This window comes from Oncorhynchus masou, chromosome 29 (assembly GCF_036934945.1).
Source record: "Oncorhynchus masou masou isolate Uvic2021 chromosome 29, UVic_Omas_1.1, whole genome shotgun sequence".
NCBI lineage: Eukaryota > Metazoa > Chordata > Actinopteri > Salmoniformes > Salmonidae > Oncorhynchus > Oncorhynchus masou.
Genome location: NC_088240.1, coordinates 29,943,805 through 30,004,822, shown reverse-complemented (window position 1 = coordinate 30,004,822; position 61,018 = coordinate 29,943,805). Strand labels below are relative to the sequence as shown.

The window sequence follows — 61,018 nt, the reverse complement described above, 5'->3', positions numbered from 1 at the left end:
GTAATAGGCTGTAAATACCAAGCATCATCACAGAGTAATTACTAGAGCAACCTGCAGGCTAAATACCCTCAGTGAGCTGACACTGACCCCTGGGAATGCAATGCATCAGAATGCATTTTGATCTTGATTTTGTATATTTTCATCTGAAAATAGAGGTGAATTTATCCCTTCTGGACATATGAGATGAATTCTAGTACATATCATTGGTCATCTGTGGCTCAGTGGGTAGAGCCATGGCATTTGCAATGGCAGGATTGTAGGTTCCATTCCTGGCAGCACTCATATGTCAAATTAGGAGAAAAACCCCTGCTGGAGGGCATGTATTTGATCAGTTCTAACTTCACCAATGTCATACTTGTTTTATTAAGATAATAATTTATTTCAGAACAAATGTCCATGTAATATATATAATAAATGCTATTTATTACATTCATTTGTTTAGATTAATTTAATTCCATTTTGGTTAATGGGACAGATTAGTGCTATTCAGGACACATTGTGAATGAATGGGCAGCTTTTATTTAGCAACAGTCATCAAAATTGTTAAAATGTTTTCAAAACGATTCTAATAAATGCAACAGTTCGACAATGGATGAAGATACTCCAAACTTTTTGAATTTTGAAAATCAATCAGATCTTGACTGAATTATAGCACATTAATATTTTACTGGCTTTGACAAATAATTAATGGATTTCAGAGATTATGGTGGAAATTCATGTATTCAATTTATTGTAAAATATTACTTTCCTTGTCTTAGAATTCATTCATATATACATTTTGTGTTAAGATAAAGAAATTTACAGACCAGGGTCACATGCTGTGTCACAACCGGCCGTAACCGGGAGTCCCATAGGGTGGCGCACAATTGGCCCAGTGTCGTCCGGGTTAGGGGAGGGTTTGTGGTGGGCCATGTGCCTGCAGGCAGACTTTGGTCATCAGTTGAAGGGTGTCTCCTCACACATTGGTGCGGCTGGCTTCCGGCTTAAGCGGGCAGGTGTGAAGAAGCACGGTTTGGCGGGTCATGTTTTGGAAGACACATGACTCGACCTTCGCACTCCCGAACCCGTTGGGGAGTTGCAGTGATGAGACAAGATCATAATTGGATCATAATTGGATATCACGAAATTGGGTTGGAAAAGAGGGTAAAATCCCCCCCACACAATTTTTTTTAAACGTATTTTTGATGTGCCTAATTTTCTTAAACACACTGGGTGTACTTATGTATATGAATAAATGAATGCGTGCTGTGTCTTGGCTTACCTGCACTCACCTGCGCTGTCAATACTGTTGTTGTCACGTTCTGTTGCATAATTCAACAAGTGTGTCAATAGTAGGATACCCTCGGATTAAAAATGAACAAGCTTGGGTCTAGATTACACCCATCTATACATAGTTTACATTGTTTGACAGGTCAGTGTACTGTTTAAAGTGTTTGACAGGTCAGTGTACTGTTTAAAGTGTTTGACAGGTCAGTGTACTGTTTAAAGTGTTTGACAGGTCATTACAAATATTTCCGCAGTCGTAACATTAACAGGAAAAAAGGACAGGCACAAGCAAGAGCATGAAAGAGTCGCAGGAGTAAAATGAAAGCAATCAATCCAGCGAGATTTAAATGACAAGTGGATATTGCACCTCTCAAACACAGGAAATATATTGCTGAAAAATACACATCCTCAGACGGGTGGGGCATGTGTGATGCTACTTTATAAGTCAGGTCCTTGTTACATCACTGTCAGGCTGTGTGATTAATTAAGGAGAATGAATAACAGAATTAAAGGACCATGACACAGCGCCCCTGCCTTATTTTGTGTGGGCAGGCATGTGTGTTTGTGTGTGAGACAGACAGACAGACAGACAGACAGACAGACAGACAGGCAGGCAGGCAGGCAGGCAGGCAGACAGACAGACAGACAGACAGACAGGCAGGCAGGCAGGCAGGCAGGCAGACAGGCAGGCAGGCAGGCACAGGCAGGCAGGCAGACAGACAGACAGACAGACAGACAGACAGACAGACAGACAGACAGACAGACAGACAGACAGACAGACAGACAGACAGACAGAGAATGTGTGCACACAGGGGAATAGAGAAGAGGAAGTACCCTTTTAGCCCCCCAGTGAGTTGGACGTGTGTGTTTCGGAGAGAAACAGATAGAGAGAGAGGAGTAACAGAGAGGATAAAGAGGTTGAGTAGAAAGCACCTCGGCACTTGAACAGGGCTGCTGCCAGCCCCGCTTCCCGGTTCCCATGCCGACGGGGAGGGTTGTTCAGTTGGAGCATGCTCAGTAGGGCTCCCTTCCCTTGCCTGTGACAATAGCCAGGCAGAGAGAGGGCTGGAGTATTCACACACACATACACATACGCTGCTAGAGGAGAGAGCAGAGGAGAGGGTGTCTGCCTACCTGCTGTAATAAACTGAGCTCATAGGGACGGCTACACGCACTTACAACAAAGGTGGGTCGGCATAGCGTCATGTCTCTCATGTTTTATGCATGTTTACAATTTTGTTGTGTAGTATTTTTCTCTTTCATGGGAAAAGGACTGGAGAGAAAACTGATGACAGTTGTTGCTGATAAATGGGCATTTTGTGAAAGGGCATTTTGCTGAATACTCTGTCATGGTTAATGATTTGAGGAATGATTGTGTGTACTCATTATGTAGTAAAAAATATATATACTTTTTTGTGAGCAATCTGAATGTGAGACAGTCAGACTTCTGTATCAGTAGGCTGTTGATGGTCTGTAGGGGCTGTACGAATATGCAGCTATGTAGAATATCCAGAGTGTTATTGTTGGCGTGAAGTGCACATTTTGGTTTGATTCTGAATGGCTATAGTAAGCATAGCTTAGGGAAAGCATATCTTGCAAGGTGTTGTGTTTTTAAGGCTGTATGTATTTGAGAGATACTTTAAATCAATTATTCATCAAGTAACGTTGAATAGGAAACTCCTCGGATGACACATGGTGAATTGTCTGCTCTGCGTGAAACACAGTGCAACCTCTGTGTTCTGTACTGTACACACTTCTGACAGGACTGGAGACAAACACGATTTACATGTTTGCTTATTCCGAACAGACATCAGATGTCAGCCCTTAACCCTGTGTGTGTGTGTGTGTGTGTGTGTGTGTGTGTGTGTGTGTGTGTGTGTGTGTGTGTGTGTGTGTGTGTGTGTGTGTGTGTGTGTGTGTGTGTGTGTGTGTGTGTGTGTGTGTGTGTGTGTGTGTGCGTGTGTGCGTGTGGGCGTGCGAGTGCGTGTGTGTGGGTGTGTACATGCGTGCGCGTGTGTTTTCATGTCCTTCCACTCCGGTGAGCAAAAAAATGCTGAATATGAGGATCTTCACCCAACACCCCTGTCACATGACTGGTGAAGGGTTGGGCAATATTTGGGGAGATATCTTGCTACTCCAAATATCCTGATATTCGATATAATCGTTTTGCGCTGTTAATGACCAGATCATTCTAGACGGCTTATTTACGGTATTATAGTTGCATTCTTATTAAATAATCTTAGTATACTGAAAAACTAAGGCTTTGTTAATTATTTTTAAACATATTGATACAGCCTAGCAGATAAAACTGCACAGTTTTTAAAATTTTTGAAGTTCAAATAGAGTATAGTCCTGCACATCACGATATATCGTCAATGTCAAATATCACAATATTTTATTTAATCATATATCGGCCCAACCCTAGACTTGTATGTCATGAGAAGGACCTTTGCAGTCACTGACCCTCTCTGACCCTCTGATGCTTATGTTGTAGCGGAGCAAGGCAGAGGCAGGGCCCAGGGTCATAACCATAGACATAGCAATAGAATTACCAGTCGTTCAGTGTACCCAGGAGTCAAATTCCTGTGGTCTGAGGGGCATTTTCCATTCTAGTAATTCTATGTTTATGGTCATAACACTGGAGGGCTGGTCTGTTATTCCATTATACTGTATGTAATCTCTCATCTCGCTCCATTTCTGTCTGGCCCACATGGATTGGGATTAGTCACCCGGCCTCCCACCAGATGAATAGGGCAAGCTCGATGGGAGGATCGATGGTGTGTTCCTGTGCACTGGATCGTATCATGGTCTCATCTGGTCTGGAGCCTGCAGCAGAGACAATGCTGTGTCTATGGGCGCTGGTCAAAAGTAGTGCACTACATAGGGGAATAGGGTGCCATTTGGGATGCAGAAATTGACTGGCTCTGTCTTCTGACCTCAGTCGCACCAGGACGGCCAGAGAGTAGGGAGCAGGCAGAGGAGAGGAGAGGAGGGGAGAGGAGAGGAGAGGAGAGGAGAGGAGAGGAGAGGAGAGGAGAGGAGAGGAGAGGAGAGGAGAGGAGAGGAGAGGAGAGGAGGAGGTAGCAGAGCAGCAGCAGTCAGAAGCGTTAGGTGTCAGCTACCAGCCATGTGGGTGGAAACAGCACAGCATGCCGGCTCCCCTGAATATTTCATCTGCTGAAAGAGAGATAGAGAGCAGGAGAGAGACGGAGAGAGACTGGGAGCAAGAGAGAGAGAGAAAGAGAGGGGAGCGAGAGAGCAGTAGAGATAGAGAGAAAGTAGGAGAGAGGTAGAGATAGAGAGAAAGTAGGAGAGAGGTAGAGATAGAGAGAGAGAAAGAGAGGGGAGCGAGAGAGCGTTAAGAGATAGAGAGAAAGTAGGAGAGAGGTAGAGATAGAGCGAGAGAAAGAGAGGGGAGCGAGAGAGAGGTAGAGATAGAGAGAAAGAAAGAGAGGGGAGCGAGAGGGTGGTAGAGATAGAGAGAAAGTAGGAGAGAGGTAGAGATAGATGGAGAAGATGAGATGGGGAGTGGGGGTAAAAAATAGAGGGGAGAGTCACCTCCCAGGAAATTAGAAATATTTCCAGGTTTGTACAGTTTCCGTCAGAGCGAAGAAAATGTAGGTTGTGTAAAGGGTTCGGGACCAACCAGGTTCAGATGGGGGGTAATAATTTTGATTGCCACCAGTCAAGACTACTAACTAGAGGATATCCTAAGGTCATTCACAGAATATGGCTCCCCACTCACTACACTCACTGTAAAAGCAAAAATGGCACTCGTGCTACCTGCTAAAAAGGTTGATTTTTCAGTTGGCATATTATGTTTTTATTAAATTATAATGGAAAACCCCTCTGGTGTTAGCTACAATTGAAGAAATCAGACACACTAATGCTGAACATACTTCCAGGATGAGAAGTTGTCACAGCTCCCAGGTAAAAATACTGTACTGCTATTTTTGGCTCAGTTGAATTAAAATAGTAGTAGACAGTTCAGGCTGCCAAATTTAAATTCCTAAACAGTACAGCATGTTGCGTAGGACTTTATGTGGCTCTGAACTGGCACATAGTGTGACTGTCTGTCTCCCTGCAACCCAGATATGACAGCAGCTCCATATCCCTACTGTGCTCTCCTGTGCTGGGTCTGTCTGAATGATAGTGATTGTAGAGCTGTGAGGAGTGATAGACAGCTATGTGTTCATCACACCAGCATGAGTGAGAGAGAAAGAAAGGGACTGAAAGAGAGAGAGGAGAGAGAGAGAGTTATACCCTTTACAGACAGACTTTACAGTATGTTGCCTGTAAAAAAAAATAAAAAATAAAAATAATAAATTCTGCCAATGTTTTTTAGAGCCCAATTCATACAATCCAATTTACCACATTCTTGCTAGTCTTTTATATCTCCCGTGCACATGCTGGCACGTTTAGGATTGGGAGTAGATACATCCATTGAATAATCCATTGGGCTCCCAAGTGGCACTGCATCTCAGTGTAAGAGGCGTCACTACAGTCCCTTGTTTGAATCCAGGGTGTATCACATCCGGCCGTGATTGGGAGTCCCATAGGGCGGTTGGCAGCCGTCGTTGTAAATAAGAATTTGTTCTTAACTGACCTGCCTAGTTAAATAAAGGCTACATTTCCAAAAATCTAAATACACCATCACAAAGAAATCCATTATTCATTTATTTTAGGCAGGTCCTAAGAAACATTATAAGACAAATAAAATATATTTTCCAAAGAATAGAATTGCATATTTTGCATATTTGAATGTGATTATGTTACTGGTCTGTGCAGCCTATATGCTAAATGGCTGCGCCATGCACATGAAATCAATACTTACTTTGTTCATTAAACATACAAGACACATAAGATCACAGTCAACACACATACAGGCTATTTAATAGTAGGCTAAGAATATCATGAAATATACAGAATATAATACAAATAATATTTTTCTCACACAACTTGCGTCATGGCAACAGGTGGAACCACTGTCATATAAAAAAAGCCCATGCTTTTTTGAATCCACATTTCATATTTTTCCTACCTTCACTCCGCTTTGTTAGGGAGCTGGGGGAAGGTCTTGCATTACGAGCAGGCCTTTCTTCACCATGATAATGATAGAAAATAATAGCAATCCATTTTTTCAAAAGCATGTGAGTCTCGTGTTCATGTTTCACAACCTCCGCAGGCTTTTGCAGTTGCCTATATGCTCAATAATAATAGGCCTTCACTTGAGTTAGGCTACAGTATTGCATGCTAAATGTTTCTGATCATTGATAGATGAGCAAATTAATAGATGAGCTATACCACCCTTCCACTTATTTGCCCAGACAGAAACCCATTAACCAAATAGCCTATACAGACAGAGATTCAGTTAAACAAAATCACATTGATTGATTAAGTAAAGTCACAGGTTTTGGTTGGGAGGAGGCCTAGGATACTAAACGACTGAGTGAAGAGCAAAATAATCCACTTGTTAAGCTAAATAACATTCTGGCAAAATGCTAGCTCGGTTTCCATCCAATTGGCAACAGATTTTCATGTGACTATTCAAAAATCAGCATATTTCCCCACTCATGTGTTTCCTTCCATCAAATGGACTTGTTGCGGAGAAAGGGCTGTGCGTGATGACATAGTGCACATAAAAATAACTTTTGCGGTTGAATTCCCATGTACTGAATAACATTTTATGGGTTTCCATTGCATTTTTAACTCTACTGGTGGTTTTCTCACAACAAAATGGTGTCATGTAGTGAGTGTGCCTACCCTGCTATTGGAACCTAAATTACTTCATCTGTAATAAACTGATTTCTGGTCGTAGTGGGAGGACCACACAACATGTCATCACGTGACTCCAAGTTTACGTCGTAATGATGGTTATTATATAAATATTTGTGCATAAATGTACAGTGTTTTCAGAAAGTTTTCCGACCCTTTCTCTTTTTCCACATGTTGTTACATTACAGCCTTATTCTAAAATTGATCAAATATTTTTTTCCCCTAATCAATCTACACAGAATAACCTATAGTGACAAAGCGAAAACAGGTTTTACATTTTTTTTGCAAATTTATAAAACATAAAAAACTGAAATATCACATTTACAGAAGTATTCAGACCCTTTACTCAGTACTCTGTTGAAGCATCTTTGGCAGTGATTACAGCCTCGAGTCTTATTGGGTATGATGCTGGAAGCTTGGCACACCTGTATTTGGGGAGTTTCTCTCATTCTTCTCTGCAGATCCTCTCAAGCTCTGTCAGGTTGGATGGGCATTGTCGCTGCACATCTATTTTCAGGTCTCTCCAGAGATGTTCGATCGAGTTCTGGCTGGGCCAATCAAGGACATTCAGAAATTTGTCAAGAAGCCACTCCTGCGTTGTCTTGGCTGTGTGTTTAGGGTCATTGTCCTGTTGGAAGGTGAATCTTCACCCCAGCCTGAGGACCCTGGAGCATGTTTTCATCAAGGATCTCTCTGTACTTTGCTCAGTTCGTCTTTCCCTCAATCCTAACTAGTCTCCCAGTCCCTGCCACTGAAAAACATCCCCACAGCATGATGCTGCCGCCACCATGCTTCACCGTAGGGATGGTGCCAGGATTCCTCCAGACGTGACGCTTGGCATTCAATCTTGGTTTCATCAGACCAGAGAATCTGGTTTATCATGGTCTGAGAGTCTTTAAGTGCCTTTTGGCAAACCCCAAGAGGGCTGTCATGTGAGGAGTGGGTCAGTCTGGCCACTCTACCATAAAGGCCTGATTGGTGGAGTGCTGCAGAGATCGTTGTCCTTCTGGAAAATTCTACCATCTCCACAGAGGAATTCTGGAGCTCTGTCAGAGTGACCATCGGGTTCTTGGTCACCTCCCTGACCAAGGCCCTTATCCCCCTGATTGCTCAGTTTGGCCCGGACGGCCAGCTCCAGGAAGAGTCTTGGTGTTTCAAAATTTCTTCCATTTAAGAATGATGTAGGCCAGTGTGTTCTTGGGAACCTTCGATGCTGCAGAAATGTTTTAGTACCCTTCCCCAGATCTGTTCCTCAACACAATCCTGTCTCTACGGACAATTCCTTCCACCTCATGGCTTGGTTTTGCACTGTCAACTGTGGAACCAAAACCAAAACACTGTATATAGACAGTTGTGTGCCTTTCCCAATCATGGCCAATCAATTGATTTTACTACAGGTGGACTCCCATCAAGTTGTAGAAACATCTCAAAGATGATTAACGGAAACAGGATGCACCTGAGCTCAATTTCGAGTCTCAGAGCAAAGTGTCTGAATACTTATGTACATTTTTTATATTTGTAAAAATGTCTAAAAATCTCCTCGGCAAACAAATGACAGCTGATCAATGACTCTCCTCCCCTTTTATTCCAAATCACCTCCCCTGACCTCTCCTCATCCCCTCCTTCTCTCCCCTCCTCCCGCATGTAAGCCCATTACTAGCCTGGCCTTGGCTTAGGGAGGCTAGGAGACCCAGGGAGCCCACCACTCCCCCGCTTTGATCTCTCCTCTCCCCCTTTCCTCTCCTCTCTCTGTGTTGGTTGTCACAGTTAGCTGTGTGATCCCTGTTCTGACACCAGACCCCAGAGCAATGAATGAAGGGCTCTGGGGGAGCGATCCTCTTTAGGTGTATGCCAATACTTTGATCAGCTCCTCATGGGGAAAAGCTACTACCGACATGACATTCTCAGGCAGCAGGGTGAAAGGCCACATTGATCTGTTCTTTATAAAGACAAAACCACGAGAGCATGTGGTTGCCTGATTGAATGTTTTGAATGCATGTATTGGTTTGAAGTCTTATTTACTATGCATTTTTTTATTACGATGGGATGTATAATAATTTTCTATTGTAAAAAATTCTCATTATATTCTTTGGTGTTCCATCCCACTTTAACAGAATGATTTCTCTGAGAAGAGAGCCTTTGAAACAGGAGGTTTATTAAAAGCACACTAACATGGGTAGAATTTTATATTCATTATTTTTTCTTGTGTGAGTCAAGGACAGAGCAGTCAGATACAGGGTGGTGATGAGATGGAAGACATGACTGATATCAATCACTCTAGACAGGAGCTACTTTAGGTCCCCCTTCTCCCTCCTCTCCTTCTCCCTCACTGCCCCGATCTTTCTCCATCTTTCTCTCCTTTCTCCACCCTCTCTCTCCATTCCCCTGTCAGTGATATGAATGAGTCATTCTGCCATCTGTTCCTGAGTAAATTCTCCCTTATTACCCTCTCTTTGTTTATCGACAACACTCCTGGGATTAACTCTCTCATTCTCTCTCTTTATCTCTTGCTCCCTCATTCTCTCTCCTGTCTCTCTCAATCTCTCTCTCTCACACTCTTGCCGTGTCTCTCTGTCTTGCTCTCTCCATCTCACTCTCTGTTCACCTGTCTCTCTTTCTCGATCTCTCTCTGCCCTCTCTCTCTCCCTCTATCGCTCTCTCTTTTTCTCTCTTTCATGCTTCCTCTCCCATGCTACCTACCGTCTTTAGGTCATGCGCCATCATTATTTGTTAGTATCTCTCTCTCTACCTCTCTCGCTTTCCCTCTTATCTCATTTCCCATGTTGCTCTCCTGCTCGTCCTCCTCCTTTTCTGTTTCCTCAACACATATTCTTTCCCCAAAGCTTTTATGTTTCCCCCTTCCCCTCTGCCTCTCCACCTCTCTCTCTATCACTCTACCACAGCCTCTCTCTCCTACTCTCTCTCTCTCTCTCTCTCTCTCTCTCTCTCTCTCTCTCTCTCTCTCTCTCTCTCAGGAGATTTATCGTGTAGGAATGAGGTCACACTCATCTCACAGAGGTCCCTAGATTGTTTTTGTTATTGTTACCGTTGCCGCGGTGGTGGCGGTGTTGATGTCATTACCCCCTGCAGCAGTAACAACAACAAAAATAGGAAACACTGTAAAGGCGACAGCCAAGCTAGGAAGCCTCACTACTAGACTACACTGCCTGGGCTTACAGAGACCTCTACATGAACCCAAATACTGTACTCTACTGGATCAGATCAGGTTGTTTTGTTTCCATCAGCCTGGAAAACAACAATGTTTTGTTTCCATTGCATTGTACATTTCTATAAGGCATAAGGTGTATTTAAATGAGACAGCAAACATACATATTTGATTTCAAGTAGTTTATCAACAACAAGAAACATACAGATGTAGGATCGTATTTGATCACCCTGTTGCAGGAGAACTATCCTGCAATCTAGTGTATTTTAGGTTTAAAAAGGCCTCTGAAGTTTGTGATTTCCACTTTGAAATTTCAGACTTGATTTTCCCTTATGAATAATGTATCAACCCCTACAAAAATGTCCAACATTATAATTCACATAATAATTCACATTTCCTGTAGTTGCAGGATTATTTTCCTCCTGTGGCAAACTGGCTCAAATGAATTCCAAACACCGGTTCCTGTTGGGGGTACTCGAGGACTGGACTTGGGAGCCACTGTGTGTAGCCTACAATTAGATTTAAAGTAGTTGTAATCACACCTCTAAATTATGTATTTTTTACAGGGGTCTGCTGTCGGAACTCACATTGTTTTGTATCCATTGCATTAAACCTTTCTGTAGGGCTGATTATTTCAATGAGACAGGAAAGATATTTGATTTGAGGTAGTTATCAACAATCAGGTCCTGTGTTTATACAACGAGCCATTGAATTGAGAGAAACCTCTTGTGATACTCTTGTGTATAAACTAGGAATGAAATGCCTAATTGACAGAGCGCCACAAACACTGAGCTAGCATAGCTTGCTTCATTTAAAAAAAAATAGTGCAGCTCTTTGTCACAGAAATGCCAAAAGTGGGGACGGGAGCGCGACCACCATCTTTGCCTCCTGTTGTCCATGCAGCTGAACAGACCTGGGTCCAAAAAGTGAACACTATCCGAAATCGTTCAAATACTTTGAGCGATTGGTTTAGCCCATCTGGAATGCCTGACAGGCGAGGTTTATAATTTCGTGACATTTCTATTGTTTCCATTTTGCCAGGCAAGCACAATAAAACAAAGGTGAAGCTTTTGAAATGCTGTGAAATAGTATTTGAACCCAGGTGTGCAGTGGACAGAGCCCAGGGTTTCATATTATGTTCGAAGGAGAAGAAGAACAGCCTTCAGGGATGGAAGAGAGAGAGGACTGCTGTCTGCATGGACAACATTGATTCATAAGTCTAAAAGATCATTAGAATGCTGCCTCGTTTTCGAGTCCCGATGGGGAAACCAGCTCACTATCGGGTTATGTTACATGATATACTGTACAGCAGCCATGCTCCCTCCAGGCCTACTGTACTTTATTGATCAGATCAAATCATGCACTGCCACATGTGGATAGGAATTATTATATTACCAACAATACAGTAGCATCTTCATCTCACTAAGGGCTGTCTGCCTGCCTCTCTCCAGGCCTACTGTACTGTATTCATCAGCGTATGCACTGTCACATGTGGTTAGCAATTATTAGTCTACTGTACAGTAGAGTACCATGTCATTAAGGTCTGGACTGTTTGATTGCGTAAGAGGGGAGAGCAGTCTGCAAATGGAAAAAAGTAACTCTGGGAACTCACCAATGTAAAGCCCTTCAATTCACCATAAAAGCTAGGAACTCAGATTCCCTGTGTTCCCCCTATTTCCAACCCTGGGAGACTGCTTTATTTTGGGCTGTGTCCAAAGAAACTGGTGGTAGTGACAGATCCATGATGGATCTATAACCCTCCATGAGTCAATACCAGAGCCGGAATGGAGTGACAGATACCCACTCTTCTGATTGGCTCTATTACACTGGATATGTTCCAAATAGTGCACTATGTACATAATAGGGTGCCATTTGGGAAACAGACATTGGGTTTACATCATACCCTCACCTCTAGTGCATTTGTGATCATTGGGTGATTACTTTATTGGGTGATTACTTTATGTGGTGACTCTACAGAAGTACCACAAACATATATATATATATATATATATGTATATATTTTTTAAACTGTTAAGTCTCCAAACGTAGGATCTTTATTTACTATTTTCTAGTATTGAGATGCGTAGCCAGCAAGAGGGCTCCAACCCTCCAAGATCCCAAGCATTGACATCTAGTTGGCCAAAACATAGACATCTATAATGTGCTATACTGTACTGTACTGTACGGCGCTCTGTACTGTATACTACTGTACTCTACTATACTATACTGTACTCAAGTTTACTCTACTTGATGGCAATATCTATACTAAAACGAGGCATGCCCATCTACAGTCTATACTAAAACGAGTTATACCCATCTACAGTCTATACTAAAACGAGTTATACCCATCTACAGTCTATACTAAAACGAGTTATACCCATCTACAGTCTATACTAAAACGAGTCATACCCATCTACAGTCTATACTAAAACGAGTCATACCCATCTACAGTCTATACTAAAACGAGTTATACCCATCTACAGTCTATACTAAAACGAGTCATACCCATCTACAGTCTATACTAAAACGAGTCATACCCATCTACAGTCTATACTAAAACAGTCTATACTTATACCCATCTACAGTCTATACTAAAACGAGTCATACCCATCTACAGTCTATACTAAAATGAGTTATACCCATCTACAGTCTATACTAAAACGAGTTATACCCATCTACAGTCTATACTAAAACGAGTCATACCCATCTACAGTCTATACTAAAATGAGTTATACCCATCTACAGTCTATACTAAAACGAGTCATACCCATCTACAGTCTATACTAAAACGAGTTATACCCATCTACAGTCTATACTAAAACGAGTTATACCCATCTACAGTCTATACTAAAACGAGTCATACCCATCTACAGTCTATACTAAAACTAGTTATACCCATCTACAGTCTATACTAAAACGAGTTATACCCATCTACAGTCTATACTAAAACGAGTTATACCCATCTACAGTCTATACTAAAACTAGTTATACCCATCTACAGTTTATACTAAAACGAGTCATACCCATCTACAGTATATACTAAAACGAGTTATACCCATCTACAGTCTATACTAAAACGAGTTATACCCATCTACAGTCTATACTAAAACGAGTTATACCCATCTACAGTCTATACTAAAACTAGTTATACCCATCTACAGTCTATACTAAAACAAGTTATACCCATCTACAGTCTATACTAAAACGAGTCATACCCATCTACAGTCTATACTAAAATGAGTTATACCCATCTATAGTATATACTAAAACGAGTTATACCCATCTACAGTCTATACTAAAACGAGTTATACCCATCTACAGTCTATACTAAAACTAGTTATACCCATCTACAGTCTATACTAAAACGAGTTATACCCATCTACAGTCTATACTAAAACGAGTTATACCCATCTACAGTCTATACTAAAACGAGTTATACCCATCTACAGTCTATACTAAAACGAGTTATACCCATCTACAGTCTATACTAAAACGAGTTATACCCATCTACAGTCTATACTAAAACGAGTATATACTAAACAATTGTTGGAAAAATTACTTGTGTTGTGCACAAAGTAGATGTCCTAACCGACTTGCCAAAACTATAGTTTGTTAACAAGAAATGTGTGGAGTGGTTGAAAAACAAGTTTTAATGACTCCAACCTAAGTGTATGTAAACTTCCAACTTCAACTGTATGTCTACCCAGCATATGTTGGAAGACATGTGTACTGAAAGTTTTGGAGAAATAGGATACAAATTATAATTTTTTTCCCAGACCCCAATTTGCAACACTTCTGTAGAATGACCCATAGCAGCATATGGCTTCTGAACCTTCAATTAACCATAACGATGAACTATGTTGACATGGACAATATATTGATTCTGGTTGGTATTTACATTGTCCATCTGTCTCTTTGACTTTCACAGTGGCACTGCCGCCACCAGCACCCTATTGACAGGTACAGTATACTACTATTGCTAAACCAGCCAGGGGTAAATTGTACCAATGCAAAGCTATATCATCTGGTACCCTAAAGGCACGGACACACCGGTAGCGTTTGCTGGCCGAGAATAGTAAGCACCTCTGAACAGAGTGCCAAACGCAATTTGCAATCCAATTCTACATGTAGGAATTGCCGAAAACGTCCGTAGTCAGACACCTAACCCGGCGGGTGGCCCCTAAACACACCGCGCTGAAAGAACGGTGAACAAACAGCAGGTGAAAGGTGTGTGTGGTTCCTAACACTGTTACTGAGAAAGATGTGTCCATCAGTCGCTGAAGAACATACCAATACATTAGGCCTGCCATTTTCCACTCAATCAAATTGAAACATCCTATGTGCGTAACAACAAGCAAATATATGAAGAGGTCCACAGAACAAGCACATAGTTATTGCTCAAATAGTTTGGGACATATTTGACTTTGCTCATCATCCCTTCATTTAAACCATCATTCCAGCTTCTTATCTTTAGAGTGTTTTATGATAGCCTTCCCTGGACATGATTTGCATGGATTGGTTGGATGTGTTCCTTTGAACAGTCTCTCTCTCTCTATTGCAGACTCTATTCATTGTCTCTTTGAATAAATAGAGTGAAGCGAAGCTGCATTTGGCTCCTCTGTGCTCATGGAAAAAATCATACAAAAGAAGAAAGGTGGCCGTGTCTGTGCTATCTATGAGTGACCAAACGGCAGTTGCAGCCTATTCCCTACATAGTGCACTACTTTTGACCAGAGCCCTATGGGCCCTTGTCCAAAATAGTGTACTATATAAGAAAAAGGGTGCAATTTGGAAGGTAACCTACATATCACCTCATTCCCTGTCTGTATTATTCATAGAGCCAGTTAACAACTCAGACTGGTGAAATATTCAGTGGAAGGTAATGAATGACCTCCGCCCACTCACCGTCCAGGAACAGAACAGAGACATGCCCAGCCTTCACCTGAGCTGTAATCAGTGATGTGAAACATTCGGCACAATGCAGATAGAATTAAAGAATAGAGATGACATGTATTCTATCAATCATACAATCATGTCTGTTCTACACAATACAGTTGTATGTGATCGTTCTGTAACGTTACGTTCTCCCGAACAGGCCTGTGCACTACTAAACAGATAACCTTTTCACACTGACCCGTACAGTGCTGTTCTCGCTCAGATATTTTTCTTTCACATTGTCCTTTCCAGCATGGTTCAAGCAACTGGGCGTGGATTCGTAACCAGACAAGCACAGCACTTGACTTGGCTTGACTCAGCTTAACAGTTGTCTTAGCTCTCTCTTTATGTAGTGTTGCGTCCCTCTTGTTGTGATGTGTGTTTTGTCCTATATTTATATTGTATTTTATTTTTTTAATACCAGGCCCCCGTCCCCGCAGGAGGCCTTTTGGTAGGCTGTCATTGTAAATAAGAATTTGTTCTTAACTGACTTGCCTAGTTAAATAAAGGTTAAATAAACAAATAATGAGAAAAGGGTAACACAGTAGACTCTTAGAAGAAAAGGTGCTATCTAGAACCTAAAAGGGTTCTTGGATGTCCCCATAGGAGAATCCTTTGAAGAATCCTTTTTGGTTTCAGGTAAAACCCTTTTTGGTTCCATGTAGAACCCTTTCTACGGAGGGTTCTACATGGAACCTAAAAGGGTTCTACCTGGTACCAAAAAGGGTTCTACCTGGAACCAGAAAGGGTTCTCCTATGGGGACAGCCAAGAACCCTTTTGGAACCTTTTTTTCTAAGAACGTAGAGTGTTTTCTCTGTGTTCTGAGTCTAAACTACACCCCCTCTACACAGCCTCTCCTCCCCATGGCCTTGTAGTTCACACACATCCCAGGGACATGTTGCCTAATTAACTCCAGACTTCCACGTTAGACCTTTGATGTTGCCAGAACGCTACTATGCTAGTCGTCTATACCCTGGTGGTGCTCTGTGGAGAGACTCTGTAGAGAGTTGTAGTAGGAGTTGATGACTGCTGAGCCCGGGATGATTCTTATTAACCCACATTTCTCTGACTGATGAAAGGGGAGAGAGGTGGGGAAATGGAGGTTATGCCTTCCTTTTTGTCTCCTGGCATCTTGCTCTCGTTCAGGCTCTCTCTCTCTCTCGTCTGGTTGAGTATTCTGTCTCCTCCTACTTTAAAGAGTTCATCTGTCTGCACCTACAGTAAGGATGGCTTGTCAGGATCCACTCACCCCTTCCCACCACTTCTCTCTCTAACCTCTCCTCCCTCCCACTTTTCCCCTCCCTCCTCTCCTCTCCCCTCCACTCTCTCTCCTCTACCCTCCACTCTCTCTCCTCTCATTCCCTTGCCTTCTCTTGCCTTCCCTCCTCTCTCTCCCCATCCACCTCTTCTCCACCCCTCCTCTACTTTCACCTTCCCTCTCTCTGTCTACCCTTTCCTCCCCCTCTCCTCTGCTCTAGGGCTGACAGGAGACGGACAGGTACTCCACTTCATCAGGATCCCAGCATCTTATTACCCTGCCTGTACCTATATCAGACTTTTTATTCAGCCTCTCCTGTTTACATGTTAGTAATTTAGCAGACACTCTTATCCAAAGCTACATACAGTTAGCCATTATACTCAGTGTACTTAGTGTCTGTGAAGGTGTTGTGTCCTGTGTGCTCGTATTACAAACAGAGAGGCCAGACGAAGCAGCCATAAACCTGTGGAATTTCAGTCCTTTCCAAGGGCAATTAGTGTTATCTCATATATATAGACCTACATCAAGCTCACCATTTCATTGGTGTAAGTTCAGCTATGCGAGGCCATATAGCCAATAAACCACGGCCAAGGGCTGTTCATATACACGACCCAACGCGGAGTGCCTGGAAACAGCCCTTAGCCGTGGTATATCGGCCATATACCACAAAGCCCTGAGGTGCCTTATTGCTGTTATAAACTGGTTACCAATGTAATTAGAGTATCAAGGTAAGACCCAGATGCAGACCTTGTCGAAGTAACAATGTTTATTACAGCAACAGGGGCAAAGGTACAGGACCGCAGGCAGGGTCAGGTTAGGCAGAGGTCGGTAATCCAGAGGTGGGGCAAAGGTACAGGATGGCAGGCAGACTCAGGGGCAGGCAGAGTGGTCAGGCGGGTGGTCAGGACAGGCAAGGGTCAAAAACCAGGAGGACGAGAAAAGAGAGACTAGGGAAAGCAGGAGCTGAGACAAAAACGCTGGTTGGCTTGACAAACTGAACAACAGACAATCAGAGAATACAGGTATAAATACACAGGGGATAATGGGGAAGATGGGTGACACCTGGAGGGGGGTGGAGACAATCACAAAGACAGGTGAAACAGATCAGGGTGTGACATAGAGCAGTAACTATAAATGTTTTGTCGTACCCGTAATATACCACGGCTGTCAGCCAATCAGCATTCAGGGCTCAAACCACCCAGATTATAATGTGTTTAAACGATTAGATTCCATCAGTAACTATTAAGTGCATGTGTTTTTTTTTAGTGAAATTATCTGGAGATTGATTCCCTCGGTGAGACCAGTATTCCATTGAAGGGTCATGTGAATGAATGGGTTGTGTCACATAAGATATTGGCGATAAGCATCTCGAGTCGATCAATAAGCCCTTGGTATCCAAGGCTTCCAGCCTATCTGATTGCTACATGACCAGATCAGATGCAATCTCTGGGATTAATAGTCACCGCTGGATCCCAGCCCACAAGACAGACAGGTTGTAGAATCTAATGCCAACATGGCCACTCTGTTTTGCTCTCTAAACTAAGGCAGGTAGCCTAGCGGTTAACAGTGTTGTAACCAAAAGGTTGCTGGTTCGGATCCCAGCGATGACTAGGTGAAAAGTCTGTCAATGTGCCCTTGAGCAATGCACTTAACCCTAATTGCTCCTGTAATTTGCTCTGGATTAGAGTGTCTGCTAAAATGTAAATTCATGTGTTTTTAAGAAGAGTGGTATTCCACCCTGCTTTTGTAGTATTAGAGCCTTATTCAGGCAGTATGGAAATAGAGGCAGGAGACAGATCAGGAGGAAGCAGAACATGTGGAAGTAGGGATTGAACCCAGGACTATATCGAGCACCTAATAATGTGCTTACTGCCAGGAGTGTTCCCACTTGACCAGACATGCTCTCTAAATCAGAGCTTGTCTGACTGACTGCCAGTCTGCCACATGCCAGCAGATCAGTTCAGTCATCACAGGGAACCTGGTCTGAGTGAGTTAATTCCTAATGGAGCAAAGGGCCTCAACATTGCATCTCCAGTGATCCTTGTTCTGGCCTTTTTTAATCTTCAGTCCTGGCCTGGGTATATTACTAGCCTAATTTACTGAAGGACACTGCTGTTACTGATGCTCCAGTGACCTTGTAATGTTACTGCACCTGTATAATGGCAACTTCACCGTACATCTGTCTCGGCTTATTGTAAAGCACAACATGAAGAGACCCTATATGGTATAGCTGACACACCAGTGGATAGGCCTAGATCACGTGTCAAACTCGTTCCACGGAGGGCCAAGTGTCTGCGGATTTTCGCTTCACCCTTGTACTTAATTGATGAATTAAGGTCACTAATTAGTAAAGAACTCCCCTCACCTGCTTGTCTAGGTCTTAGGTGAAAGGAAAACCCAGAAACCCGCTGATACTCCCCTGGCCTAGATGATACCTGTATTTGTACTGTTATCCAATGCCCAATATATTGCATTCACTGACCGTAGGACAATCTGGATAAGAGGTTATGCTGAATTGACAAATGCATGTCTAAGCATGACTAACAGTTTAAACCTGTCTCATAGTCCAGCTACCTCTCTACCTTTTAACCATCCACATGGCCGTCCTACGTTCTAACTCTTGTCTTGACCATAACTTTGTTGTCAGAGGTCAATGTTATTATGGCAGCAGTGACACATGACACAGTCGTTGAGAATAGCATGGTGGTGGAAGAACCAAGACATTTTCCTGTGTGTGGATACGGTCTAGTGAATAGTCACTTTGTCTTAGTGCAGAGTGACTGAGGCTGAGCCTTCAAATCTCTAACTGGCCAGGTTCTGTCTGTGTTTTCAGGCTCAATGCCACCTAATGACACAGGCTGTTGTATACTGTACAGGGCTTGGCTTGCACACACACCACCACGGATCCCACCCAAGTTTGGTACTGAGAAGTCAGTGAAGGGAACACTGAACACATCACCACACTTCATATCAGTCCACACTTCACCAGTAGCACCATCTCATGGTGTCCCAGAGTGAGGGACGGCCATTCCCTGCTCTCCAGCTGGGTTTGCTGGTGCTCCCTGTCACTCACACAGTACTCACACAGTATGGAGGATTAGCCTAAAAACACCTGCTGAGCCATCATAGTGGTCCATGATGTTTAGACAGACAGACACTTACCACCCGCAGAGTATACACATGCACATGTGCGAGCACACAAACACACACACACACACACGCTAGTACAACAGCACATACAAAGACAGGCATCTTCCGACTCAGACACACACACACACACACACACACACACACACACACACACACACACACACACACACACACACACACACACACACACACACACACACACACACACACACACACACACACACACACACACACACAGAGAGAGAGCCAGTCCCTGGGCCTTTATTTCTGCCAAAGTGGTTTTCTCCTTCTTGGTTGTCCTCCAGGGCAGGGAGATGATTTGAGACAGACAGACCCAGCACACATCACCTAGATGAGCCAGTGTGTGTGGGTGTGTGTGTGTGTTGTGTGTGTGTGTTTGTGTGTGTGTGTGTTTCCTTTCTCCCTAGATAGGAACGGTTGGAGGAGGTGTCACAACTAACTGGCATGTTATTATCACATAATTATAGACCGTGTAAGAGTGGTCAGTGGTTAATGCTCAATGGCATACTGATACACACAGAAAAACACACAGACAAACACACAGAGAAACAGACACACACACACGAAAAGTAATTAATACACTATAGTCAACTCATTGGGGCACTTGTATCCACTGACAGTGATGTCCCACATGACATACTGGATAAAAATGACTCCGACACCTATCCAGAAGAAAAATAAACACACACCTATTTAGGCGAGGTGCTGGCTAGCGGAGTAGAAAACTTGAAAATAAAAGAGAGCCGCTCAGATGCAAAAATGTAATTACCAACGTTTCAACAGCCAAGCTGTCTTCATCAGGGTATATCACCTGACACCTGTCCAAACACACACAGCTGCAATGTGTGTCAGATCAGGATTTTGTGGTAAGCAGGAAGTGAAGTGAGCAGCACCACCGTGGTTTTAAATATAGATGAAAGAAGCTTATGGGCTGCAGCTCGTGTGTGTGTGTGTGTGTGTGTGTGTGTGTGTGTGTGTGTGTGTGTGTGTGTGTGTGTGTGTGTGTGTGTGTGTGTGTGTGTGTGTGTGTGTGTGTGTGTGTGTGCGTGCGCGCGCGTGCGCGCGCGTGTGTGTGTGCGTGCGTGTGTGTGTCAGCTCCTCTGATGCTGCTGCTGCTGCCTCACGTTCTACATTCTAGGCACTTGCCTTGTCAAACCTCAGGCTTTTGCGACTCCATTCCCCACCCTACCCGCTACCTACCAAGGGGGTTGTCACAAATGGAAACTGGCTGGCTTCTAAAAGAAGTAACGTGTGTCAGTGACTGGGCTGCTTTTAGGCATCAGAGGAGCTGACACTGTCTCTCCCAGGTAGCTATGATGACTGAGGATGCAGAGATGTGTGTGTCGAGGATGGGATAGGGTCCTTTGGAATGGAAGACATAGGAATATATTCTAGAGGCTGGAAGCAAGTTTAGAACTAGGTAAGAATGTGCTTCTGTGATATTTTCTGACTTCTATTTCTGTGGAAATAGTTGTGTGATCCTTTCAGTTCTTCAGAGTTGTCTGTAGTTTGACATGAGATGTGTAGTTTGGCAAGAGATGTGTAGTTTGACATGAGATGTGTGATTTCGACTGTCCTGGTTGGTCTTGTATTTGTGCAGTTTTGTCATGTTGGAAAATGTTGTGTAATGTTGTCATTCAGCTTTGAAGCCCAGTAGTTGAATTGCATGATACAGTGACGAGAGTTGGATGTGTGAACATCAGTGTGTGTGTTTTCCTGAACTAATAATCAAACTCTAATGATGTTACTCACTTACGGCTAATTCAGTTCTGTTCGGCTTTTTTTACACTATCAAATACATTTGGAAGTATCTCTCTCGCTCGATTTCTCTCTCTCTCTCTCCCCCACCCCATTGTGCTGGGAATTGCCAGGGACCTCACGGTATGATTTTATCATGATACTTAGGTGCCGATACAATGTTTATTGTGATTCTCACGATTCTATAAGTATTGCTGAAAACAAATTGGCTTCCTATTGAAAAGGAAGATGGAGAACAGGCTATGAAGGAAAAATACTGGAGTTTTGGTTCAGGTACAGCCAACGAACGCAAAAATAAGACTGCAATATTGTCAAAATTATACGATACGATATATAATCAAAAATAATATCCCAATATGTAGCTATACATTTTTTCCCCCATCACTACCTCATAGAAGACAGAAATACTAGTTTCAGCTGTTTCTGCTGGTTTGTTTATTTGACTCTATTGAATCCACTTATTGATGGAATTGTATCTCTCTCTTCTTGCTCCAGGCCAGGACTGTCTGGGTATCTGGATGCTGTAATCTCTAGACTAGACACACTGTTGTTCTTCACTGAAGACAGACTGTGAAGAAACCAAAGAGGCTGTGTGTTTGGGATGGAGCCAATGACCAGGAGGCTAAACTGAAGGAGAACAAGGCCACCGAGATTGGATTCAAATGGGGTAAGTTTAGACTGCTACTGGGCTTAACGGGTGGTGGTTACCGACATGATAGTTCACTGGAATATGATGCTTGAGGTTGTTGTGTAACCTCCTGAGAGCTAGACATACACACTGACTCATCTAGGTGATCACGCACACACACACACACACACACACTGCCTCATCTAGGTGATTCAACACACACACACACACTTCAACCAACACTGAAAGGAAGTCACCTTGCAGCAAAAACAAAACTTTCCCATATCATTTACGAACTAGCTCCTCTCTCTTATTAACTGTGGCCCTCTTCTCCTCACAGAGGATCAGTATGACTGATTTACTATGGGGTCAGAGGAGATGAAATACACCCTGGTTAGTGGCAGTGACAGTCGGAGCAGAGAGAGCAGGGAAAGTCGAGGCCCTAATAAAGCCTGCCTCACTGTGTGCCTTTAGATTTGCTGTAATTCAATCAGAAAGGGAGAGAAGCTTCAGAGACATTGGTTCTCACACACACGTACGCCACGCATGTACACACACACACACACACACATACACACACACACACACACACACACACACACACACACACACCTCTCACGCGCTTATCAGACACACGCTCTTAATGCAAATTAAGTCTGTATATTCACATCTGTATTTTTTTCTTAGAAAAGCGAGAGATACCCACATGCGAGAACACAACCCGGGGCAAAAAGGGCTTTCACAAGAATGATTGACAACCTCCAGCGCTGAAAGGATCCACTTGCCTGCGTACATTTAGATGCAGAGATAAATACCAGAGCCTTTGTCAAGGCACGCAGCTCATTCAATCCAGCCTAGCGGAGTTTTAAATTAAACCTGAATATCGTTATTTTACCTCCAGCATGTTAAGAATATTAATATACTTATTATCTACCATCAAACTAAGCTATAGTTTTTCTCTAGCACCATAGAGCCAGCTGGTAAGAGAGGAGGGGTGCATTGCTAAACAAACCTCATCTTATTGCATTCATCTATGCATCAGGGAGGGATGAGGGATGATGATTCTGCCTAACGCAGCCCTGTTTTATAACTAAGTGCTGTCTGTCTCTTGACCCTAATTCGTGCTGAAGATTACAGAGAGGTAGCTAGCTATATGTATGGCCCTGTCCTGGCCCCCAGCCATGCAATTTGTACTAATTACAGCGATAGAGAGAGGAGTTAGTCCACTACGCAGCACTATTGCTCTCTTTCATTCTTTCTCCTCTCTCTCTCTCTCTCTCTCTCTCTCTCTCTCTCTCTCTCTCGCTCTCTCTCTCTCCCTCTCTCTCTCTCTCTCTCTCTCTCTCTCTCTCTTCTCCTCCTAATCCACTGCTCCTCTCTGCAAAGTGGCAGTCTTTATTACTGTCTGTTCAGATTCATGTTTTATTTTCCTCCTCTCCTTATTCATCATGGCCCAAGCGGATAGAGAGAGGGGGAAATAAATCCCTTCTTTTATTCATTGCTGCGGAGCGATGCCATTTAAAAAAATGAATGTGATTGTTCAAGTTAAGGGAAGAAAGCACGCATCAGGGACAATGAACTTGTTTGGAGGAGGGGACAGTGGTTATCCACATGGCCAAAACCACAGTATCAACATCAGTGTTGTAGTACTCGAGTCCTGTCTCCAGACCACAGATTGAGTGTCTCTGTGTCAGATAACTTTTTTCGTTCTCGGACAATGAGGACTCATAATTTCTTCCCTAGAGCAGCTGAGATCAGCGGAGTGAAAAACTCATTATTATCAGCTCCCATTCAGTAAGAGCATACGAATTTCCTTGATTCACTGGTAGGGAAGAGTGGGGAAAATAGTTTGAAAGTTGAACGCTCACTATTAGTAAGGGGAGACTGGAGGAAGTTGCAACATATTTAGTATTGTTTTCTAGTATAGACCTGTTTGGGTTAGGGATCATTAGTAGAGTGGCTCTCTATTTCCCTCAGCATTCTGACTGTCTAAAGAATCCATATGTTGTTCTGAAATATCAATACAGAAATATTGGACATTTTGAACTTTAATTATGATGGCGATTTGACACAATTACAATCGTGGTCTTGAATTTGACTTTTACTGGTCTCGGTCTTGGTCTTGACTCAGTCTCACCCCTCTCCCGGTCTTGGTCTTGACTCAGTCTCACCCCCTCCCGGTCTTTGTCTTGACTCAGTCTCACCCCCTCCCGGTCTTGGTCTTGACTCAATCTCACCCCCCTCCCGGTCTTGGTCTTGACTCGGTCTCACCCCCTCCCGGTCTTGGTCTTGACTCGGTCTCACCCCCCTCCCGGTCTTAGTCTTGACTCGGTCTCACCCCCTCCCGGTCTTTGTCTTGACTCGGTCTCACCCCCCTCCCGGTCTTGGTCTTGACTCGGTCTCACCCCTTCCCGGTCTTGGTCTTGACTCGGTCTCACCCCTCCCGGTCTTGGTCTTGACTCGGTCTCACCCCCCTCCCGGTCTTGGTCTTGACTCGGTCTCACCCCCTCCCGGTCTTGGTCTTGACTCGTTCTCACCCCCCTCCCGGTCTTGGTCTTGACACGGTCTCACCCCCCTCCCGGTCTTGGTCTTGACTCAGTCTCACCCTCCCGGTCTTGGTCTTGACTCAGTCTCACCCCCTCCCGGTCTTGGTCTTGACTCAGTCTCATCCCCCTCCCGGTCTTGGTCTTGACTCGGTCTCACCCCCCTCCCGGTCTTGGTCTTGACTCGGTCTCACCCACTCCCGGTCTTGGTCTTGACTCGGACTCGATTTGCTCCGGTCTTGGTCTTGAATCGGTCTCCCTATAGGTGGTCTCGAACACAACACTGATCAACATTTCACAGAAGCTCATTTCACAGAAGCTCAAAATGTTTTGGAAAATAATTTTTATCTTATTCATAACATTTGCTGTATGTACAGTGTGGAATGTATTTGCTATTTCAAGGATTATCTCCACAATCCTCAGTGTCTGTCCTTCAAATGAAATTCCTAAAATGTGTTAGATCAGCTCATGTACAGATGCACTGTGGCAGTGTGTGTGCGTGCGTGCGTGTGTGTGTGTGTGTGCATGTGTGTGCATGCATGCGTATGTACAGTGCCTTGCGAAAGTATTTGGCCCCCTTGAACTTTGCGACCTTTTGCCACATTTCAGGCTTCAAACATGAAATATAAAACTGTATTTTTTTTTTAAGAATCAACAACAAGTGGGACACAATCATGAAGTGGAACGACATTTATTGGATATTTCAAACTTTTTTAACAAATCAAAAACTGAAAAATTGGGCGTGCAAAATTATTCAGCCCCTTTACTTTCAGTGCAGCAAACTCTCTCCAGAAGTTCAGTGAGGATCTCTGAATGATCCAATGTTGACCTAAATGACTAATGATGATAAATACAATCCACCTATGTGTAATCAAGTCTCCGTATAAATGCACCTGCACTGTGATAGTCTCAGAGGTCCGTTAAAAGCGCAGAGAGCATAATGAAGAACAAGGAACACACCAGGCAGGTCCGAGATACTGTTGCGAAGAAGTTTAAAGCCGGATTTGGATACAAAAAGTTTTCCCAAGCTTTAAACATCCCAAGGAGCACTGTGCAAGCGATAATATTGAAATGGAAGGAGTATCAGACCACTGCAAATCTACCAAGACCTGGCCGTCCCTCTAAACTTTCAGCTCATACAAGGAGAAGACTGATCAGAGATGCAGCCAAGAGGCCCATGATCACTCTGGATGAACTGCAGAGATCTACAGCTGAGGTGGGAGACTCTGTCCATAGGACAACAATCAGTCGTAAATTGCACAAATCTGGCCTTTATGGAAGAGTGGCAAGAAGAAAGCCATTTCTTAAAGATATCCATAAAAAGTGTCGTTTAAAGTTTGCCACAAGCCACCTGGGAGACACACCAAATATGTGGAAGAAGGTGCTCTGGTCAGATGAAACCAAAATTGAACTTTTTGGCAACAATGCAAAACGTTATGTTTGGCGTAAAAGCAACACAGCTCATCACCCTGACCACACCATCCCCACTGTCAAACATGGTGGTGGCAGCATCATGGTTTGGGCCTGCTTTTCTTCAGCAGGGACAGGGAAGATGGTTAAAATTGATGGGAAGATGGATGGAGCCAAATACAGGACCATTCTGGAAGAAAACCTGATGGAGTCTGCAAATGACCTGAGACTGGGACGGAGATTTGTCTTCCAACAAGACAATGATCCAAAACATAAAGCAAAATCTACAATGGAATGGTTAAAAAATAAACATGTCCAGGTGTTAGAATGGCCAAGTCAAAGTCCAGACCTGAATCCAATCGAGAATCTGTGGAAAGAACTGAAAACTGCTGTTCACAAATGCTCTCCATCCAACCTCACTGAGCTCGAGCTGTTTTGCAAGGAGGAATGGGAAAAAATTTCAGTCTCTCGATGTGCAAACCTGATAGAGACATACCCCAAGCGACTTACAGCTGTAATCGCAGCAAAAGGTGGCGCTACAAAGTATTAACTTAAGGGGGCTGAATAATTTTGCACGCCCAATTTTTCAGTTTTTGATTTGTTAAAAAAGTTTGAAATATCCAATAAATGTCGTTCCACTTCATGATTGTGTCCCACTTGTTGTTGATTCTTCACAAAAAAATACAGTTTTATATCTTTATGTTTGAAGCCTGAAATGTGGCAAAAGGTTGCAAAGTTCAAGGGGGCCGAATACTTTCGCAAGGCACTGTATGTGCGTGCGTGCCTCTCCTTGCTCATTCTCCTGTGTCTCCTCTCTGTCCTTTAGGGCCAGTTTCCCAGAGCCTCTCTCTGCAGTATGGTGGCTCATACTGCACCCATGCCGGATGTGAAGGCCCCTCCGCCATGTGATTACCCCTCAGTGGGCTGCTCCCCCGGCCACGGCCCTGCGGGCTACTCCTGCACCGCTGGTATCACCATGGACCTGGAGCCCTGCCTCAGCCTCACCGACCTGCCCCTTCCCCAACCCCTTTCTGGCTTCAGAGGCCACAGTGTACCCCCCTACCCTCCTTACCCAGGCCAGTGCCCCGTCATGCCCCGGTGTAACAGCAGTGCCCTGTTGACTAATCTTGGCCTTCGTTACTGCTCCACCAACAGTGTGCAGCACCCACCCAGGGGGCCTGACTCTGGGCTGGGGTTAGGGTCAGGGTTAGGCCTGGAGCCGGACCACGCAGGGCCCTGTGTGAACATTAACCCAGACAGCGGGACTAGACTCTACCGCAGCATGGAGAACCTGAACTGGAGTAATTCTGTGTCTGAACCAGGCCTCTACTCCTCCCCCTATAGCGCCCCCCACAGGGGCAGTATGGACAGTGAGTTCATTTTCCGCTGCACTGCCACCAGCCACTGGTACGATGGGCCCCCGGTGGGGACAGGGCCCCAGGGCTACAGTCCTGAGACCCTTGCCTTCTACCCCAATGCTCGTCTGGGGGGAGGTCTGGGGGGTCTGGGGAGGAAGGAGCTGCCCCTCCTCCCCCAGTGGCTGTTCCCCAGTGTGGATGACTGGGGGGTGAACGCTACCACCACCGCCAGGAAGGGGTTAAGGGAGAAGCTCCGCCTCCAGAGTGCCCGGGCAGCAGCAGAACCCCTAAAGCCTCTTCGACCGCAGATAACCCCAGGCAGTACCACTCCCATCCTGGGGGGGTGCTCAGAGAGGGACTCATCGCCCTACCAGGGGTACGTGGGGAAACCCCTGTGTGTCCGGCGCATCACCAGCCCTGAGGAAATCAAGAAAGAGGTTCTGAGACGCCTGCAGCTCCGCCGGCAGAACAGCACCCCAAACCTGACCCTCCGCGCCTCCTCTGAGACCCCTCAGACCCTGGACATGACCAAGTCCTACACCACCGAGTCCATCTCTGTGGCTGGGAGTTGTGCAGAGATAATAGCCGAACGCAAGAAACTCCCCATGGGCCGCCTGCACATCCCCACCTTTGAGGAGTTTAAGAGAATGAGGCAGAGAGAGGGAGAGGGTGGACAGACAGAGAGCCAGGGTAATGTCACTACAGTAACAGCTTCAATAGACCAACAGCCAGAGCTTGGTACTGGCAGTCAGACCCCAGGGACGGGCAGAGACTGTAAGACTCAGACAGCTCTATTGGGAAGGAGAGACTCTCAGTCTCCCACTGTGGGACTGAAGGAGGAGGAGAGGGAGAGCAGTGAGAGGATAGGCAGTGGAGAGATAGAAGAGATGGGGAGCTGTGAGGGGACAAGGAGTGGAGAGGCCAGGCAGAGTGACAGCTCCCCTGGGGCTCCACCACCCTGTCATCCAGACTTAAGAGCAGAGGAGAGGGTGATGGTGGTTGCGCCAGCTCCCACAGCCAGTGCTACTAACTCAGCCACTCTCATCTTAACCGGACCCACTCCCCAGCCAACAAGCAGCATTCAGACCACAGTCTCTACCATGGCTATATGTACCGGCCCTACTCCCCGCTCTCCCCTCCAGCCCTCCAGTCAGACGCAGGGGGAGGGGACTATGGACCATGCCCAGGCCCAAGTCAGCAGCCCCAGTGTGGAGATCAGTGTGCCGGGGGCCTCCTTAGTCCCCTTCCCTCCTCCACGCAGGGAGAGTGCAGAGGGCCCCTCCAGCTGCTGCCCAGCCCTGCTCCTGGACAGGACTGACCTCTCCAGCTACGGAGCCAAGATCTACAAGATGAAGGATGGCTTTATCGGATCAGCCCTGGACCTCATCAAGAAGAGGTTAGTAAGAAGGTAGAGTTAGGGGTAGTTGTCATGATCAACACGATCATCAATGGGCTTCAGTATTGCACAATATTGTACAGTAATGAGCTGTTTATCTATCTCAGTTTGACTCGTTATCTTGCCCTACTTTGTGGAAGTTCTATGCATACTCAGATGAAAGGTACAATTCTAAATGAAATGCAATATTGGACCTTAGCCGTGTAAAGAAATGATTAACTAGAAAATCCATTTATTTAGTAGTTTGTCAATATGTGTAGCCTTCATTTAAGATGAACATACTTTTGACAAAAAGCTTGTTTTGAAATCTTGTAAAGCTCTTAGATGGCTAAATTGAATCTCATGGTTCCCAACAAACATGTCAGCAAACATTGGCCCATGTGGGTATTCGGTGGGCAAGGTGGGCACGGGTTAGCCCACAACAAGCCCACATCAGAGCCCAACACAGGCTAGCCCACACCAGCCCAACACGGGCCATCCCACACCATCCCAACAGGGGCTAGCCCACACCAGCCCAACACGGGCCATCCCACACCATCCCAACAGGGGCTAGCCCACACCAGCCCAACACGGGCCATCCCACACCATCCCAACAGGGGCTAGCCCACACCAGCCCAACACGGGCCATCCCACACCATCCCAACAGGGGCTAGCCCACACCAGCCCAACACGGGCCATCCCACACCATCCCAACAGGGGCTAGCCCACACCAGCCCAACACGGGCCATCCCACACCATCCCAACAGGGGCTAGCCCACACCAGCCCAACACGGGCCATCCCACACCATCCCAACAGGGGCTAGCCCACACCAGCCCAACACGGGCCATCCCACACCATCCCAACAGGGGCTAGCCCACACCAGCCCAACACGGGCCATCCCACACCATTCCAACAGGGGCTCGCCCACACCAGCCCAACACGGGCCATCCCACACCATCCCAACAGGGGCTAGCCCACACCAAGCCCAGCTAGAGGCGGGGGCTCATAAGAATAGTTGGGAGTGTGGAATGCACACAGTTCTTTTTGTGCAACCGTTACTGAGTTTGCTCTAACTGTTTAAGTGTTCTGTTGTGTGATGCCCAATTTTTCTTTAGCTTGTACACTGCCAATGATAGTCTTTAAAAATACTTAAATAAGTGCATGTGATATGTGAGAAACTTAACATTTTCTCTTGTAAAAAAATATACTGAACAGAAATATTAACGCACCATGCAACAATTTCAATGATTTTACTGAGTTACAGTTTGTATAAGGAAATCAGTCAATTGAAATAAATTCATTAGGCCCTAATCTATGGATTTCACATGACTGGGCAGTGGTGAAGCCATGGGTGGGCCAAGGAGGACATAAGCCCACCCACTGGGAAGCCAGGCCCAGTCAATCAGAATGAGTTTTCCCCACAAAAGAGCATTATTACAGACAGGAAGAATCCTCAGTATCACCAGCTGTCCGGGTGGCTGGTCTCAGACAATCCCACAGGTGAAGAAGCCAGATGTAGAGGCCCTGGGCTGGCGTGGTTACATGTGGTCAGCGGTTATGAGGCCAGTTGGATGTACAACCCTATTCTCTAGAACGATGTTGGAGGCGGCTTATGATAGAGAAATTAACATTAAATTATCTGGCAACAGCTATGGTGGACATTCCTGCAGTCAGCATGCCAATTGCACGCTCCATCAAAACTTTAGACTGTGGCATTGTGTTGTGTCACCAAACTGCACATTTTACAGTGGCGTTTTATTGTCCACAGCACAAAGGTGCATCTATGTAATGATCATGCTGTTTAATCAGCTTCCTGATATGCCACACGTGTCAGGTGGATGGATTATCATGGCAAAGGAGAAATGCTCACTTACAGGGATGTAAACAAATTTGTGCACAAAATTGGAGAGAAATATACTTTTTGTGCGTTTGAAACATTTCTGGGATCTTTTATTTCAGCTCATGAAACCAACACTTTACATGTTGCGTTTATATTTTTGTTCAGTATACATATACAGTGGGGAGAACAAATATTTGATACACTGCCGATTTTGCAGGTTTTCCTACTTACAAAGCATCTGTCATTTTTATCATAGGTACACTTCAACTGTGAGAGACAGAATCTAAAACAAAAATCCAGAAAATCACATTGTATGACTTTTAAGTACTTAATTTGCATTATATTGCATGACATAAGTATTTGATCACCTACCAACCAGTAAGAATTACGGCTCTCACAGACCTGTTAGTTTTTCTTTAAGAAGCCCTCCTGTTCTCCACTCATTACCTGTATTAACTGCACCTGTTTGAACTCGTTACCTGTATAAAAGACACCTGTCCACACACTCAATCAAACAGACTCCAACCTCTCCAAAAGGGACCGAGAGAGGTTTAATAGTTTTTCATTCCCATGCTTAGGAATTCCAAGAATTGATGAGGTAGCTTTTACCAAGTGTATTAATACATGTATGTAGGAAATTTTACTAATATACAGTATGTTCATATTCTAACACAAAATGTATTCTTAATGTGTTTTAATATGACCTCTGTTACATATCCATGATCTTTGTGAATATTGTAATAGTATAAAGTTGGGCATTCAAAATGAATCATTTTCTATTGTTATGTGTGCACCCCAGGGGTCTAGTTTTAACGACTCTGTTTCCCTCAGCTCCATTAAACAAGTCTTGTGTTTGCGCTCGTCTGTGTCCCATGCAGACTTACGATCACGATGGCTATCGAACTGTGGCTAGTCTGATGGGTTTTTCACCAGGCAATTACAATACTGGAGTTTACACCTGATGGGATGTTGGAGCAGGAATCTATTAATGGTGGGAGGTTCTAGAACAGTGCTCTTGGGTGTGCTTAGTGTGCATTAAGATGTGGTTGCTCTCGCTCTCTCCTCATGACAAATACACAGGTTAGGTTGTGGTGTGTTGTTTTTTTCCTCACATTTTCCTCACAAAGACATTAACAGAGAGATTACAGAGTCACCATCCATGTTTAGAATATACAGTATGGATTCCTTATGAACAAACATGATATGGCTGGAGCAACTATATACTAATTTCAATAGCACAGTGTACCGCAGGCAGAGAGAGGTGATATATCATACACAGTCCATGAGCTAATAAATTACGTTTCAGGTTATTACCCCACATGAATCATCTACAGGCTGACAGGTAATAGTTGGAAGGAAAGGTTTTAATGAAAGTTATTCCAGCTGGAAGGAAGGATACGCACCAGCCTGTGGTTTTATTGCCTCTTTCTGGCAATATTCCCTACATCAGGGTTCCCTAATAGGCGGCCCGCATGACAAACTCAGTCCGCAGGTGATTTTATTGGACTGTAAAATCACCAGGAAATCATCTCAAGAGTGATTTTAATTTAGGAATCTGTTCTCACAAATTTGCACACATTAAACAGAGTGGCATATGTGAACATATTGCAATGTAATCCAGGTTTAAAATTTCAAATACTATATCTGTTTGGGATTCTTGAGGTCAGTTTGTACTGTACAAATTATTTGTAACTATGTTGAATGTAATTGGGGACCCCTGCCCTACATAGTGCACTACTTTTGACCAGAGCCATATGGGAATAATGTTCTATATAGGGAATAGGGTGCCATTTGGGACACATCCCTAAAGAAGGGCCATATTAATTATTCATTTTATGCCCACGGAACCTGCATCGTCTGAAGATAAAGAGTTTGCTTTGTTGCATTTTAAAGACTTCAAAACTTTAGCAAATGCTAGTGAGTGTTGCTAGTGTGTAGGCCAGTTGGTGTGTGTGTGCTTGTGTTCGCGTGTGCGTGCATGCGCCGGTGTGTGTTACTGATGGGAAGTTCGGCTCTTTTTACTGACTGATCTTTTCAACTCGTTCAGTCAACAGAACGAATCCTTCGACTCATTTCATTCATTTGAGACAGTAATGTCCAGAGCACGCAGGACCCACTACCGGCGAACAATGAACTCAAAACAGTCATGATTCTACAAGCCTCTCGTTCAACTCATTCAACATAAAAGGCGCTGCATGTTCAAAGTACGGAGCTCATTTCGACCTCTTAATGCCTCCGGATGCTCGGCAATTGTGTCACCCCTTCCATACAGAGCCTCCGACTCCATTCCAGATCAAGCATAAATTGGCTTTAAGGGGCTTATTGGAGCTGTTATTTGTAACTGAGACTTGGAGTAAAAGAGTGATTTAAACAATGTACATTTGTTCATTACGAGGCATACAAATACAATTATTTATTGGTACATTTGAAACAAGGTCTAGTTGTGGCCGCAACCGGACTAGATTGTGAACGACTCCTGGCGGAATGCATTGCTTGACTGCGGTGAGGGTGATTGATAAGCACAATATCAATTGCGAACTGTAGTATCCCAAACGGTTCATTCTCGAGTTCGAGTTTGCTGAGCAGAGGTTGTGTATGTTTTGGCTCTACAAAGCTATGTCCGTCATAACATTCAATAATCAATGAACTGCATTCATTCTTGCACCATACGATGAATTACCAGTTCTAAACATGTGTTTTTTTCTCTATCCTGCCTGCAGCATGATCTATTTTGCCTGCACGCCGGAGGAGAGCATATTAAAGGCTCTGTGTGGTCAATCTGAAGTCTAACGTGGCCGTACAGTATTAACTGCGATGCAGCCTCCTCAGATGTCAGGGCTGTCATACTTATTGCGCTTAGCTGAGCAGAGCTGTTGTGAAGGAAGTTGTCAAGGAAGTGAGTTTGTGTTTATATAGGATGTACTGCCCCCACCTACCATAAACCAATCATGTCAATGTGGAGCTATACGGAGCCCTCCGCATTGTTACAGCATTTGAGAGGCACACCGTGATGCGGTACAGAGCTTGATTTGGCCTCTGCGTGCCTCCAGAGGCTCCACAATTGTATCACACCCTCCATACAAAGCCTTCAACCACATTTTTGGATCACGCATAAATTACCTCTTTTTTAAAATGTTTTTTTCTTTCTTTCATTTTTTCCACAAACAAACAAATAAAGAAACACTGTAAAGCATAAAAACATTGAGCATGACATCCAGACATATCCTCCAACATAGCACACAGCCAAACAGTATCTCACAAGCTACAATAGTGAACTAAATGGGTTCACAAGCATAAGTAATCACCTCCCAGTCTTAGAAACATGACAAGTAAAACGCATCCAGCTTCTAGAATTGTTGTTTCTACCAGTGATCCTAGCAAGTATTTGTTCATAAGATGTGACCTCCAACATTGATTCTATCCACTGTTTCAGAATAGGAGTGTCATGAACCTTACTCTTGCTGCTGTAACCATACCAACAGTGATCAGTGCAAATTCCTCCTTTGTTACATTAGGTAACTCTGTTCTATCGCCTAAGAGACATATTCTCAGTGAAACTGGAATTGTTAACCCCAACCATTCCTCCAGCTATTTCAAAACATTCTTCCAGAAAGGTAGCACTAATGTACATTCCCATATTGTGTGTAAAAATGTCCCAGTGTCTTTTTGGCATTTCCAATACAAAGAACTGTTGGTCAGCCACATCTTATGAAGCCTTGTTGGGGTCCAATGTAGTATCTTATATTGAGTACGTTTTATCCCTGGCTTCCCTTATGTTCCTCCCTGAGCTGGACAAGATCTTCAACCAGGTATCATCCTCAATTTCCCACTTAAGGTCAATTTGCCATATTGAGGTTTTTACAGTCTTTGCTCTGTAGATGACTAAATATTGAGGAAAAAATGGCTGCTTTATGTTTGGGTAATTCCAAATACTCAGCTATTGGGTTCTTTCCTGGATGTTGTTGATAGCCGGTTAACAAACATTCTCTCAATTGTAAATATTTCCAGAAATGTCCCTTGTCTCTGACATCATATTTTTGTACCAAATCTGAGTATGACATTAAAACATCTTCATTGTACAGATCACCTATAGTATGAATTCCTTTCATTAGCCACTGTTTCCAGTACACAGACTTCTTTCCTATCTGTAAGCCTAGGATTGCGCCACAATGATGAGTATCCTTGTTTTAGATGTGATATTCCACATATCTTGTGTACTGTTCTCTCCACACCTCTTTTGAGTGTAACAAAATTGGGTTGGGAGTTTCAACAAACCTCTCCCCTGTAAGACTATGTGACCGAGTATCAATAGAGGTGAAAATATAACTTAGTTCAAACTCTATTTTTTATCCAATCCAAGCCAGCATCCCTTTTGCCCCAATGCTTTGCAAATTTAGCCATTTCAAATGATAAATTGTACAATTTAACATATGGTAAAGCCAAGCCTCCTACATCCACTGGTGAACATGCCTTCTTCATATTAATCCTGGGTTTTTTCTTTTCCCACAAAAAGTATTTTGTTAATTTGTCATATTGTTTAAAACCTGAAGGGGCTGCAGGTTCCCAACTGGGAACACCCCCCCTCCCCCCCCTTCAGCCCAAACGGTGGCGCAGGGAAAGCAAATATATTCTTAAAAATATTTAACCTCCACACATTAACAAGTCCAATAGCTTAAATGAAAGATAAACACCTTGTTCATCTACCCAGCATGTCAGAATTTTAAAATGTTTTACAGCGAAAACATAGCACATATTTATGTTAAACCACCACTAGGAAAGCATACAATATGTAGCCACATTGCTATGCAAAATAGCACAATCACAAACGCAGGATTAAAAGAAAAATAGTTCACTAACCTTTTTAAAATCTTCATCAGATGACAGTAATAGCACATGTTACACAGTACATTTATGTTTTTTTCAATAATATGCAATTTATATCCATAAATCTTCGTTTACATTGAGCCATGTTGAAAAAATGCAGCAGAAATGTCCAGAGAAATTATAAATAGCTCCGGCAGCTAACGCCAGATAACAGCAATAAACATCATAAACTTTGACTAAATATACATGTTCTACATATATTTAGAAAGATACACTTCTTCTTAATGCAAACGCTGTGTTACATTTATTTTTAACGTTACAGAATTCGTTCACTATTCAATAATCTGAGACGGCGCTCAGGCATTAGCATTATTTCTCTACAATGTTGGATTTGACAAAAATACAATTTTATAACATAAATATTCCCTTACCTTTGATGGTCTTCGACAAGAATGTCGTGGAAGGAGTTATACTTACCTAATATAACGTTTGGTTGCTGTTGGTGTGTCTTTGTATTAGCAAACGCTAACATCTTCAGGTGAATTACCCCAAAAAGGACTTCTGATCACGAAAATTGCGCATCAAAACTTCAAATTTACATATTATATGTTGACTAAACTGGTCAAACTAAGTGCAGAATCAAGCTTTAGGATGTTTTTAACGTACAAAACAATTGGCGATTAAATCAAACATAACGAACTCTCCTCATGCAAGCCGGAAAAAACTCTCCTCATGCAGCCTGTCGCCGCTACCCAGCTATTCATCAGAGGGACTTTATGTTTCATTTGTCACCCTCTCTGCGGGTATTCTATTGTGCCATTGACAACGTCGGAAGAGGATCTATGCCATTCCTGTTTTTTCATTAAAAGAACTCTGTTTCTGTTAAACCGCTTTTGGGTCTTCACTCAAGTACATAACAGAAATAGAAACTGTTCCCAGATCCGTAGCTGGTTGGGAAGGGTGGGGGCGATGCGTCAAAGTTGGAGCAACTTTCTTAGGAGAGAGAGAGAGTTTGGAAGAATGGCTGCCCTGTGAGTTCTGCTTTACATACAGACATAATTCGAACGGTTTTAGAAGCTTTAGAGTGTTTTCTATTCAATAATAATTTTTATATGCATATATTAGCAATTTTTGACAGTTTTTTTTTTAGTTTACTTTGGGCACACAATTCATCCAAAGGGGGCAGTATTGTCCCGAGCCTTAACAGGTTTTAAAATACCGGTCTGGAATATTCTGTTGTGACTTGACTTTAACATTAATCTGAAGACTGTTATTTATGTAATTAACTATGTTTGATTGTTACCCGATTTAAATTAATCATGTAACAATGAACTCATTAGGATCTGGGGCGCCACGAGAGCGGTTTCTATGAAAGAGTTACCATCTCCCGAATTAAACTCTAAAAGGTCTTTAGCTATCACATCTATAAACAGTCAACTTATTAATCATAACCTCGTATCATATCACCATTCTGAATAGTTGTAATCTCCTTGCATCTGCAAAAACCAGAGCCTTATTTATGATTCAGGACTACACAAATTGGTTTAATTATTTATTTACTGGCTGATTAAATGGAAACACAAGATAAACATACATACTCTGCACCGGTTATTGACTGGCTGAAAACAGGTCCCTAGCGGAATGACAACAACATGGATACTTGTTAAGAAGAGATGGAGAGGGAGCGAGGGACAGAGACACTTAACATTGGCAGATTCAGAAACTACTCTCACCTACACTAACCATATACTTTACACACGAACCTCCGCCCACTTTGAGGAAGAAATCATGAATTTATTTACGTGAAATGCCTGGGTTTGCCGGGGATCTCTCAGTGAACGGGGCAGCCTTGGAAAGTGGGTTGGACCTTTTCGCGGCACGCTTGTAAGGCACTGATTGTCCGAAATGGTTCCAACAACTCCTCTACTGTTGTCCTTCTTCGTAGTTGTCCGGTATGTGGTGACTTGTCGTGTCGTTTGAACAGAACGACAGAATTTATTTTTCTTCCATTCACTATTGAAGATGCTTATTTGTAGATAGGCTAGCCATCTGTATTGATGGTTCTCAAATGGGGTGATGAGAGTAGCGTAATATTATGGTTTGAGCAGAGTAACAGGATGGTCCTACTTAAATTCACTTTCGAAGATACTTTACTCCACGCTTTATCTGGAATGCTGTGTTAATTCGTAACCCATCATTTACACCTTTTGCTCAAAAGGGGAGGTTCTGGCAGGCTGGCACAACTCCTGAACTCACTCCGGGCGGTTATTACTCACTGTGTAAAGTTATGGAAAACAATTATCTCTTATAACTTTATACTTCTGTTATAGTGTAGTGCAGGTCCTATACCTGGCCATCTGATAATCTAAGTAATTCTATACCAGACAAAAAAGTATCCATATCTATGGGGCTCGCTGAATAGGAGGATGAATATCAATTTTCATAAAAACATTGAAACACACTGTTTATCTCTTTCAATGAGGTCACCATCTTATTGCCCTTTATTGATGGAATTACATTAGAAATGTTCTGCATTTTGTGTTGTCTTGCTAGTAGCCTGCCTTTCTTCTCACCTCCCTCATAAAAACTGGTTCTAAGTCTAAACAGTGCATATTCTGCCTTTTTTAAATACATTTCGTGCAACTGAAATTTCTATTTGCAGGCAGTTTGAAATGTGCTATCTGTGAAATGTCTTGCCAAATCCCTTTCCAGGCCACATATCTCAGATTCTAATCTGTTTACTGCCTCAGCCCCTTCTCTCTTCTTTTTTGGACTCATGTGCTATTATTTTCCCTCAAATATATGCTTTAGAGGTTTCCCATACTGTGGGAACCTTTTCAGTTGACCCTATGCTGATTTCAAAAAGGATTGAAGATCATCTGCTTGTGTTTGGGTAAATATCTCATCTTGTAATAGAATGGTGTTGAGGCTAAATCTACCCTTCCTCACATTTTCTAATAAACATCATTATATAACATTATATATGCTCCAGCTGTACAAAAAAAATAAATGTAGAAATAAACGTGTAAATAAACATAGAAAACCAATCCCAAAATAAAACAAAACAACTAGGAACGTTTTGCTTCTCGATGAGTTAATCGTCACAGAACTGTCTTTGATGCTGCAAAAGATAACCTGCTGTCTCAACTCAAAATTCCTTATGAGCCGTGGGGCGCTTGAAAGGCTAAATTACTGTAGCAACACTCCGCAGAATCCCACAAACACATAGGCTGTACCTTGTCTCGTCTTCTTTATCTGGGCTAAACACCTTGCTCCAGCAAGAATCTCTCTGCCTCCACATTGTCCTTGAAAAGAATCCCTTCCAAGTAAAGAGCAGGGTCACTGGGAATGCCAGTGTATGCCTGACTTTCTTCTTGTGTAGTTGGTTCTTCACCATTGCAAACGTCTTCCTCTTCATTGCTAGTTCCTTGGACAGGTCCAGCCGGCTGCCTTCCCACTGAACACCACTTTTTTCTTGCGCTGCTTTAAGTACCTTGTCCCGGGGTGTAGATCGTAGGAAGCTGTTGAGAACCATTCTCGGGGGCCTATTCTTGTCAGGCATGTTTAAACTACGATGGGTTTGTTCAATTTCGAACTTCGTGCCTGTCATCAAATCCTTCTGCAATGATTTTCTGAGTTAGAGAGGGAGGCTTCAGACAGGGACACCACAGAGTTGTGTAACTACCAATTAAGAGGACAAATTATGCAAATTCACAGAGTAGATGTTATTCTACATGACAGACCAGAGATAGATGGCAGTACAGCAGGTTAAATGGGACTAGGGAGACAGGGTTTGTGAAATAGTGTAGGGCCGTGATGTGAGATGACAAGACAAAGCAAATACACCACGAATGGGCAATTGGCGGCCAACCCATCTTTTGTAGACCAATAATAATATATAAATATATATTATTATTTTTAAATGGGGGGGACTTAGTCGGGGTCTCAACATTCTGTTGCGAATTAAAATAATTATTACACAAGGCGCAATTTAGAAATTTGGTTGTGCATCAGCAGTCAATCAGTTGGCACATGTCAGCAAATATTCTTTAGATTGGTAAATTAGTCTAGCGGCCAGCTACAGTGCCTCAGCAATCTACACACAATACCCCATAATGACAAAGCGAAAAACAGGTTTTTAGGTTTGTTTGCAAAACAGAAATACCTAATTTACTCAGTAAACCCTTAGTTATGAGACTAGAGCTGGCCTCCTGACCAAACTGGGCAATCAGGGGAGTAGGGCATTGGTCAGGGAGGTGACCAAGAACCCGATGGTCACTCTGACAGAGCTCCAGAGTTCATCCAGAAGGCCAACCATCTCTGCAGCACCCCACCAATCAGGCCTTCATGGTAGAGTGGCCAGACTGACCCACTCCTCACATGACAGATTCTCTGGTCTGATGAAACCAAGATTGAACTCTTTGGACTGAATGCCAAGTGTCACGTCTGGAGGAATCCTGGCACCATCCTTCGGTGAACCAGCATCATGCTGTGGGGATGTTTTTCAGTGGCAGGGACTGGGAGACTATTCAGGATCTAAGCAAAGATGAACGGAGCAAAGTACAGAGAGATCCTTGATGAAAACCTGCTCCAGAGAGCTCAGGACCTGAGACTGGGGCGAAGGTTCACCTTGCAATAGGACAACGACCCCAAGCACACAGCCAAGACAACGCAGGAGTGGCTTCGGGACAAGTCTCTGTATGTCCTTGGGTGTCCCAGCCAGAGCCCGGACTCGAACCCGACCGAACATCCCTGGAGAGACCTGAAAACACCTGTGCAGCAACGCTCCCCATCCAACCTGACAGAGCTTGAGAGGATCTGCAGAGATGAATGTGAGAAACTCCCCAAATACATGTGTGCCAAGATTGTAGCGTCATATCCAAGAAGACGCGAGGCTGGAATTGCTGCGAAAGGTGCTTCAACAAAGTACTGAGTAAAGGGTCTGAATACTTATTTATATGTGATATTTCATTTTTTATATATATAATATGTAAATTAGCAAAAATGTCTAAAATCCTGTTTTTGCTATGTCATTATGGGCTATTGTGTGTAGATTGATGATAAATAAATAAATAAATAAGCATGTTCGAATTACCAAATTACCGACTGGTCAGGGACCCATTGATCATCAGTTATCATATTAAAAACTGCAAACATTTCTCTCCACCCCATGGCAAAATGTGTAGAATTGCAGTAAATCAGCTGTAACGCTACACATTTTTATCTCCACCCCATGGCAGAATGTGTAGAAATTCAGCAAACTTGCTTTAAAACGGCAACATTTTCTCTATGCCCTGTGGCAAAATGTGTAGAATTGACTTTAAAACAGATTTTTTCCCTCTTCACTGTCACAGGGGGGCTGCTATAATGTTTTGCTTGCAAGGAGGGGAGTGGGTATGGATGTGGGTACGCAGACCCACGAGCCACTGCGGCCCCTCATGAGTTCCGTCAAAATGGCCCATCCCTGAAATACACAAACATGGTGTAAATATTGACTTTCACACTGATGATTGACGGAAATGAATAAAATGTAGAATGTTGCAAATTGCTAGGGTACAGTTTACATCCCAGGCCAAATAGCTTGGCTATTTTCTTGCCAGGAGAGATACATTTAAATGGAGCTTTGGGAAGGATATTGTGATTTTTCTTCTCCATTGTCTGTATAGTGCAGTCAATCACAATGTGACGTGAACGGACACCATGATTGTGGAAGGCAGACTGATCTGTTCTAATGTTCATTCAGCAGCTAGCTCATACTGTCTGTGTGTGTGTACATGTGTGCGTATGTGTGTATGCATGCCCACATACATGCATGTCTATGTGGAGAGAGCTCAGGAGCAGGCAATGTCCCTGGGTGCGCACACACACAGCTGACACATGCTCGGAGTATGGCTGGTCAGCACACAAAGGAACCAGAGGCAGATGTGTGATGCATGTAGAGTGATGGGAGGCAGCATCTTGCCATCCTGCCCTGTGGTCCAGGAGTTCAGGTGTTAATGGGAATTGATGCGTCAAATTACCCAGCCCCTGAGCCCCTCTGCTGGGGAGAGAAGAAGGAGAGGAGGGGGAAAGGTCCCTGGAGGGGTGGAGAGGAGGAGGAAGGAGAGGGAGAGAGGGAAGGGAGGAGGAGGGGGAGGTCTGATGAAACTGAATGATTTGGATGGTGGGAGGAGAGGAGAGAGGTGCCAGGAATCATAATTCTATCCTCTGCCATTCTGCCATCTCTAACACCCCTCATCTCTTCCCCTCACTCCCTCCCTCACTCCCTCTCTTTCTTTCTCTCTCCTCTCTTTTTTCCCTATTCCCCCCGTCTTTCTTGTCTCCAGCTGCAGTGCAGAGATTGCAGCGGCGGAGGCCCCCGTCAGGCTGTCAGGTGACCAGGACGAAAGCACTGACATCACCGCTCCCCCACCGGACTGTCACTCCTCTGCTGTTTCCATGACAACCACGACGGCCTGCGGAGCGGAGTCTTGCGACAAGCCTGTAGCAGGAGGAGCAGGAGGAGAGGAACTAGCTGCAGAATGTGTAAGGAGAATCTCTCTCTCTCTCTCTCTCTCTCTCTCTTTCTGTCTCTCACTCACTCAACATGCTGGGATAGCAGTGGGCTGAAGCACGCACACAGACAGGGGAATGTGAGGATGGTTAGGGAAGAACAGAACAGAATAGAGGGATTGCGTATCCAGACAGGCAGGCGGACTACACACACACACACACACATTCATAACCAGGCAGGCAGGCAGATGTATGTGATGAGCCCCTGACAACTGCAGGCATGCAGGTATGCAGCTCCAGCCTCAGCCTCAGCGTCTTCCTCCAAGCTCAGCTCAGCTCTGCATCTGCCTGGGAACAGGAGTCAGCAGAGAGGGAGGATTGAAGAGCAGGTTCATGGTGGTAACTAACTGGGCTTCTTCATCTAATCTTTGTGCTGTGCTGTGCTGCTCTGCTGGCTCGGCTGTCTGTCTGGTCCTCTCTGTGTGAAACAACGCAGCTATCCAGACGCTAGCCGTCCGTCAGTAGCTGTCGGTGCATTGTGTTAATTTTTGCTATAATCCGAGCAACACGTCTCAGCCTCTGCTGGGGTTGAGGTTACAGCAGCAGCATCGATAGCCAGGGTCGTTGGGTTTATGGCCGTCATGTATTTTGTATGAGGAAGGATGCTATAGGTGAGACCGAATGCTAACGTTGTATATGCCACCATTGCTTTTTGCTCATAGTCATTGTTGCTGTTGCACTGTTTATTAAATGCATGGAGAATGGCTGTGCATGTTTCCAGCAATGGCAAACCGCAATTCATTAGTACCTGCATCGAACTGCGTCATTAATTGTTCTGTGCGATACTAGAGCCTTAGCTATGAGTCTTATTTCCCATCCTCGTTTTGTTTGAATATGAAAACTTACCCCAATGCCCCTTTATCCACAGCAATGTTGTTTATCATGTAATGGTCTGCAGCTATCTGCTGTTTATCAAGCTGATGCTAGCAACCACAGAATCTAGACATTAGCAGTTTGGGGGCCGATCAATGATGATCTGTCAATCAATGAGCTGCTATCACTCAATGCTGTCAATCGCCTAATGATGCTGAATGTGCGTCTGTAGAGAATTGAGGGGTCAGGGGTGAGGGTTCAGCGGTTACAAGTCAGTCTGATGACCTTTCACCTGATCCATAGTTCCATAATGAGGCCCACCATGAATAATTTGACAGACACCAACGCAATCCACCCAATCCATTCTTGAACAGCACCTAGCATGTGTTGTTGGGAAATTCCATTGTTTATCTAAAAAGGATAGACTTGTCCTGTTGTCTCTGCTATTTGGGATATTTTCTACAGCCTCAAAGATTTCCCTTGCATTCCTATTCCCTAGAATTCCTATTCCATTCCATTCCATTCCAAGGCTTCCCAAGTAATTCCGTGAAGGAAACAGGTGTGTGCCCTTGGTCGGTCGGTCAGGCAGTCTGTCTGTCGGTCTGTCCGTCTATTGGTCTGAGTACATGCAACATTGAGAGACTCTCGGAGTCAAAGCTGTCATGTTTAAAGTACAGTCTGTGTCTCAGGATATTAAACACCATTTAATTTGTCAAACCAATCAGGTTCAGAATGGATTAATATCTGTTGCAATTCAGCCCATGATGGCACCATTAACAGGGGTAGTCTATGCTACAGAGAATGCTCTCTCAGGCCCCTGAGTGTATGATACAGTGAACCCACTTCCTATAGCCTCTCACATGACACTTACATCTCTCTCTCTGTCTCCCTGTCTCTATCAACACTGACCATGCCTCTTTCAGCCACTAGCAGATGCCATTATTATTGACTGGTGTGTTTCTCCAATCAGCTTAACTCTGGCCTGGGCTGCAGGCGCTCCAGCTCAGACGCAGCCTATGAGCCGGCTGAGTCGGTGAGGGCCCAGCGCGAGGTCCGCCTCCGGCCCCACTACAGCGACCCCATGCCGGCCGATGCAACCAAGCGCAAACAGCTGGAGATGAAGATCGCTGCAGCTGCATGCCTCCACAGCCAGCGTCGGGACAGGGACAGTGGTGAGTGGAGCTACATATCAAGCATCCCTGTTCAGCCCATATCAAGCATCCCTGTTCAGCCCATATCAAACATCCCTCTCTAGCCCATATCAAACATCCCTCTCCAGCCCATATCAAGCATCCCTGTTCAGCCCATATGAAACATCCCTGTCTAGCCCATATCAAACATCCCTGTCAAGCCCATATCAAACATTCCCATCTAGCCCATATCAAACATTCCTCTCTAGCCCATATCAAACATCCCTGTTTAGCCCATATCAAACATCCCTGTCAAGCCCATATCAAACATTCCCATCTAGCCCATATCAAACATCCCTGTTCAGCCCATATGAAACATCCCTATCTAGCCCATATCAAACATCCCTGTCAGGCCCATATCAAACATTTCCATCTAGCCCATATCAAACATTCCTATCTAGCCCATATCAAACATCCCTGTCTAGCCCATATCAAACATCCCTCTCTAGCCCATATCAAACATCCCTGTCTAGCCCATATCAAACATCCCTGTCTAGCCCATATCAAACATTCCTGTCTAGCCCATATCAAACATCCCTGTCTAGCCCATATCAAGCATCCCTGTCTAGCCCATATCAAACATCCCTGTCTAGCCCATATCAAACATCCCTGTCTAGTCCATATCAAACATCCCTGTCTAGCCCATATCAAACATCCCTGTCTAGCCCATATCAAACATTCCTGTCTAGCCCATATCAAACATCCCTGTCTAGCCCATATCAAACATCCCTGTCTAGCCCATATCAAACATCCCTGTCTAGCCCATATCAAACATCCCTGTCTAGCCCATATCAAACATCCCTGTCTAGCCCATATCAAACATCCCTGTCTAGCCCATATCAAACATTCCTGTCTAGCCCATATCAAACATCCCTGTCTAGTCCATATCAAACATCCCTGTCTAGCCCATATCAAACATCCCTGTCTAGTCCATATCAAACATCCCTGTCTAGCCCATATCAAACATCCCTGTCTAGCCCATATCAAACATCCCTGTCTAGCCCATATCAAACATTCCTGTCTAGCCCATATCAAACATCCCTGTCTAGCCCATATCAAACATCCCTCTCTAGCCCATATCAAACATTCCTTTCTAGCACATATCAAACATCCCTGTTCAGCCCATTTCAAGCACTCCTGTTCAGCCCATATCAAACATTCCTGTCTAGCCCATATCAAACATTCCTGTCTAGTCCATATCAAACATCCCTGTCTAGTCCATATCAAACATCCCTGTCTAGCCCATATCAAACATTCCTGTCTAGCCCATATCAAACATCCCTGTCTAGCCCATATCAAACATTCCTGTCTAGCCCATATCAAACATTCCTGTCTAGCCCATACCAAACATTCCTGTCTAGTCCATACCAAACATTCCTGTCTAGCCCATATCAAACATCCCTGTTCAGCCCATTTCAAGCACTCCTGTTCAGCCTATATCAAATATCCCTGTCCAACCCATATCAAATCAACACTCCAACTTCATCATAATCACACATTTTCCTCTTTATCCAATAGTCTTTCCTAACTCAAGCCTCTCTTCGTGTGTTTAATTCCTCTGACAACGCACCATTCCACAAAACTACCCAAAAAAGTAATCACACACATCCTTCTCATCCTACTTACCGTTTGGGCAGTCTTCTCAGAGGCTTTGTCTGGCATGGAGCCCATGTTTTACAGTCTAACAATGAGCCAGGTTAAGAAACCAAAACCCACATGAACCCAACCTCAGGCTGCCCAAAAAGTTCCACTGCCACAAACATTATTGTTCTTGGCTATGACCTCACTTACTCTCTCTAAAGTGCTGGCCTCAGCTTTACATTATGGACCTCAACACTGCAGTGTGACTGTCTTTCTGCCATTGAAACATTCTGAATCACTGGGCTCATATTTAGAGCCTCAGCCCCCCTCTCTGTTTTCCTCAGATTGTGTTCAGGGCAACCAGCTGAATCACTGTAAAGGAGCTAGCTATCGCATGTGATTTTAGATGGCAATCTTTCGAGGCCCTTACACTAACTTACCCTGACATTTTAAGATTGGGCCTGTTTTGAAGAGTAGGAGCCTACAAGTATTGTCTCTTCAGGATACGGCTGCTGTGCCGAGTTATATAGCAAAATACTCTCAGAATGTTTGTGACCTTTCACTCCCTAATTCAGCTAAAAATTCAGCTAAAAATGTGTTTATTTTAGAACATCTGTTTCCAAGTATTCCCACAAATGAAAAAAGGTTTTTGATCGCGTCTCAATGTAATCAAGGTATGAAATTATTGTTATTTTCAAATACAATCTCTTTTTGGGGCGGCAGGAAGCCTAGTGGTTAGAGCGTTGGACTAGTTCACTGAAAGGTTGCTGGACTGAATCGCTGAGCTGACAAAGTAAAAATCTGTCGTTCTTCCCCTGAACAAGGCAGTTAACCCACTGTTCCCACTGTTCCCCGATTGCCCATCATTGTAAATAATAATTGGCTCTCAACTGACTTGCCTAGTTAAATAAAAAAACAACTTGTATTCAATTTGCAGTGTATAAATTATTAGAATTGTGTTCCAACAAAAATTGGTCTGCAGCTGAATCTAGTTGCCTACCCCTGCTATATAGTAATGTTGACCTTACACTACTGACATTATTGTTAGAACAAGGGTCAAGCCTTAGAGGTGTGGGGATAAGATAGTTTTTTACATATCTGACCATGTTATCCATTTAAAAAATGTGCGTTACAACAATGTGGGATTGATTGGAGACAGAGAGGCCTCCTGTATACTTGTTAACAATGACATGTGACTTGAATCTAGCCCATAGACATATTGTGTTTATAAACATTAGTTGGTCTAACCTGTGTTCCTTTCTGTGCATGTGTGTCCCATAGCACCTGCCTCGGTGCGGGTGCGCTCTGAGCCCCGCGGTGAGGAGCGTCTTGGGGTTCTGGGCGTGACAAGGGCTGGGCATAACCGCTGGAGCACCGTGAGCAGCCTCAGTGCCGACAGCGGCGTGGTGGGCCTGTGTGATGACCGCGACGAAGACGAAGATACCCGGAGAATACACAGCAGCGGAGGGGCAGAGGTAGAACGGGTGGACAGCGGGATTGGACCCTGTCTGGCTCGCGGCTGGAAGAGACCCTCTAACTCCCTTCGGGCCTGGGAGGCCCAAAGACCCTGCCCAGACTGTGGCCAGAGAGACGGGCACGGGGTGGCCCGGACGGACGGGGAGGGTACCGGTATGTGTGAGCGCTGCTCCAAGCTGAGGACAGAGAGGAAGGAAGCCATCTTGGAGTTCCTGAACACAGAGTCAAGCTACGGGGAGGACCTGAGGATCATCAAGGAGGAGTTCTACGGTCCCATGCAGAGCGCCGGGCTGCTGACCTCAGAACAGCTGACTGTGGTGTTCAGCAACGTTCAGGAGCTCATAGACGTCAACGAACGCTTCACTGAACATCTGCAGGACAGCATCGATCAGGCCTTTGACCAGGTGAGGTGACACTTTCGAACCTAGGGCACCAGTCAGCTCAACAAATGTTTAAAATGATGCCAATCTCATAGGCAGCAAATCCTTGCATTCATGGCTCTGATTTTGAGTTGTGGTTACACAGTGATCAATGGAATCATTGTCATTGTTGTTGTTCCCTTTCAGGGAGATGAGGACCTCCTAACAGTGTGCATTGGAGAGATTTTCCTGGAGTTTGTCAACATGCTGCCAGCCTTCCAGACATACTGCCTGCAGCAGTCCACTTCTGTCAACATGCTCAACACCTTGGAGAAGGAGAAGGAACTGCTCAGGTAAAGACTGTATTTTTCCTAATTCAAGATCGAGACTAAGATAAAATGTACACAAAATGTATTGTTTAGGAATTCTCTGCGCTCTTGCCCTCTTCTGTGCACTGAGTACTGGAACAGTAACTTTGAACCCTAAGTTCCCACTGCGCAGTGTTATTCTTAATGGAAAAGACGGAAGGTTATGATTAATTCATAACTGGTCCTATTTTGAGAACAGAGCTGAAGTCATAACTTTTTTTAGACACAGCCAACTACATCACATCTTACCCATAATGACTCAGCCTGCCTTGTCTTCCCACTGGGCACAAATGTCTGTTCAACGTCTAGCTTTAATTTCCTTATGGTTGAGTTGTCAACTAATGTGACATCAACAAAAAATGTCACCATGTCATTGGATTTAGATTAAAAGTTGGGTGAAAAAAAAGATGAAATGATGTGGAAACAACGTTGATTCAACCAGTTTTTGCCCAGTGGGTAGTGATTCCCACTTCTTTCAAATTTAGAATTAGGTCTGAGAACCTTTGGCCTACAATCGCAATTAAACAGTATGATAATATCATTCTTTGCCTTTCTTTCTCTTTCACCTCTCCCTCCCTCGCTCTTTCTCCCTACCTTCTCTCTCTCTTTCTCTCACTTTCTCTCTTTCTTTCTCCCTCCATCCCTCTCACTCTCGCTCCTCGCCTCCCAGGATCTTCCTGGATGTCTCCCAGAATGACAATACAGCCCTGCGGCGTATGAACCTGCGGTCATTCCTCATGGCTCCCCTCCAGAGGGTCACCAAGTACCCCCTCCTGCTGAGCCGCATCAGCAAGGCCACCACAGAGTGCCACCCGGACCACGCCCGCCTCCGAGAGGCCAAGAGCCGCGTGGAGTCACACCTGGAGCACATCAACATGAAGACCAAGCAGGAAGGAACACTCACCTGGTCGCTGCGTTCCTTTCGCCGCGACAGCCGCAAGAACCGCGAGGTCATCAACATTGAGATGCGGGAGATGTCCATGAAGACGGTGGGCTGGGCCAGGGAGAACACACGCTTTGTCATGGAGGGGCCCCTGCAGCTTTCCCAGCCCGCAGACGGACAGTGGGTAAAGAAGGGCAGTAAAGGCCTCAAGTTCCAGAATGTCCAGAGCCTGCTGATGGTGCGTACACAGCGTCCTGGGGAGGGGCTGTCTCCGACAGATGGCGGGGCTAAGGTGGAGCAGCAGGAGCACGGTGTCTGGGATGGTGTGCTGGTGCTCATCAAAGACAAGAGCAGCGGCAAGTTCACTGTGCTCAGGGAGCCCATCTGCCTGGCCAACTGTGTAGTGTCGGCCGACCCTGACTGTGAGGACACCTTTGAGGTGCTGGATATACGGAAGGAGGCCTTTGTTTTCAGGGCATCTGACAAATCCCGCACGCAGCAGTGGTTCCGGCAGATCAAGAGGTATACCCGTGACCTGGGACCATGGAGGAAGAGGCGTAACGCGCTCCCCAATATCATGATAAACACAAACCAGGGCAGGTCCTGAGACCGAACGCTGAGGAACACCGTTTTACTCTTTGGCGGTATACCAGTGTAAATAGATGTACTACTCCTGCAAAAACAAATGATCATGCTTCTGGTGGACCAATTGTTTCTGAAGTTTTAGGATGGGGTTTGTCTGAGGCTTGTGAGGTTCCATGTTATGATGAGGATAACACTTTTTTTCTTAGAAAAACTACAAGTGCACCATATTGTAACGAAATGTATGAAGATATACACTGAACAAAAATATAAAAGCAACGTGCTACAATTTCAAAGATTTTACAGTTCACATAAGGAAATCAGTCAATTGAAATAAATTCATTAGGCCCTCATCTATGGATTTCACATGACTGAGAATACAGACATGCATCTGTTGGTCAAAGATACCTTTAAAAAAAAGGTAGGGGCATGGATCAGAAAACCAGTATCTGATGTGACCACCATTTGCCTCATGCAAAGCGACACATCTCCTTCGCATAGAGTTGATCAGGCTGTTGATTGTGGCCTGTGGAATGTTGTCCCACTCCTCTTCAATGGCTGTGCAAAGTTGCTGGATATTGGCAGGAACTGGAACACGCTGTCGTACACATTGATCCATAACATCCCAAACATGCTCAATGGGTGACATGTCTGGTGAGTATGCATGCCATGGAAGAACTGGTACATTTTCAGCTGAATTGTGTACAGATCCTTGCGACTTGGGGCCATGCATTATCATGCTGAAACATGAGGTGATGGCGGGGGATGAATGGCACGACAATGGGCCTCAGGATCTCGTAATAGTATGTCTGTGTATTCAAATTGCCATCGATAAAATGCAATTGTGTTCGTTGTCCGTAGCTTATGCCTGCCCATACCCATAACCCCACCTCCACAATAGGGCACTCTGTTCACAACGTTGACATCAGCAAACCGCTCTCTCACACGTCTGCCATCTGCCCGGTACAGTTGAGACCTGGATTAATCTGTGAAGAGCATACTTCTCCAGCGTGCCAGTGTCCATCAAAGGTGAGCATTTGCCTACTGAAGTCAGTTACGACGCCAAACTGCAGTCAGGTCAAGACCCTGGTGTGGACAAGCACACAAATGAGCTTCCCTGAGACAGTTTTTGACCGTTTGTGCAGAATTTCTTTAGTTGTCCAAAGCCACAGTTTCATCAGCTGTCCTGGTGGCTGGTCTCTGATGATTCCGCAGGTGAAGAAGCCGGATGTGGAGGTCCCGGGCTGGTGTGGTTACACGTGGTCTGTGGTTGTGATACTTCCAGCTTATGGTAGAGAAATTAACATTAAATTCTCCAGCAACAGCTATGGTGGACATTCCTGCAGTCAGAATGCCAACTGTATGTTCCCTCAAAACTTGAGACATCTGTTGCATTGTGTTGTGTGACAAAACTGCACATTTTAGAGTGGCCTTTTACTGTCCCCAGCACAAGGTGCACCTGTGTAATTATTATGCTGTTTAATCAGCTTCTTGATATGTCAAACCTGTCAGGTGGATGGATTATCTTGGCAAAGGAGAAGTGCTCACCAACATGGATGTAAACAGATTTGTGGCAAGAATTTGAGAGAAATAAGCATTTTGTGCGTATGGAAATTATTTTGAATATTTTACTTGAGCTCATGAAACATTGGACCAACACTTTACATGTTGAGTTTATATTTTTGTTCAGTGTAGTTTTTAGCTTCTGTCAAAAAACGATCAGCCACTTGGATGACCAAAAAAGACACTTGGTTGGTTGGGAACACTGCCGGCCTTGATTGTCAAAATGGTTTGCTCTTAAAGAAAGATAGATAATTGTTTTCAGTATACTGACTAACAAGGTGTCTGCGTTGAAAAGCATGGTTGAAGTTGAAGATTGAAAAAACATGAAAAGGTTTACTCTGTAGTATTCATGAAAATGCACAAATGAGTGAAAACAATGTTAAGTTATACAATGGGGACTTGGACTACAGCTTAGTAAAAAAGACAGGAACTTTATTTTTTTGTTTACCTGACCAAGGTAAGTCAAAAGCACTGGGTTCTTCCCTCTTTTTTTTACCTTCTGTGTCAGGAGCACTGTCCACGGCCAGGAGAGAAGAGCAGCTATACGGCATCCAAATAAGAAAGTCACTCAGAAAGTCACTCAAAACTCCCTACAACCCCATGAGACTTCCTACAGTACTATGGATGCCAGGGAGACCGTGTCTTTCAGGCACATTGGGTGGACGTACTTATATCACTGGGCTGGGTTCAAGTCACAAAGCAGCAATAATTTGTGCAATTTTAGCTATTTAGTTTTGTTTCTTCACATCTGATCAGACTGTAATTGGTGTAAATCGAGAGCTTATTATACCACCTATGAGTGTCAGTGATATTAAAGACACAAATGAGCCACAGAGGTTACCCTAGAATAATGTGCACTTGAACTTCAACCCTAGGCCTGGTTTTGCCCCAACCAGTATTTTCCAACTGCTTATTCACACTCGAAAAAGCCTTTACCTGTAACTGAATGTGGTAGTAGAGCATGGCCAAAGTGGAGGTGGAAAGGCCTCAAACACTGGTTGGTCAACCTGGACCATGAGTTTAGTAGCTAAAGCAAACAGTAGCTCCACTCAAATGTCCCCACAGTGCTCCGTTCCACGACAAGCAGATGGGGAAATTATGAGCTTTTGTGCCTTGTGTATTTATTTCACTCTAAATTAACAAAAAGTATTTTTTGTTGTTGTCAGTCACAGTAACATTGATAAAACGTTGAGTATCTGGAAATGGTCACCGAGTCAGACAGCCCTCTGCCCCTAGGTAGCAAAAGTGACATATAGCCTGGTTATACCGTCTGAACACTGCATTTACCAATCTGGATGCCAGACTAGACCTTACAGGCAATACTTATTACTCAATCTGGCTACTAGTGTTACTACATTATTACGTCATAGTTTACCTGAGCTCTTATCTCAAGTGTGACTTCCCTACTTCTAACATGTGTTTTTGTGTCTGCTGTTTCTAAATCTAAAGGCCCTTCTTTCTGTTTGATGCACTTTATAATTAAGACTACAAACTAGATCCAGAGAATGGTGCGACTGTCACTCTCCAACAACGCTATCTGCAGTTCATGAATTCAAAAAGCTTTATTCTGTCTGTTGTATGGTTTATTTACAGAACTCTTTATGTTAGAGAAATGTATAAGACCACAGCTGACTACACACAGCAGGTCAAGGCAATACTTATCATCTAAATCTAACCTACGTATACTGTTCAGTCTGATTAGGTCTAGTCCAGGAGTAGCACATGTCAATGAGGTAGTGAATCTACTTTGGGGCAGAGAATGGTGTACAGAGTAGACTACTGCCTGTCTCTTACTGTTCATCACCTTCCAATGGCGTTACCCTGTTACAATCATAGGATTAGAATATCGTTCTATTTCTAGAATCCCAATCTATTACTATGGTTAGAATTCTTTCAGCTTCCATCTTGTTCCACTAAATGATTACTACCGTGCAGAATATGAAAAGACTGATGCTGTGTAACAGTTTGAAAATGCCCTTTTCAATATCCTAGACCTGCTGAACTGTCAAATGTTTTCCTCTGTATTTTAAAGACCTAATGTAATATTTCCTTTATGTAAGATATTGTGAATTATATTAAAAAATGACATGTTAAATACATGTGTCTTTGTACATAACTCCTTTCCACTTATTGCTATCTATTGGCATCCACTGTGCCTTGAGGTAAGTGATATTCTGAAATAGTGAACAAGGTGTTCTCTTATGCAAATAAGGCTTGGTTCATTCAGAAAAGGTACAAGGCAATTGGACTTAAATGTACTGTAGCATGTTGTTTGGACAGAAGTCTCCCTTTTCAGTGAAAAGTGCTTCTTTGACACCAAATAGGCCAAAAAAAAAACAATACATAGTATTATGTAGAAATATTTATTTGGAACATTTTCACATTCATAAAAAAGACACAATATTCCTTTAAATCAGGAGTAACAAATAAAAAATGCACATAGGAAGTGCCACAATACATGAACTACAATAACGTACATATGCAGTAGATGCATGGAGAGTGGCCATAACAACAATTTGTAAGTCGCTCTGGATAAGAGCGTCTGCTAAATGACTTAAATGTAAATGTAAACGTATAAAAATCTATATTTTAAGACAAAGCTTTTCCATGAATGAAGTACAGTATTTTCCTCTGTCTCCAGCTGACACTTCCATGTCTGCTGTGTACATAGCTGAGTGATGAGACGCCATTAGCAGGCGTCAATAACCATTTTAACCTAAACCGGGATATATCTCAATTATATTTTCTTGATTACTCACATGCTTTCTTCTCGCCTTCTCACATGCAACGAGTACAACAGGCGTTAACTTTACCGTGAAATGCTTTCTTACGAGCCCTTTCCCAACAATGCAATTGAGAAATGTAAGAAAATATGCGCATTGGAGCAGAAGCTCTGGGGTTACTCCCCTTGGATTCTTCAAGGAAATACTATAATTTAGATTCACCATGGCTCTTTCTTATGGATATTCTCCATTGGTAAGGTAACTCCTCTCTCCTCCTTTTGAAAAAGATCAAAGGTAATCAAAGAGAAGAGGCAAGTACATGTGGAAACAAATGCATTTGTATGAATTGAGACTCTCCTTGTCCATAACCGGGTCATCAGGCAAATTACGTTTACAGAGGAGGATTCCCAAAAGGTGTAAAGTAGTAAACATTTATTTTGCTAGTTGTTGCAGACATTTTATAGATAAAACTATAAGTAGCATATCGTTTTTAAACGTGGCATGTTTTTCTCCTCCAAACAAAACAGCTGATTCAAAGGGGTGTGGCAAATATCAAAACTCTTCCGCGAACGACTCAGGTAGGATAAACATGACGATCTTCAACGAAAGTTTGTTATCGAGTATTAGTATCACTACTTGCACATCATTTTCTGCTCATCTATCACCCCAGTGTTAATCTGCTAAATTGTAATTACTTCGCTACTATGGCCTATTTATTGCCTTAGCTACTCAGCCATTTGCACACACTGTATATAGTTTCTTTTTTTCTCTCTTGTGTTATTGACAGTACGCTTGTTTATTCCATGTGTAACTCTGTGTTGTTGTTTGTGTCGCACTGCTTTGCTTTATCCTGGCCAGGTCACAGTTGCAATTGAGAACTTGTTCTCAACTAGCCTACCTGGTTAAACAAAAAAATCGAGGAGGGGAGGACACTTCCGTTCGCTTACTAACAAATTGACACTCTCCTTGACCAAATTATCGGTTTCCGAGTCATCGAGGAGAGGATGGTCTTTTTACCAAATGAGAATCTCCCTGTGATTCATCTTATCCTCTCCTACTAGGATGAACCTCAATTGCCTACTCCTCGCCTCTTTCTCAAAACCCATTGGATGAGACAGCCAGAGGCGCCGTCCCTCTGACCTTCTCCGACAATGGGTTTTGAGAAGGAGGCGAGGAGTAGGCAATTGAGATTCTCCCCTAGTCTCCTTGCGTCCCTCTGATGTTTTGTTGATTAGTTATTTGAACATTTTGAGATATAAACCAGGAATAGAACAATCAGAGACCAAACTAGCCATACGAAAATTCCTATGTTATATCACGTGCTTTTGGTAGACAAATGGCACAGAATCATTATTTATTTGCTTGTGAACTAAAACAAAATAAGCGCTTCTTAAACATGGTAGTTAACACTTTTCTTCTGGGTGGAGGTTTACACCCAGTCATCACCCCCCTTAAATGAAATGAACAACAATAATTCATACCAGTACAAAACATCAGTTCAAAATGTATGAACAGCAAAAACCACTGAAAGATAACAGGCATATTACAGTATGATGTTGGATATTACAGTGAACATTTCCAAACACCAGTAATCAAACTGGAACAACCCCTCCCCTTCAAACTGTGCCTCTATATCAAAGGCTTTCAAACCCCACTGACAAGACTGTCATTCATCACATGCACAAGTCTGTCCTAGGCTACTGGGGCCAAAGACCTCCTATTCCTGCCATTCAGCAGGTCAAGACTCCACAGTCCCAGTTATGGAGAGGTCAGGTGCCAGCCTAGGGTAGAGGCCCAGCCCTACACCTCCACACCCAACAGCTCTACTTGTTTCCCCCAGCCTCCTGCTCCTTGGTCAGGCCACGGATAGACAGGTCGTAGACCACCTCTATCTTCTCCACGTCGTACTTGAGGCCATCGTAGCGCTTCCTCAGGGGGTCGTTCTTGAGGTTAAGCAGTCGGAAGCCAGAGTCCAGGTCGTTGGAGATTCGGAGGGGGCGGCCATAGTCACCTGCTGTGACGCTGTTCACCGCCAGGCGAGACTAGAGAGAACAGACACAGATGAGGGTATACATGTAAATAATCCATCCAAAACGTAATCATATATTATTGAAAATGGTATTGTCTGATGTTATAGAATTTACGAAGCCACATAATTCATTCTCACCAGTTCACTGGCCATGATGGTGGTTAGAGTGTTGGACTAGTAACCGAAAGGTTGCAAGTTCGAATCCCCGAGCTGACAAGGTACAAATCTGTCGTTCTGCCCCTGAACAGGCAGTTAACCCACTGTTCCTAGGCCGTCATTGAAAATAAGAATTTGTTCTTAACTGACTTGCCTAGTAAAATAAAGGTAAAAAAAAAGAAAAAAAGATCAGCACACCTGTCAGGTAATCTTCAACATCCAGGTGGAATCCCTTCTTTCGCACCACCTCGACTGCAAGAAATACGGAAAATGTACGACCACCACAGCACACTACTTGACTGTCTGAGAGAAACAGTCTGCGAATGCACCCATTCCCTTAAGAAAAGCTAAACTCAAGGCAATAGGTGCATTCGTATTAGCTTGCTTAGTGCTCATGGTGGGCAGAGATTTACCAATGGAATGGTCTAAAATGTTCAAACTCCATCCACTGGGGGAACCGGGCAAGCTAAAAAAAAGCACCAAAATTAACTGATACCTACTTCCTAGTATTTGTGCCACTTCATCGCGTGTCATGAGAGACGCACTCGCCAGGTAGACCTCGAACGCTGCCAGGAAGGCCAGGCGCTGCAGAACAAACCTCCAGTGCTCATGGAACCTAGAAGCAGAGTGGAGGATGGAAAATTACATGTAAGATTGTCCTTTCAATAACAAGGAGAGAAGACACGCAGACAATATCATTCCATCTCTTCACATGGTAATACAGTGACTTGAAATTTCCCTTGAATTTCATTATGTGGACCGGGAACTGTGAATAAGTAGTTATGAATAAGTAGCCGACTTCAGATTCACCCATGTGTAGGGCCTACCTGTAGTACTGCTCCACTGGGAACTTGTTTTTGAGTTCTCCAAGTTGCGTCCTGACTGTACAAAACAGTTCCCTGGCCTTTGCGCACTTACTGGTGACTTGTGACAGACAGGGGGACAAGAAAGAGATGTTTACGTAGCTACCTGTAATGCTGTTCCAGGGGGAATTTTGGTTTGAGCTCTCCAAAGTACAAAGTACATACGGACTGTGCTTCCAGAGCAATTACACACTTACTGGGAACTAGAGTGACAAAACAGAAACAGTTATGTCAAGGTGATGGAGACCTGCAAAGCAATGAGTCAGTCAGGAAGGTAAGCCACCATAAGTGATAGTCCAGAGTCGTATTCACTCGGCTAAAAACAGAAGAAACTGGAACACAACAAGTTAGGGACTACCTTAACTGATTGCAAAACGTTTTGCTACCGGTTCACTAATGAATAACTAACTTACACCCCGTGTGTTTGGGAATTCACTCTCTTTGAAGCCAGATGGTTGATGGACACTTTGGAGCAGGGTCAGGATCTCCCTCGCCGTCTGCTCCAGAACCTGTACCACTTTTCTTATGTCCTGCAAGAGAATGTCCGCTGTTAGCTAGCAAGACATCTGTAGTTATGATTTTGAAGAAACGAAATGCATGCATGTGTCCTATCAGCGGCCCTGACGTTAGTTAGCAATACATACATTTGCACACAGTGTTGAACATACAGTGCATTTAATGGATGTTATTATATTCCTCACATATTCAATGCAAACTTTACTGACTGTATAACTGACTGCGAGTAAATTGCTAGTGGTTCGGTGCTAGCTCGACAAAAACATTAGCAAGTAGCCTGTTGATTGATTACCTTTAATTTCTTGATCCGCACTCAGAAAAGCCTGAATGTAGCTGAACATTTCCGTCACAGACATATTACACAAGTATTTTGCAAAAATATATGCTAGTTTGGTTCTTTCTGCAAAATTAATCAAAATAGTTGGTAGTTAAACCACAGTTTCTAAACCCAGAGCCGCAACATCGCGAGATTTCTGGGAACGCTTGCGAAACAGACCAAGTAAAGTAGACCAAGCCCGGGTTTGAGCAGTCAATAAGAGAAGTAAAACATTATTCCTTAGTTGTTAATTTTTCTAGAAATCTAAAGTTACAACATAGTTTTGAGCCAAGGTGTTAAATAGTTTAACGTTATCAAATCAAATCAAATGTATTTATATAGCCCTTCTTACATCAGCTGATATCTCAAAATGCTGTACAGAAACCCAGCCTAAAACCCCAAACAGCAAGCAATGCAGGTGTAGAAGCACGGTGGCTAGGAAAAATTCCCTAGAAAGGCTAAAACCTAGGAAGAAACCTAGAGAGGAACCAGGCTATGAGGGGTGGCCAGTCCTCTTCTGGCTGTGCCAGGTGGAGATTATAACAGAACATGGCCAAGATGTTCAAATGTTCATAAATGACCAGCATGGTCAAATAAGAATAATCACAGTAGTTGTCGAGGGTGCAACAAGTCAGCACCTCAGGAGTAAATGTCAGTTGGCTTTTCATAGCTGATCATTCAGAGTATCTCTACCGCTTCTGCTGTATCTAGAGAGTTGAAAACAGCAGGTCTGGGACAGGTAGCACGCCCGTCCGGTGAACAGGTCAGGGTTCCGTAGAACAGTTGAAACTGGAGCAGCAGCATGGTTATTACCCCCACCTTGTGAAAGTGACACACTGACACATTTTAATCTTTGTCAAATACATACTTGCTGTGTTCGAATAGTCATACTTATTTTATTTTTTATTAACAAATCAATTCAAAAAGTACACGGGGAACACAAGTAAACACAAAGGACATGTGGGCTAGGCCCGGGGTACAATATCACATTATACCTTATGGGACATACACACATAATTCTAACAGCTTTTTTGTATTTAATTGTCTTAAAATATTGTTCAATTTATTTTTGCAAGGTAATAAAATGTGGTATTTTACATTTGTGAATATGAATTAGGCTTGGGTGCTTGACTGCCATTGAACGCTCAGATCAAACCTACTCCTCGGCTAGAGCCAGCCAGAGCGTCCAGTGTGCGTTCTGAAAGCTCCAAATTTTACAAATGGACAATCTGACAGCTCTCAGGATTTAGGAAGGCCCAGAGCACACTCTGGCACCACAGATTGAATTTATGAACACACCTGAAATTATAAAATGTCTGGCTGGTCATGTGTTACGCTAACAAGCTAGCAAAAACTTCCGGTAGACAGTCAAAGCTCTAGTACATTCAACTGGAACGATACTCTTAGTTTACAGTATACTAAAATCAACTAATAGTATTGTAAGGACCCTGGGTTTATAAGCGCGGAAATCGACTCTGCCGCACGAGCATGCTTTTGCAGCACAGTCGATAGCGCGCCGGACCTCGAGGTCGAGGGTTCGAGACCTGCTCCCTGCTGTTTCATTACAGTATGTAGTATATACTCATTAAGTATGTAGTATACAGTATGTTAGTATAGATATTCGAACACAGCTACTTAGTGCTTGAGTTGACGGCCAACACATGCGCAGTTTGGCGCGAAACGACTGTTACCAAATATGATCGATCTCTCCTTGTTAAACATTTGAATCGTTGTCAATGAAGCGGGAATGTGGGCTGCGGATCCTTTAGGATCGGTGGATACATCTCATTATTGTAGTTATTTGAATATTCGATGAGGGTTGTTGACGTCAACTGCCTATATTCAATGGAGAGAGACGCTATGCTACTAGCCTTAGCCTCATGTCAGAACAACACTGAGGGGCCCCAGTGTTAAGGATCAGCGTGGCAAAGGTGTTGTTGCCTACTCTTACCACCTGGGGTGGCCAGTCAGGAAGTCCAGAATCCAGTTGCAGAGGGAGGTGTTTAGTCCCAGAGTCCTTAGCTTAGTGATGAGCTTCGTGGGCACTATGATGTTGAACGCTGAGCTGTAGTCAATGAACAGCATTGTCCAGGTGAGAAAGGGCAGTGTGGAGTGTGATTTTTTTTAAATATTTTTTTTATTTCACCTTTATTTAACCAGGTAGGCAAGTTGAGAACAAGTTTTCATTTACAATTGCGACCTGGCCAAGATAAAGCAAAGCAGTTCGACACACAACGACACAGAGTTACACATGGAGTAAAACAAACATACAGTCAATAATACAGTATCAACAACTCTATATACGATGTGAGCAAATGAGGTGAGATAAGGGAGGTAAAGGCAAAAAAAGGCCATGGTGGCAAAGTAAATACACTATAGCAAGTAAAACACTGGAATGGTAGATTTGGAAGATTGTGCGAAGTAGAAATAAAAATAATGGGGTGCAAAGGAGCAAAATAAATAAATTAAATTAAATACAGTAGGGAAAGAGGTAGTTGTTTGGGCTAAAATATAGGTGGGCTATGTACAGGTGCAGTAATCTGTGAGCTGCTCTGACAGTTGGTGCTTAAAGCTAGTGAGGGAGATAAGTGTTTCCAGTTTCAGAGATTTTTGTAGTTCGTTCCAGTCATTGGCAGCAGAGAACTGGGAGGAGAGGCGGCCAAAGAAAGAATTGGTTTTGGGGGTGACTAGAGAGATATACCTGCTGGAGCGTGTGCTACAGTTGGGAGATGCTATGGTGACCAGCGAGCTGAGATAAGGGGGGACTTTACCTAGCAGGGTCTTGTAGATGACATGGAGCCAGTGGGTTTGACGACGAGTATGAAGCGAGGGCCAGCCAACGAGAGCGTACAGGTCGCAATGGTGGGTAGTATATGGGGCTTTGGTGACAAAACGGATTGCACTGTGATAGACTGCATCCAATTTGTTGAGTAGGGTATTGGAGGCTATTTTGTAAATGGCATCGCCAAAGTCGAGGATTGGTAGGATGGTCAGTTTTACAAGGGTATGTTTGGCAGCATGAGTGTAGGATGCTTTGTTGCGAAATAGGAAGCCAATTCTAGATTTAACTTTGGATTGGAGATGTTTGATATGGGTCTGAAAGGAGAGTTTACAGTCTAACCAGACACCTAAGTATTTGTAGTTGTCCACGTATTCTAAGTCAGAGCCGTCCAGAGTAGTGATGTTGGACAGGCGGGCAGGTGCGAGTAGCGATCGGTTGAAGAGCATGCATTTAGTTTTACTTGTATTTAAGAGCAATTGGAGGCCACGGAAGGAGCGTTGTATGGCATTGAAGCTTGCCTGGAGGGTTGTTAACACAGTGTCCAAAGAAGGCCAGAAGTGTACAGAATGGTGTCGTCTGCGTAGAGGTGGATCAGAGACTCACCAGCAGCAAGAGCGACCTCATTGATGTATACAGAGAAGAGAGTCGGTCCAAGAATTGAACCCTGTGGCACCCCCATCGAGACTGCCAGAGGTCCGGACAGCAGACCCTCCGATTTGACACACTGAACTCTATCAGAGAAGTAGTTGGTGAACCAGGCGAGGCAATCATTTGAGCAACCAAGGCTGTCGAGTCTGCCAATGAGGATGTGGTGATTGACAGAGTCGAAAGCCTTGGCCAGATCAATGAACACGGCTGCACAGTAATGTTTCTTATCGATGGCGGTTAAGATATCGTTTAGGACCTTGAGCGTGGCTGAGGTGCACCCATGACCAGCTCTGAAACCAGTTTGCATAG

The 61,018-nt window shown here is 43.9% G+C and overlaps 2 protein-coding genes across 2 annotated transcripts; one reads left to right on the top strand and one right to left on the bottom strand.

Annotated features, from left to right (window-relative positions):
- Nucleotides 1-2,283: 2,283 nt before the first annotated feature.
- Nucleotides 2,284-52,768, top strand: LOC135519305 (uncharacterized). The gene is made up of 8 exons (XM_064944470.1): nucleotides 2,284-2,452; nucleotides 21,826-21,997; nucleotides 26,738-28,665; nucleotides 41,636-41,834; nucleotides 43,645-43,846; nucleotides 46,727-47,325; nucleotides 47,488-47,633; nucleotides 48,319-52,768. The coding sequence occupies exons 3-8, from the start codon at nucleotides 26,768-26,770 to the stop codon at nucleotides 49,136-49,138; spliced, it is 3,864 nt and encodes a 1,287-aa protein (XP_064800542.1). The 5' UTR covers nucleotides 2,284-2,452; nucleotides 21,826-21,997; nucleotides 26,738-26,767; the 3' UTR covers nucleotides 49,139-52,768.
- Nucleotides 52,769-54,556: 1,788 nt separating this feature from the next.
- Nucleotides 54,557-56,632, bottom strand: LOC135519553 (translin-like; the record flags this gene model as incomplete). The annotated part of the gene is made up of 5 exons (XM_064944788.1): nucleotides 54,557-55,441; nucleotides 55,567-55,580; nucleotides 55,771-55,836; nucleotides 56,085-56,200; nucleotides 56,412-56,632. Coding segments are annotated over 5 exons (636 nt in total), but the record flags the coding sequence as incomplete, so codon positions are not given.
- Nucleotides 56,633-61,018: the final 4,386 nt, after the last annotated feature.

Excerpts from the sequence above, each read along its gene's own strand:
- LOC135519305 (XM_064944470.1), top strand. The coding sequence starts at position 26,768 with ATGGTGGCTCATACTGCACCCATGCCGGATGTGAAGGCCCCTCCGCCA. Across the intron at positions 28,666-41,635 it reads CTGGACCTCATCAAGAAGAG|CTGCAGTGCAGAGATTGCAG; the intron begins GTTAGTAAGAAG and ends TCTTGTCTCCAG. Across the intron at positions 43,847-46,726 it reads GCGTCGGGACAGGGACAGTG|CACCTGCCTCGGTGCGGGTG; the intron begins GTGAGTGGAGCT and ends TGTGTCCCATAG.